Source organism: Phocoena sinus, chromosome 10 (assembly GCF_008692025.1).
Source record: "Phocoena sinus isolate mPhoSin1 chromosome 10, mPhoSin1.pri, whole genome shotgun sequence".
Lineage (NCBI taxonomy): Eukaryota > Metazoa > Chordata > Mammalia > Artiodactyla > Phocoenidae > Phocoena > Phocoena sinus.
In genome coordinates this window covers 16,573,407-16,645,495 of record NC_045772.1, presented here as the reverse complement: position 1 = coordinate 16,645,495, position 72,089 = coordinate 16,573,407, and positions in this window count along the sequence as shown.

The following is a 72,089-nucleotide window of genomic DNA, read 5'->3' as shown; positions in this document are numbered from 1 at the left end:
GACCCCTCAGTCCATTAAGGTTCTTTTAATTGTCATTAAAATTGAGATGAACCAGAAAGCCATAAGGTTTCTTGAGACGTGATAACACAGGTAATCTGGCTCTCAGGAGGACTCAGTGACCGATTGTTGAATTTAAACAGAGTAACCCAGATCTTAATCCCAGTGCATTTTCACTCCAAGTTTGGTTTGTTTCCACTCTGCTGAGTTACCACCAAGCCCAATCAAATTGACATAAAATGCTTTTTGGTTACTTATTCTCCAACTATCTTTTTTTTTTCTCTTTAGAAAAACATAATAACACATCTGGGACCTATTATATGGTGGTATATATTTCAGTATATGTTTCTGCTAATGCTTTAGTAAACAGAAACCGCATGCATGTTGCCTCCTCGAATACAGTAGCCGCTAGTCTGCCTTGAGCGAGGCTCAATATAAAGTTAAACATTGCAGGATTTTAAAAAAGTGTCTCCATCAAAAGTAGAACTCTAGCCCCAGTTTTATCTGCATCACTTTTTATACTTAATGCTTTTAACTACTTCCTACTGCTTGGAATGAGGAAAATTTTAAAAGTCTGTGATGTCCTTATTTATATCAAAGACAAGTGTATCAGGAGCATTTCTGGTTGTTGATATCTGAATACTTAACCAATGGTGGATTGAACACATAGAGGTATATTTTGTCATTAGTTTCATATTTTCTCAAAGAGCAACCTTGGTTCAGGGACAGTATCTCTATGATTCTTTTATTTTCCTCATGGTTGTAAGATGGCTACCCTGACACCAGACATCAAGTCCACATCCACTTGAAGAGGTAGGAGTGAGGAAGTAGAACCAGCCACATGTACATGTGTCCAGAAAAGCAAGACACTTCCCAGAAGCGCTGAAAAGACTTACATCTTGTGGTGTCATAAGGCTACCTCTATCTGCGTGGGAGACTGGGAAAGTGAGATTTTCCTATTCCACCCTCTGTAGTGGAGGTAGACAAGAGAGAAGGAGATAGAGATGGGTGTTAGATTAGCCAATCCCCAGTGTCTGTCATCATGAACTTCATAAAAGCGTTTGCGAGCTGAGGCCTACTGCATATCTCCCCAAACTAACCCTGAAAAACAACAGGGATATCAGGCTATGGGGCAAAGAAGAAGAGCTTTGGAATCAGACTCACCAAATTTTATGTCCTGGCTCTGTCACTTATTGAGAGGGATGGCCCTGGAGAAGTCACTTCTTCTCTTTGAACCTCTCTTTCCTCACATAATAATACTGTGTCCTCGGGCTAGTGTGGAGATCAAATGAAAGACTATGAAAGCACATTTTGTGCTGATGACTCCTCCACACATGTACATTATTATGGTAAAGATCATGGTGGTGGTAAACAAATAAGTAAAAGAAGAATGTAAGAGCCTGTTCTGTACTACACAGAAAAGCCAGGCCTGTAGGTTTCTGATAACCCAAGGCTTCCTTTCTTCGGTCCTTCCTTCAAGCAGATCATTATTTTATAGCCCTAGACTGAGATCTCAATTTGTCATGTTCAGTTTTGCATCCCCAGTGCCTAGTGCACAGTGATAGATGCTCACGGAAAAGTTTAATGATTGAATGAATCCCCCCAGAAGCATGAACTAGTTGGGAAAAGAGGGCATTGTAATCCAATCAAACAATAAAGACAAGTTTCAATAAAGACAGGTTTCTCAGGGAATTATTCAGCAGCTATTTAAGAATAAATAGGCAAGAAATTCTAACAAAAAGGTGGTGGCAGTGGAAGTATAGTTTTCAGATCTCAAATTTCCACAAAGCTGCTAGACCCAAGAACCAAAACCCATGGGCTACATTTGCAGACATAACTGGGTGACAAATTATATCCTCAAACCTGCAACTATAGTGTAGTGGGTGATGGAAAAATGCCGGTAACCATAAGATTTGCATTGTCTCAACATCTGTGCTGGAAGAGCAAAGGAAGCAAGAGAATGACTGAAGGACCTGAGAACAGAACCTCAAATAGCCGACAGGTATTCACCGAGAAGCACAGACAGGTAATTTGAGAACAACAGCTAAAACAGAGATTCCAGTAGGATTTTGCTCACTGGAAAAGGGTTGAGGTCACAGTAAGAACTGAAAATCTGGGGCAGTCTAGCCCCTATGAAATCTTGAAACTGACGGCCTTTTTTCCTTTTCAGAATAAGACCCCACACTAAGAAAAAAAATGCTAGGAGTGGAATCAAATTTAGCAGGTCAGAGACAATAGTGATGAGGAAAGAGAAGGTTCAGATAAAAGTAGAGGAGAAAGGGAGAAAAACCAGGAAATTTTAGAAAGAAAACCTTTATGTTTTTAACAGTATATAAAAACCACGGAATGAGCTCTATGAAGTTAAATATGTTATCTGAAGAAAGTCATCTTCTTCTAAAAATTAGCGGAAACCAATTTCACATAAAAATGAGCAGTAGAATGGGAACATGTATATGTATAACTGATTCACTTTGTTATAAAGCAGAAACTAACACACCACTGTAAAGCAATTATACGCCAATAAAGATGTAAAAAAAAAAATGAGCAGTAGGAAACTATGGAGGTCAAGTTCCATAAAAAGTTAAGAAAAGGAGACAAAGACATATGCAATATCCCTATGGAAAATGAAACCATGCCAGAAAGACATGTCCATAAAACTGATCAAAATTTCAATTTATTATCTCAAAATGACTAAAAGACATTAAGAAAGTGATATAAGGTATGAAAGAACAAAATAAATCATAACTAGAAAAAAAACTCAGAAACAGAAATGAAATAATTTAAAATGAAAGAATAAATCATTTTAGAAATGAGGTCTAAACTATAAGGAGCACAGAACAAATAAACACAACAAATGATGCTTCAAGAGAAATAGAGGTGAAAGGAGAAACATTTTTTTAAATCAAAAATAAATGAAGAGAGCTTCCCTGGTGGCACAGTGGTTGAGAGTCTGCCTGCTGATGCAGGGGACACGGGTTCATGCCCTGATCCGGGAAGATCCCACGTGCCGCGGAGCGGTTGTGCCTGTGAGCCATGGCCGCTGAGCCTGCACGTCCGGAGCCTGTGCTCCGCAACGGGAGAGGCCAAAACAGTGAGAGGCCCACGTGCCGCAAAAAAAATAAATAAATAAAAATAAATGAAGAGCTGAAAAGCATTCAAGAGAATACTTTTTGTCTATATATATTATTACATATATTATATATTACATATATTATATATATATATTTTTATGTATGTACGTAGTTTTGAAGATAGTAAAGAAGATCCAACATATAAGTAATTAGAGTTCCCTGAGAAGAAAACTAAAACAAGGGAACAGAACAAATTCTAAAAACTAATTCAAGAAACTTTTCTGAAATTAAACATTTGAAACTTCATATTGAAAGAGCATATTGTGTACCTGCAAATATTAACACAGACCAAGCAATAACAAGAAATATTACTAGATTTAAAAGAAGAAGAATGAAATCCCTTAGGCATCCAGGCAAAAAACAGTAACTTACCAAGAAAAGTTACCTTCAGAATTTGGGGCCATATTTTATAGCAGAATACAATAGAATAACATATTTAAAACAGTAAGTTTAGATTCAGCGATTTTTATAATTACATTAAATGTAAATGGTCTAAGAAACTTTTTTTAAGTTTAAACTTCTTCAGTGTTCCTGCAGCACACCCACCCCCACCCTGCCATGTTGCATTCAAACTCTGCCTTGTGATGGCAGAGGGTCTGGGATGAGAGTGAGCTTCTTGCTCCTTCTCCAGCAGCAGAGAGGTTTTCCTAATTTCAGTACAGCCAATGAGGGCTTGTTTTCTACCTCTTCTGTCGCAGGCAACCTTTGCCTTGAAGTAGGGGAGAAGGACTCACAGGAGAGCTTTCTGTTTGTCTCTCAGTGGCAGCCAATCACCACCAGGCACTAATGAGGGCTCAGAATGTTGGATGGGCTACTCCAAGAAGTCCCGCTCTACCTTCAAACTTTGACAAAGCCTGTTTACCCTCACTGTAGAGGAGAACACTCTTAGGTCTCCTTTCCTGCCCTCGATCTTTTTCATAAGCACCCTGTGAAGGCCCATGGGAAAGAGCTGTTGGTGTGGGCTCCCCTGTGTCTGGGACCCCTACGCTGTCACAATAGCCCACACTTAATATGTAAGAAGTTGTTAAAATTTTAGTTGTTCTTACCCACTTTTATGGCTACCACTTCTTCCTCCCACATTCTGCCAAAGATAAAACGTGTTGTGTGTCCCATATCTTCTCAGAGGGATTTGTCAATCTTTGGAATTCTTTTTTTTTTCTGTTGTGTTGAGACCTCAGATCTCTGATGGACTAAAGAGAATAAGATTTCATAAGTGATATGGCTTTGATGTTCTCTTGTGGCTTTCTACATCCTAAGTAAAAGGGAAGCTCCAATTTTTTAAAGACGATTTTTAGTAATTTTAATTAGTAGTGGCAGTATTAGTATTGTTATTTTGACTATTGTGTGTGTTATTGTATATTGTGGGATAAAGCAAATGAATAATGTTGGGATATTTTAATTCTCTCATTCACTGTGTCCTTGAGAACCAAGGTTTTTGGTATGGAAGAAAGGACATACATACATGGTATGGAAGGAATTAAGTAAAAATCGTGCAACTCTGAATTTGAAACACTATTATGAATTTATAAGATATTTTATATTTAAATACATGTTTATTTCCCAATTCCATTCACCAAAAATGTCTAGCAATGTGACTCTCTAGTTGCAGAAAGCATCTGTAGTGCCCAGATTGTGATCTTCAAGTATCATTTCCTACCATAAGAAACCAGAGTTTCTTAGAGAAATAGCTGATTCAAATTTGGTGTAGGAACTATGCAAGATGAACCTAGACCCTCTTATCCCACCAAATAGAAAGGATACTGTCAAAGACTAATGGGGTCATGTCAAAAGGACTCAGCTGCCAATCTTAGGAGATTTCCACTGGCCAAAAATGGGACAACTTGAGTTTAAATAAAGATAAGAAATGCAGTGTACTTAAACCCATTTAAATACATTGCATTTAAATTAATTATTTCATAATTATATAAATATACATATTTTAAATCAAACCAGTCACTTTTAGAGGATCATAGAGAACCAATTCATGATCTTTAAAACAGGTAAATAAAGGAAAGAGTCACACATTTATCCTTTTATATACAAGCTATGCAACTGGGTAACCAAATAATAGATGAGAGAAGCATCTCTTTATAAATTATACCAAGTAAAAAAATGAGATGTAGAATTAGAATGTCACCATTTTTCAATCTCCAATTAATTTATGAGTCTAGGCCATGAGCCTCCATGGCTGTTGACATTACAAAAAGAGAGACAACCAAACATATGCTGTCTAAAGAAATAACATGTCACTTCCTATGGTCTTGCCAAAATGACTGAGTTCAAGTTTCATCCGTCTCTGAATCCAGCTTCTGATTTGTAGATAATGCAGAGGACAGAGAAACATGTTGGATGGGACCATGAGTACACAATCAATCAGCAAAATCCAGAGAAGAGGGAAATTCCATAGGTCAAACCACCAGGGATCTTTAACAGATAAATTATAAGCAAAAGGAAGGGATGGAGGGAAAACCAACAGTTTCAAAGAAAGGTTAAAACTTGTTAGATTTTTGAGAGTAAGTGAGAATAAACTATAGTGCTAAGAATGTACACTTGGGTAACAAAATCATAAAGAAACATAGGGAAGTGATTACTCTAAAAGTCAAGATAGTGGTTATTTTTGGAAAGAGGAAGGGGACACATGTGAAAGGCTTCTGGAATATCTGGAAAATTTCTATTTCTTGATCTGAGTGAGTGTTAGCCCTATAATTCACTAAGCCCTGTGTTTGTTTTATATGGGTTTCTGTATCTGTGTTTTATTTTACAATAAAAGTTTTTTTAAAAAACCTGTTTCACTTCAGAACAACCTCTTGATCTCATCCCCCAAACAGTGAATTGCATATCTCTATGTGTACAAATGAAATACATTATAAATTTTTTAAAAGAATAAATAGGCAGGGAGGATATGTTTAAGAATATATTTTAGATCAAGATATATTTCCCTAAGTGCCTTTATTAGAACCTACTTCACAAAATCCTTTCCTTGCTTAAAAAATCCTTTCAGAAGAGTCTGTGCACCTTTTTTTCTAGACTCGCCAAGTTAAATAGCTAGAAAGTATTTCCTTTTCAAAGTCCAATGAACATGCAATCCTCTATATAATAAAAAAAAAAAGATGTATTAAGGTTTCTAATCCCCCACCCCTTCCTTCCATTTTAGAGGGGGAAAATATATGTGTATAAATATGCACACACGTACATATGAAAGCAACTAAATGCTGTAATGTAAACGTAGAAGTGACATTCAAAAGAGAGACCTTCTCTACGAGAAAGATAAATACCTTTTTCAGGAAGAGTTAGAGGATGAAACAGTTTCCTCAAAAGTTTAAATACAGTAAAGAATGTTATTTGCCATCTGAGCTGCAATTTCAAAGCCAAAATGTGAGCCCAATGTGGGAATTTTAGCAACAACTGAACTTGCTAGGGGATTTGGGTCTTCCTAAGTCTTTTGAAGTTCCATTTTGCTTTGTCTTCAGATGCCTTGACATAATCAGCCCATTGATGCCTTGTGCTGTCTTGTACATGCAAGCAATTGCTCACAATTCCATATCAGGGCTGGAGACAAGGAGAGGTTCAGATCCCTTTGACACCGGGGCGCCTGGTCAGGAAGTTCTCAAATGTGCAGCAACATGAACTTTTAGCTGAACTGCTGCCCAGTGGGGCACCCGTCCTTTCAACCTCCATTGGCTCAGGTCTTCAAAGGCTGGGGGCATCTGTACCCAGTGACCTGCATGGCTGGCCTGACACATCTCTTTCCCATGGAGAGGTGGGGGTCGAGGGGGATTGAAATGACTTATTCACCTTTATTTCAAATTTGAGCCAGAGCATGTGTGAAATCCCCCCCACCCCCCCCCCCCGAGATCAAACAACCCGCCAGTTGCCCCCTAGTTGCACTGGTCACTGAAGGAGCATCTGTTTGACCTGCTTTAAGAAGCTTGCTTCCCACACTTTGGGATTAGCACTGATTATGACAATAATGCTGGCCCACACTTACATGAGTGTGGACACTGTCCTTCTTTAATCATTGCAATAACCACACAGTCAATTTAAGATGAGGGCACTGAGGGAATTCACCCAAGAACACATATATAATTAGCCAGAGAGCTGGCATTGGAACTCAGGCACCTGTGGCTCCCAAGTCCATTACTTAAACCACCATGCTGTGGTACCTATGGCTAGAGAATAAACACCATCATAGACGTAGCTAGCTATATAGAGCACTGCTGATGCTAGCTCCCTCCATGTATCAGGCACTATAGCAAGCTTCACAAACACTTAATTTAATTATATATAGATAGATATAGATATAAAGGACATACATGAAGACCTAAAAATTAAGAGCGAGCCTTCAACCAGATTGCCTAAATTTAATCCCAGCTCCACAGTTTACCAGCTGTGTGACCTTGAGCAAATAATTTAGTATCCCTGGGCCTCAATCTGTTCATCCAAAAACATCCCCCTCATAGGATACTGCAAGAATTAAATGAATAATTTATGCAAAGCACATAATATATTTCCCAGCACAGAATAGGTACCCAAGAAGTTAGATATTATTATTTATATATATATGATATATGACATCATACAGTGTTATTATTAATTATGCTTCATATAATTAACAATATGAATACTATTGTGTAATAATGGTATTTATTATTACTATTACATATACATAGACGGACTATTTTCTCAGACAATCCAGAAAGCTCGGTAAAGAGGAATAACATTCTTCAAAACTTATCAGGGTCAACGATTACCAAAAAAAATTATGCTGAACTGACTCATTTTTCTCAAGGAGATCAATTTTTGAGATACAAACCAGCAAAGCAGATTGATGAGGGTACGGCTGAAACTAAGTCTTAGGATTATAGACCACCCACACTGCACAAAAAGCATTGTTCTGAGCAAGACAGGCTGCCAACAGTCTAGACAGGACAGTTAGCATTTAACTCTCATCCCATAGCTGGTGCTGTTCATCTCAAGATGCATAAAGGCCAGGTGACTCTCTGATCACAATCCCCACCTTACCAATCTTTCATCACCTAGATTCTGGTCCTTCTAATATCAAGTCTATTTCTATCCTCACGGACGCTGCACGAGCATCTAGTATCCAAATCCTATTTGATGTTTAAATAATACATTCCTGTGCAAAGTAGATATGAGGAAATGATAATAACAAGCACAGGTAGAGGGTACTGAGGAGATACTTTGAACTGGGTGCTGTTGAAACACAAACATTCTCTCTTTGGCTCACATGGCTCCATTATGGTAGCATTAGATCATCTTCCGGTCCCATATCCATATTTACTGAATGTCAGAGGTGTCCTCAAGCCCAAGTTCTTCCAACTCCAGGGCTCATGCCATTCAACCCTGCACTCCAAGCTGCCCTCATTCCTTTCTGAGCCCTTGTTCACTTTATCTCTCTTTCACCACCATCCACATACTGCTTAAGGAAAGTTACCAAAGGAGTTCCTTCGCTGGGCATTAATTACTGGAAAAATAGCTGATGTCTCCATTTCTCTCCTCTGAGCACCCCTAGTACTTCAGCAGCATGCTGGACATGGCCTTTCTCCATCACTAGGCAGTGATTCTTTGAAGGCAAGAACCTTGTCTTAGTTCATCTTTCTGACCCTAGCACTTAGCACAGGACCTGGCATATTGCAGGATTTCAGTAAGTATTTGCAGAGAGCATAAACAATTGGTGGGATGGTTAGATGCATACGTGAAGGGATGCCTCAAATGACCTTCCTCTCTTTCGCTGAGACGTCACTACTAACCCCTATGTTGTTGATCACCAAGAAGTGATTCAGTTGCTACAGCACTTAGCACGATATCACGTGTATGGCTGGCGCCCAATAAGTTTTAGTGAATGAAAAAATAAACACATAATTCAGGCCTTAAGGCAACGTAAATCACCTGGGAGATCTATTTAAACACTACTTGTTCTTCCACTTCTGAAATCTGTGACAAATGAAACCGGATCAGCAGGATACTGGTAACGTGGGCTACAGCCCATGAGGGCCTGAGCTGTGCTGAGCTGGCATCAGCCTGTAATGAAGCCACAGGCTTATGACATTTTCCATCACGTCCCCTGTCAGGCTGCTGTGGATGACCTCGTTCATTACATCCAGAGTTCGGGTCCTGTCTGGTTCAATGCTAAGAATTGTCCTACTGCTGAGAAACTGGTCAGTTTTTATATTATATACTTGGTAAATTGTGTAATTGTCTTTATTTCCCCCCTTTTTTTGGCCAATGAAAAATTGGAGCTAAATTTGTAGCTACTCATAGCAATGGAAAGATCTTTTAATAACACACTTCTTCAGTGTCCGTTTTGATTCTCTTTTATTTCCTTACTACAAACCCCTTCCTTCCTTCCTTTTGCTTTTACTTCTACTAATTTTATGCATTCTCATTTCTTAATGAATGATGGTAAAAACCAGCGATCATAAGTGAAACTAGATTTAAAACAGCTTACTTTATTGTGTAACTATAGACAAAGAAAATGTATTCAACAAATATATTGTTATTTGGATACACAATGATTTTTACCTCCCCCGATGTATTTCATGTATCCAGGACTAAAATCTTCTCTAGAAAGAGAATAAAGGAATAAAATATTAAACAAAAGAGGATACTTTAACAAGTCTGCTGGTATCATTCCTTGTGCATTGGGAGGCTGAATTCCTGGGAGGATGATGTTAGCTCATGAAAGGGAGTCACCAAGAGGAGGAAAAGAAAGGGAGGCAAGGAATATGCAGGAAGAGATGAAGTGATAAGAGGGAGAAGGGAAAGAGGGAAATGGAGAGAGAAGGGGGGGGGGGGACCTGCAGATGGTCCTAGTTCATCAAAAGATGAACTGACAGTGGAGTTGACCTTATCAGCTAAGGTTGTTGCTTGGATCTCAGTTGTCTTCAAGAGGCTGGTGGCCAGAAGCCAGAGGAACATCAGAAGTTACATCATTATCTGCACTTCAGCCTTCTGCTAAAGAAGATAATGACCTACCCTATTCCACTTTAATACTGAACTGAGACGAGAAGTCACAACCAAATTTTAGAACCACCAACTCAGACCGTCAGCTCAGAATCAACTGTCTCACCCCCACCCCCACTATTTCCTGCCCTGAGAAATGCAAGCCAAAGCGTTTCTGTTTCTCCTTGTGTTAAAAAATTTAGCCGAGTGTTCTAAGGAGGAAACTTATATCTTCACCATTTCTTTTCACATCCTTATTATATTAATTTTTTTTGTGAGAATAAAAGTAAACAAATCCACTGTAACCAATAAGGAGGCAAAATTATATTAAAATAATACAAAAGTGGCTTTTAACCTGTCACCAGGGAATAACCATTTTGTTTTCAATTATTTCCTTCTAGTCTTATCTATTTTCATATACTTGAGGTGGACATGTGTAGCTGAATGTACACTCCGTCCTGTATCCTTTTAATATTTTAACTTAGTATGTCCCTATGTCAAGAGATTTCCTTCACATTTTGATTTTTTGAATGTATGCATTATATTAGATTTATGGAACTACCTTTATTTTATCTTGTTATTGAATCTTTAGATAGCTTCCAAGGGGTGAATATTCTATATTTTCTTTGAGCTCCTCTAATTGCAAGGCACTAAAGTAATGGGGTTTTGGTGTGAGCATTGATAAGAGAATTGAAAATCAGGTGGGAATCCAGAGAAACAGGGACCACAGTATGGTTGGAATTAGAGACCAAAATTGGATTCAGGATGGCTCTTGTGGTCGAGATTAAAGCTGGTTATCAATATCTATGGCTCTTCTCTGTGTAGATTGTACTTCTGTACTTTTCTACCTCTTGAGTTTAGACAATGACCACATGACTTACTTTGGCAAGTGAAATGTGAGAGGAATGAAATGTGCCACATCCACGTGGAAGTATTCACGGGCGGTGTGTGATTCTCCACGTGCTCTTCCCATGCTACAGTGAATGTGGTCGATACCCTGCCCCATTCTCTCTTACGAGGCTGGTGCTGTAAGCGTTGATTACTGAGTTACAGCTCCCTTCCTCTCCAGAGAATTGCCCTAAATCCCAGAGGGATTATTACACAGTCTCTCCTCCCTGAGGGACAGCCAGCTGTGAATGACCAGTTCGTACTCACGAGCTCCTCATGGGACCAGGTGGAAGCTAGTCTCCACCACAGTCCATATCTTTGTTTAATTGGCTTTCCCTGCCTTATCCTGTTCCCTCACTCCCCTTGTCCAGAGAGAACTCTCTCAATAAATCACTTTCACAAGAATCCAGAACTCAGGCTCGGGTTCTAGGCACCCACCCTAAGACACATTTCCCAGGTGACAGGTTGTGCAGTGTCGCAACCTCAGGTGAAGGACAGCACCCTGGAGAGTAGCCTGGACCCTCAGTGCACAGGTGTAAGTGAAGAGCAAGCCTTGTGAGGTTAACACACCAAGATCTTGGGAATTATGTCTCTTCTGATTAATAGAGCATTTGAGATGGACCTTAGTAGCAGAAGTTTCTTGATCTTCCTCCTGGAGCTCATCAGCTGATGTGACTTAGCTACAGTCTCCATCTCTGCTTCCTTTTGTGTGTCTCGCTTCACTCACTGCAAACTAACTACCTCTTCCTCTTCTCTACCCTCTGCCTCCTCTTTCTCAGTCTTCATGTCAGATGCCCCTTAGATGCGGCTTGGTTATTAATTCTCATGCTTCCTAGTCTACCTCGTAGGTGCTAGCTATTGCATTGGCTTCAGCTCCATTTCCAACCTAATTTTCTCTGTGTTTTCCAATTCTAGTTCCCAAGAGTGAGAGTCTGATTGGCCAACCTCATTCCTGGGCTTCTGGTAAGTCTCTGTCCTGGCTCCCTTTTGGGTGGGGTCGGCCAGAGCATAGGCCCTGAGGTACATGGCATGGTTGTTTAGTGTTACCTCAGATTTCCCAGAAATGGAGACATTCTGACATGGGTCTATGATGTGAAACTGGACTGTGGTTCCAACAGGAAGATCAATAGCTTTTGATCTTACATTGAAGCACTTTCCTCTTTGGATTGCTTCTTTGTCACGGGAGTCATCCTCAAATTGGCAGGTAGAGGCAGAAGGGGCTAGAGACTCCTCTCTTGCCTGAGGGAGTTACCTCCATCCACAAAAAGCCAACTGGGAACCTGGCATACTGGGATCCATAAGCATACTATGTGTCCTGTGCAAGCAGAAGTAGTCCTTACAGCTCACATGATAAAACGAGCCCAGATAAGGGTTTTGGAATAAAGCCCAAGTGTCCAAATTGTGCTTAGAGCATCTCTTCTAGGAAATGGGCACCTGAGAAAGCATTCCAAGGTTAGGGACTTTGTCCACATGCCTTTTACCAGCAATATCACTAACAATCATGGTCATGTACCTGCCTGCACCCATCCATCCATTGAATCATTGATTATACAAATATTGGTGAGCATCAACCATGTGCCTGGTGCTATTTTAGTTCCTGAGGGTATAGCAATTAACAAGGCAGACAAAAATCTCTGCTGTCATGGAGCTTACCTTTTTTTTTTTTTTTTTTTAACATCTTTATTGGAGTATAATTGCTTTACAATGGTGTGTTAGTTTCTGCTTTACAACAAAGTGAATCAGCTATACATATACATATATCCCCATATCTCCTCCCTCTTGCATCTCCCTCCCACCCTCCCTATCCCACCCCTCTAGGTGGTCACAAAGCACCGAGCTGATCTCCCTGTGCTATGCGGCTGCTTCCCACTAGCTGTCTATTTTACATTTGGTAGTGTATATATGTCCATGCCACTCTCTCACTTCGTCCCATTTTACCCTTCCCCCTCCCCGTGTCTTCAAGTCCATTCTCTACATCTGCATCTTTATTCCTGTCCTGCCCCTAGGTTCTTCAGAACCGTTTTTTGTTTTTAGATTCCATATATATGTGTTAGCATATGGTATTTGTCTTTCTGACTTACTTCACTCTGTATGACAGACTCTGGGTCCATCCACCTCACTACAAATAACTCAATTTCGTTTCTTTTTATGGCTGAGTAATATTCCATTGTATATATGTGCCACATCTTCTTTATCCATTCATCTGTCGATGGACACTTAGGTTGCTTCCACGTCCTGGCTATTGTAAATAGTGCTGCAGTGAACATGTGGTACCTGACTCTTTTTGAATTATGGTTTTCTCAGGGTACATGCCCAGTAGTGGGATTGCTGGGTCGTATGGTAGTTCTATTTTTAGTTTTTTAAGGAACCTCCATAGTGTTCTCCATAGTGGCTGTATCAATTTACATTCCCACCAGCAGTGCAAGAGGGTCCCCTTTTCTCACAGAGCTTACCTTTAATTTAAGAGACAGTCAGTCAGCAAACGTGCAAACGATATGTCAGTTTCTGATAATGACTCCATGAAAAACTATGCAGGCTCAGGGGGCTAAGAGCAATGGAATTAGGGGTGATCTCTTAGATAGGATAGTCAGGGAAGGCCTCACTGAGAAAGTAAGATCTGAGCAGGCCTAAACAAAGTGAGGGAGGATCCACGGAAAGATCTGGGATAGAAGAATACAGGGGAACAAAAGGTACAAATGCCCTGAATCAAGAGCATGCCTGGAGAAATACACTGACACAGGGGCATGCCTTTAAAAACAAGGGGGTGGGGGGAGGGGGAGCACACAAGGCAGAGAGAGCAGCCTGTGTGAAGGCCCTGAGGCAGGAAAATACTTGGCATATTCAAGGATCCCGACAACTCCTCTTGGTGCAGTTCAGAGAGGCAAAGGAATAGTGAGTGAATTATAGGCAGGGCCAGAAGACTATGTAGGCCCTGCATAGCCCACGCTATGGATTTTATATTTTATGCTACGTGAAACAGAAGCCGTTAAGATCCATCAAACGTTTTTTTTTTTTTTTTGTAGTTGCGTTGGGGGTTAGTGATGGCTTGGTGGGCTTGGGAGGGGTGATGGAAATGGAGAGAAGTATTTAGGACCAAGGTCCATTTTGGAAGTAGGATGGACAAGACTTGGTGATTGCTTGAACATAGGAAGTAAGAGAGGAGTGACAAAAATGGTTCCTAGGGGTCTTTGGATAGCTAGTTGGGAGAGAGGTCATTTACCAAGAAGGGGCACTGTCATGGGGAAACAGCTTTGAGAGAGGAAAAGGACCTTAGTCAGGTTTGTAAACCACTACAATAGAGTGTTATTATTATTCCTAGTTGATGACAAGTAAACAGACTCAGGAAAGTTATTTCACTCGCTCAAGATCACATAACTAGTAAGCAAAGGAGTCTGGTTTCACATCCAAGTTCCTCTGATTAATACCCCAAATTGTGTTGTTTCCCTTAAAATTCTCACACAACCTCTTGAAAGAAAAGATCAGAGCATTCCCTGGAGCATAATAGAAACAGTGACAGCCAGAGAGGGCAGCCAGAGAAATGACACAAGCATCCCCTGTGTGGGCTGAAAAGGCCACACCAGAATAACCTGTAAACACCCAGCTTGTGCAGCCAGGCCCTCCAAGACCAGGACACTGGAAGTCAACCACCAGACACAGCGATCCTGGCCAAGATGGCTTCTTCTCTCAAAACATTATTGGGGACCAAAGACTGTTGATTTAGAGCTGTGGTCTCCACACACGGTCCCTGGACCAGCTGCATCAGCAAAGGTTGGGAATGAAAATTTGCAGGCACCACCTCAGACCTACTGACCAGAAACTCTGGGATCGGAACCCAGCTCTCTGTGTTTTAACAAGCCTCCAGGAGATTTTGACAGATACTCAAGCTCGAGAGTCGCTGAATTAAAGCATCTGGTTTCAACTGCTGTAAGTTTTCTCCTGTGAGCTGTCCTTGCCTGAATGAGTGCGGTATAATCCCATTAACAGGCCGAGTTTGGACGAACACAGAAGCTACTGCTGAAGCTGGATGGAAGCTCTCTTTTCCCCATCTGATTCTTGTACATAAATCCTCAGCCAGAAAGGAAATAGCCCTTTTTTTTTTTTTTTTTTAACGGTACTGTTGTTTTGTGGCAAAGGAATGCTTTGCTAATTTTAGGAAGATGGCTTCAGTTATGGACAGGAAGTCTTGAGGGGAGGGGAAACTTTGTCTTGAATTTTTTTAAGTTGTGTTTCTTTTAGAAAAGAAAAAAACATTCCCAGAAAAGAAAACACCATTAACAAACCTCGGCTGACTGAGAAGAGGAGCCCTTGGGGGCCATTTGCCGAGTCCCCTGAGCTGCAGTTGAATCAGGCTGGAAGGCAATGGGCCTCAAGATTTCACTTCAGAAAGAGAATCTTTGCAGCTTAAATTGGCTTTGGGAGGAAGCATCTGGCTTCTTGGTGAGACTGATCCTTGAGAACATCCCTCATCCCCTGCCTCACCCAGGGTGTGGGGGCTCCTTGGATTTGGTCGCTCCAAGTGTCATCCTGGTGCAAGTACTCAGGACAGCCCCAAGCTTTACCGTTTCCAAAAGACTTCCACATGCCTCATCTTACAGAAAGTCAGGGAGAGCATACGATTTTCATTTCTCAAGTAAGAAGACAGAGACTTACAGAGGAAGAAAGTAGGCCTCTCGGATGACTAAAACGCGTGAACCGTACTTTTAGATATTGTACCTCGTTGAATTCTTGAAGTGAGAAGGAGTCTTGTTTTCGTTTTGCAGCTGAGGAAATTGAAGGCTTAGAAAGTAACAGTAACTTACCTAAAGTCCCAAAGTTAGGAAGTAGGGGAACATGACACAAGCTCAAGGCTTCTGACACCCAGCCCTCTCCTCTGGGTCAGAGCTGAGTGCTTTGAAGCGGTCGGTCCAGGATCTTATATGAACCTCATGTTGACCTCTAGAAAACCGAATACTTCAAAATAATTTCTTAAAATTCTGTTTATCCCGACAGGCGGCCTAGCTAAGAAAACATAGTTGGGCGAGTCCTCTCATTAGGAACGTTTGCTATAATAAGTACAGCACTCAGCAGCTTACTGAGGTAGATGTGGGTATGGAGAGAACAGGCTGAGAGGTGGGGTAGGGACATGAGGGAGAAGTTTTTCCCAAGGGCCTGAATCACCTGCACAGCCTCTAGATCGTCAAACCCTAAAAAATCCCCTGAAAGGTGTAAGAGAAGTATCCCCTTTCCTTTCGGCACAGAAGCATTACCTGTGGCCATCCCTGCCATCGCACTGTGTGAGTCTCTAGTGGTGCCATCAGAGGAGGCTGCTGGGCCCAGGGAGAGGGCGGTTGGCCAAGAGGGTGGCACCTTCAGGCCACTTTTGGCAAGCCTGGGTCAGCCCACACGTCCAGGTCTGGCAGGCAGGCCTGTTCAAGACAATCTGCCTTACGTGGATTCAAACTGCCCTCCCCTGAGGGTGTCTTCATTACTCTGGCTTCATGTGGGTTAGATTTGACCCACATGAGTCACTGGAATATAAGTGAGACCCTGTATATCACCTTCTGTTTATGAATGTTTGAGGACATCCCATTGCCTTCAGGGTGAAGTCCACAATGGAATGGAAATGAGAAATTCCGAAATTCTAGCACAAGAAATCTATCACTCAGTCGTCATGGATTCTCTTTCCTTCATGATTGATTTGTTTAAAACATCCACCTTCCAGATGAAGAAAAAGAAGGAGGAGGAGGGGGAGGGGAGGGGGAGAGGGAGGGGGAGAAGAAAGTGGGGGTGGTGGAGGATCAATTGAATAAATGCCCTGGCAGAAATCTGAAAATGAAAATGGCTTTTACTAGCAAGTTCTGGCTTTTTTGGTTGCAAGGAAAATTTTTTTTTTTTGAGGAAATTAAGTCTGTACCAATCATCTTCTACTATCTCTCAGCCTATGGGATTGGCTCCGAAATGAAACCGTGTCCCAAGTTGGGCCAATGAGATCTGAGGACATATTTTGTTGAGGCTTCTGGGAATGGAAAACTTTTGCTTGTAAGGGAGAGCTACTGAGAGAGCCGCTCCCTTGTCCCCTGGGAGTTGTCACGTGTGGATTGGGGCAGTCATCTTTCTAGCTGGGGGACAGTGCCAGGCCACAGAGAAGGGCAAAGTCCAGTGAGTCACACAGAAATGACCCAAGACCACTCTGGGTCTAATGATGTGACTCCTTCCCTGGCTCAGTGGTGAGGGCCCTGCGGGCGGGAGCTGGGTGGGTGTCACTCACATCGTCCAGCATGGTCGGCCTGGCCCAGCACCTGGCATGGAGGAGTGGCTCAGCTCAGGAGGTAGAGAATGAGCTGATGGATGGCAACTGAACCTAGGGTTTTCCCGGTGCCATCAGCTGAATTGCAAGCTTAATCTCGTGCAGGTAATACACTTCCCCAGCTGAAATTCAGGGACATGCAAATCAAATTTTGATGAAGAGTCTTGGGTGTTGGGGAGGAAGATGGCAGGAAAGGACGGGGGTGGGTGAGTGCAAAGGGTCCCGGCTTCTGTGCAGTGCCCCAGATGGAATCACATGTATGATGCTGTCCCTGCTAAGTACACGGTGTTCTCCTGTGGGCATGTGCACGCTGAGCCAGCCAGGCGCTTGGAAGGAGTCTGCAAGACGCGTTAGACCTTTATTAGCTTAAGTACTTTACCAGAGTGCAGATTACATCCAAACCTGGAAGTTTTCAGCAGCAAACTTGCAGTGGCTTTCCAAAAGCTTGAGGCTAGCCTTTCCTTCAGTCAAAAAGCAGCCTGTGCCAGTTAAAGCTGAGAACCAGAAAACAACCGTGTAGATTGTGAAACTTGTATTTGATGAGATTTTCATGCCTTTCTGCTATGCAGACATTCAGCAAGGCTATAGAGATAGGTCAAATACAAGCCACGGGCTCTGGCTCTTTCTGAATTAGTGGCTGCCTTATCTTAAAGGAACTTCAAGGTCCAATTGAAAACAACACTGAGCTAGATTTCACTTGAGCACTAATTTAACTTGGCCAAGATGCTTGGCCTCTCTGGGCCTACAGCCTCTCATGTATAAAGTGAGGGGTAGACCTAAACCAACACTGAGTTTCTCTGTATTGAGAAAAAGCATTACCTGAAATGAAAATCCAAGCAGCATTTAGAGAAAAAAGAGCATGGGATCTGGGGACAGCCTAGGATTCGAGACCCAGCTCTCCCACTCTCTAAATACATGAACTCAGTTTACTCACTGAATCTCAGTTTCATTATCTAGAAAACAGAAATAATCTCATTTTCATTATCTATGTTATGGGGATATGGAGAAGGCTTCAAACAGATGATGTACGCAAAGCAACTGACATGGAGTAGTCATTTAAAAAAAAAATTAATTCAGCAAATATTTATTGAGCATATGCTATGTGCCAAGTAGCATGTACTACTTAGCATGGTGAACAAACTAGGCATCGCCCTTACCCTCCTGGGCAGTCAGACAAAAACTTAGAAATCACATTTATGAATGTATAATTGCCATATTAGATAAGACCTAAGGAGAGTATTAGGGGGCTATGACACAGACAACTCTTTTTTATTTGGCAATGCCACGAAAGCCATCATTCACCAAAGGTCTCCCTCACAGCCCTTTTAATGGCTCATCAGGGAGAATGCATCACCCCAAACTAGATTTCCCATAGGTTAGTTTTCTTTGGGAAATGAGCTAATTTCACATGCAAACCACGCATAAAATAATGCAAGACTATTCGTGGGAGTAGGAGGCCAGTCTTGGAACTGACATTGCCAACCTCGTGTTCTTTCTGTCAAGGCTGCGTGACTGCTTATCTCAGCTGAGGTAGATTTGGTTAGTCCACACACCTGCTACAGTCCTCATCGATGAAGCTCTCTAACTACAAAGAATGAGGGCTTTCTGCCCAGTCTGACACCCACCTGGCACCAGGTGGGTGCGGGGGCCCCAGGAGAGCCAGCCAGCTGGTGTTGATCCTGTCTGAGAGCTAAGGAATGGGAGAAACCCCACTCCGGTAGCACAGGGGTTTAGCTTTGTTAGGTGGGGAGTGTTTGGCATCCGAGAGCAACTTGGACATGTCACCTCTAACCTCTGTGCCACTGTTTTCTCATTCACAACCAAGAACAGTCACAGCCGACCTGTGCATCATGCAGTTTTCAGTCACATCAAGTGAGATGAATGTCTGCTCGCTTCTCTCAAATCCGTCACTTCGCTTACACACATCTATAATCGTTCAAATCTTACCATCTCACATCTGGATTATTGAGGTAACCTGCTCACAAGTCTCTCTACTCTCAGTCTAGTTCCCCAATTCCTTCTAATCCAGTTATGGGATTGCTTCTAAGTTTAAAATATAAGTGATAGCCTATCGCTTTCTGCTTAAAAATACTTGATGATATCCTGCCGCTTTCAGGATGAGGTCCAAAATCTTCAGCATGGCATTTATGACATACCCTGTGAGTTGCCCACCCACAAGCCATTCTTCTCCTCCTCCATACCAGCAAAATCCAATTTGAGGTCTGGTTACAATGTATTCAAACCAAGGGGATAAACTACGATTGTTCTAAGACAACTATGGTGATCTCATTTCTCTTCGGACTAAAGTAGGCATGTGACCAGTTCTGGTCAGGGAGATATAAAGGAAAGTTGACTGGGGCTTTAGTGAAAGACTGTTTTCTTCTTGATCAGAGAGAATCGTGTGAAAAGATGGCCCATTTTCTGTGTGACACTTGGGGCTATGGCAGCCATCTTGTGACTGAGAGGAGAGATGTTAAGATAACTAACTTATCCCAGGTTGCCTGGGATTTTCCCACTTTTAGCACTAAAAGTCCCATCTCCTGGGAAACCCCTCAGTCCCAGGGTAACTGGGACAGTTGCTCACCCTAGGACATGTCACTGGCATTCTGAGAAAGAAAAAACAAAATAACGTGAATACCTTAATGACCATCATTGAGCTGCTGAACCAACTCTGAGGTTACCTTTCTCGAGTCCTCTTGTGCAAGTTACCTAAATGCCTTCATCGTGTGTCTTGTAACTTGCAGCTGAAACTTGCATCTTGAACACAACATTTAAGGTCCTCATCATATGGCCCAGGCTGCCTTTCAAATGTGACTTCCTACCATTCCTACCCTTCCCCAATACACTCCCAGTGTGGACTACCCGCAATTCCCTGAGCTTACCATGAATCTGCACACCTCTGTGCCTTTGTTAATGTCATTTCCTTTTTCTGAAATTCCTTCTCTTCCTTCCATGTCTGAAAATTTCCTAAACTTCCTCCAAGGCCCATTTTACCAAGTTCTTTTTTTTTTTTTTTTTTTTTTTTTTAAATGCCTTTTCCTCCCCCACTCCATCCTCTGTGCCCTCATGGTTTTAGCAAGCAGAGAAACTCTTGGTTTATGTGTCTCTCATCTTATACTTTGAGTGTTTCAAGGGCAGGGATTATGACTTAATTTGTTTTATATCTATAATCCTTAACCTAGTATCTGCCACCCCATCATGCTTGTCTACAGAATGAATGATAGTGTTTATGGGATGAATAATTATATGGAATGATACATTTGTTTTGAAAAAGCAAAGGCTTATGGAAAATGCAAAGTATTGCCCTTGTTTTCTAATGGGCTCTTCCCAAGAAACCTTCCCTGGAGAATGCTTATTCATATCGAGATTCCTCTTCCTTTGAACTCCCTTAACACCCACATTGTTACCAAGTCCACACAAGATGCCACTATGTACATTTTCAAAATATTGCTGACAACCATAGATGACTGGTTCCTGTATAACTCTTTATCTCCCTAATAAAAGAGTAAGGAAAGTGGCTTCCATCTACTATGAAGGCCACCTAATTCTGAGCCTACTGCTCTAAATGAAGAAGTTTGGACCCTATAAATTTTGGCTGAGTAAATGCAATAAATGCTATATTCTGTTATTACATTAGGAATGATTTGGCTGCAAGTAATAGAAAAATCTACTAAGAGTAATTGTGGCAGAGAGAGCTAGCTGACCATTAAAGATTTGGATTTCCCTTCCATAGTAAAGAGTTGTTAAGCAGCTTTCTAGACAGGGACTTGGTTTCTCAGTTGCCTTGCATTGAGGTGGAGCTATATTTCTACCTATAAGCCATTGGAATATGACCCGAAAGATGGGTATTACTTTCCAGCCCAGAAGGTTAGGGAGGGTTTACCCACATTCTCATCTCCTTCAGCAATGACTTTGGAGGCCACAAGCTGAAGGTGGTAGCATCCGAAGCAGGAAGGAGCCTGAATTCCTGAGTTACCAGTTGACGAACAACCCAACCAGGAAGAGCCTCACTGGATTTCGTTTGAGCAAGATATCAACCATGATTGTATTAAGACACTGAGATTTATGGAGTTGTTTTTACAGTATTTATATTTATATTTGTATTTATATTTATAGCATACACAGTCCTGATAAATACAGTGGCCTAAAAAAATAGTATATCATTTTCTCTATAATAGAATGTCTAAAGATAGATCGTTCCTTAGTTCTTTGATTTTCATCTTGTGGCTCTTGCCTCATGGTCACAAGATAGTAACGGCTGCTCCAGGCTTTACATCATTGCACCAGCAGGGAAAGAGTCAAAGGGCTAGACTTTATGATTTTAATTCAAGTGGAAACTCCTAGCCAACTTCTCTTCCTGTGCCACTTGCCAGAACTAGGTCATGTTGTCAACCCTAACTGCCATAGAGGCTGGTCAAGGGACTATGTACCTTTGCCCATTTCTCTAGATGAAGACAGTAGGAGCAACTGTGGTAGGGAAGGGCTCTTTGGGCCAACTAACAACATCTGCCACAGTTTTTATTCCAATTTCCAATCATTTTATTTATAAAACTTGGCTGTATCTTCTAAGAATTCCTATTAACAAGGTAAGATTTATTGGCCAACCTGTTAGTGGAGGTGGTTTTAAGTTACTAAGTAAATTCAGAATACAGATAGGTCCATAGCATTAATATGTCGTAAGGGCAAATTCATCCAGAGTGTGTGACAGGCATGAGAAAATACCACCTTGTGAATCAAAGCTGAGCTCCAGGAAGTCCTTGGGTTCCATAAACTCCAGTGCAATAGTGCTATCACCCAGTCTCACTGTGCACCTCGCTACCTTCATACCCCTCTTTTTTTCATGTAGTTCCTCCATCCTGCAAGTGCCATTTTACTGGGCTCCAGAGGCCCACAATCAATGTAGACAAATCATTTCTCCTCTCTGGACGTCAGTGGACTCCTCCATTAAAATAAGAGGTTGCATTGTCAAGATCCTTAAGGTTTCTTCCATCTCAAGCCTATGGTCCTTAGATTCCTTCAAAGATACTCATCCTTCAAGGCCAAGTTCAAAGGCTGCCTCCTCCTCGAAGCATTCCTTGACTTCCAGCAACCAACTGCTGGAAGTCAACTGCTCTTTCTATGCTCTCTCAGTGCAACTAATTATACCATTTACTCTCCCATCATTTTACAATGGATGATTACTCATATGTCTGGCTTCCAATCAGATTGTAAACACTTTGAGAGGGGACTCCTCTCTTTAATTCCCAGTACTGCCTAGCAGAGTGACTTCCAAGTAGTAATTGCTGAATAAAAGACAACTGAATTGATTAATTAACTAATAAGTCAATTATAAAATATGGGGAATCACAAAATGCACTGATGCATTTAATGTTTCTTTAACCGATGAACTTTTTTTCAAACAAATTCTTAAGCAAAAGCTCGAAAGAAGAGGAAGAGGAGCTGTTTGTTGGCTGAAGTGGACACGAGAGTCTAGGAGCCCAAGTGGACCAGTCTCCACCCTCTAGAGACCCCTGAGGCACCTCACTGTAGAGCACCCATAGGGCTCCATGAAACATAGTCTAGAAATGACTGCACTAGGAGACAGAGAACCGAGGAATCAGGGGATAAGGGTCCCAGCTGGAGTTTGGCTTCAATTTCATCATCAAATTATTGCTCTTGGCCTCAGGCTCCTAACCTGCAAAATAACAGGAATGGCAAATAAGTGACACCCATGTGACCATTTCTCTCTTGCCTTTTCCTGGCCTTTCTCTAGGATTCTTCAGAAGCGTTCTCAATGCATCACTCCCGGGAGTCCCTAGCTAGCCATCTGAGTTGGTTTCACGTGAAACTGATTTGCCACCTTTGTGCTAACTCTATGATGCTTAAATTCTCTTTCAGGTCTAACATTTTCTAATTCTCATTTTTTAAAAAATCAGTTGCTCCACTGATGTTCCTGCTCTGTTATCAATGACATTGTTAGGCAAATTAAGCCCTGAAGGTATGTGTCTAGAGGTTCCGTCCCCCAAATCAGAATGGGTAATTTAAGGCCAAACAAACTGGATCAGGCAATTTGAATCTGGTCTTGAGCAAGTGGTACCTTACAAATATGGACATAAGTGGATGACTACTAATTTCTTCTGATAGTCTAGGTTGAAGGATCCTGGGTCCAAGGAGATGGTGACGTGGATGGAAATTTTGACAAAAAGGGAAATAAAAATTTGCTGATGATTTCTACTCTGGTGATGAAAATACCTAGAGAGGCTATAGAGATGACTTTGAATCTCTGAAGGCCCATCTTACAGAGCTGGGAGTGGATTGCTTCCGTCTGGTCACCAAGGGTAGAACTAAGACGGAGGGTGGCAGCTCTGTGACAGCAGAGGTTGCAGGCTGGTGGTCCATGGGCCACATTCACCTCCCCAAGAATATCTTGTCTGGTTCATACAGCCTTTATGAAATGTTTAACATAAAGCTAACTTTAAAACCTTGAAAATTGACGTCAAAATAAAATTTCCATCGGCTCTTAAAAATTCAAGGGATCTGGAAATACCATCCTTTGGGTGAGCACTTGGGGCTGCCGCCCTAGGTTCTGCACTTGGGGTGGAGGAGAGGCACCCCGTGGGGGGAGATGTCTCCACCTTACTATTTGCTGAGAACTGAAAATGTATTAAAGTTATTAAGGTGCAAATTCAGTTTGTAGTTTTGATATTTAACAAGTACAGCCTCCCTTCCAGTGGGACGCTTTGGACACTCCACATGAGTTAAGCTCCCCCAGCCCCAAACGGAGTTCCAGGTCTGGCAAGTCTGGACCCACATTCCTGCAGGGTCCAGTAGAAATCATCTGCTGGTGTGGGGGAGCAGCCATCTGCTTTTGAAGGGCACGTCTTTTCCAGTTAATCAGCATCTTCCATGACCCCTTGTCTTTACCAGCCCCAACTCATTCATTTTTCTTACCTGCCTCTATAAGCGTCTCAGTTTTTGAGCTCTGCTACAAGGAAATAGATTTGGGCTTCATATAAAGAAAAATGAATTGTTAACTATCTGAAAGATTTTTAAGTGGAACTTTAAGAATGAGATAGTGAGTTTCCCCATTCCCAGGGGCATACAAGGACCACCCATAAAAGGGAAACCAACATGATTGGAAGCTGGTTTAGAAGATGCTCTTTGAGGCCTCCTCACCCTTAAAAGGCACAACTCTGTGAGCAGCTGGTGGCAAACAGGACTTGTTCAAGGCTGAGCACGCAGGAAGAGGCCTGAGAGCTAAAAAAAAAATAACTGTCACATTAATTCAAGGTTGGGTCCAAAACCATCTGGCAACTTTCTCCAAAGCAGGAAGAAAAATTTTAAGTGTTCACTAGGCTTGAAAAATAATCAGCATTTATTCCAGGAAAAATAATATCTTTCACTTGCTCAGTGACGTGTGGTTTGAAGTGCACTTTGACATACATTATCCGAGCCCATCTTCATAAAGCTACCAGAGGAGAGTTGTGTGGATAGGAGTAATCCGATTACACAGATGGAAGTGGAGGTCCAGGCAAATAGCATCTTATACTCAAGAAGTAAACAGGAATCAGGACCTCTATCTAGGTCTCAACATTCCTTGGCTTTTACTGTCCCAATTTTATCTCACAGCAGCAAATCTCAGAGTCAGGAAACCAAAGAAAAGCATCTAAGGCTCACCAGCCAATCTCCCTTCCTCATGAGCTTCCACTGGAGGGATTCTACTGATAGTCTACAGAAGCAGGGCCGCTCAGTGCTGCAGCCCAACAGCTTTTCCATTGGCCTCACTTAGACCTTCTTCCCTCGACAAAAGCCCGATTCTTCTTCTGCTTTGGAGAGGATGGACAGGTGGCCGCCATCTTCCCCAAAACTGCTTCTCATAGACCTGAAGTCTGTTATTAAGCTGACGCTCCATCTTTTTCATCTCCAGACAAAGTAATTGACTTAACCTTTCCCCCAAATGACAAATACCCTCTCGAGTATTAAACACCCTTTTCGTATAAATGGAAAATTCCAGAGCGCCCACTTAACGAAACCCTCTTCTTTAAAAGCTCCCCCTTTCTAAAAGCAGTAGGGCTTTTAGCCAGCAAGCTCTTTAAGTAGTCCATTAGTATTCTGAAAGGGTCAGCAGGAAATACAATTAGACCTTTGACCTCGGGTCTGAGTGAGAGCTTTGAAGAGAAGAGAGTGGCCGGGCCATGAAGTCAGGTCAGTCTGTTTCTCTCACTCCTCGGCCCCAGGCATGGGCCCCAGATGCTCCCTCAGAAAAAGTAGGGATCCTAGGGCTGTCTTGGGACCCCGTCCTCCTGCCTCTGGCCTCATCTGACTTCACCTCCTGAAGTCCATTGCTGGCAATATCTCAATGAAGTTACATTTGTTTGATGATAATTCTTGGACCACAGACACGTCGCTTCTTTATTTACCACAAAAGGGACTTACAAAGTATTTAAACTATTGTGACTCAAACCATTTTTTCATCCGGCTTATGGTAGTTAAACTACATTTCCTTCAATATAAAAGAGAATAAACATTACTATATATTTTTGAATGGTTATTGCGAGACTTACATGAAATGAAGCTTATGAAAGGCCTTTAGAAACTATGAGGTGCTTTGTGAATGTCCAGGAATATTAACATTGCCATCTTAGCCACTCTTATGATGGTCCCCTAGCCAGCAGGTCCCCACAGGGATGAGAAGGACAATGTCTCCGTTAAACCTGGTCCAAACTAGGACACTGGTGACATGGGCTGAGCTTCCTGCGTGTCTTGCTTTTGTTTGTGCACACCTGCCGTCTCAGACATCTGACATCAGTGTAAATAGGCCTCTCGTAGGAATTGCCTTTGTCACTGCACCTGCCGATTCCAATTTACTTGCTGTGATCAGAGCCCACGGCTCTTGACGGCTGTTCAGAGTCTGAAGGCACAAAAGAAAGCCTCTCCCTGGGGCCCATTTGTTTCCGTGCTGAGATGCCCCAGTGGGTGCTTATTCATAAATGGGGCATTTGGAGACCCCCAGCTTGCTTTTCCATCTCGCGCCTTTGCCAAGGTCCTTGGAGTCTGATGTCTGAACAAGAAGCTGCCTTATTTTCCTTAATTACTTGGTCTGGAACTGGATGTTTCCCTTTGTGCAATATTTAGGGAAGATCCTCTATCAATTTGTAATATACCATTTGAGAGAAAAAAGACAATTTTTTGTTGATAAGCCAAGCCAGATGTAAATAGACATCTCTTTGTCAATATAAGTAAAGAGATGAAAATCTATTCTTACCTATAATAGACTGATTGCATTATTGAGCCCAATTCTTTATTCTTCCTTCGTGCGACTTTGGAGCCCCTCCAATAAAGACAGAGTATATTTCTCTATCCCTGGTGACACGGTTAAACGAATAAGGGAGAAGGGAAGGTGGACCTACATCTTCAGGGGCCTTGTGTGTTTAAATTAGCCCTTAAGCTTCTACCACTGCCAGGTGAAGAACATGCCTGAGCTGTCTGGGTCCCAGGAGCGGTATGAGAGACACGTGGAGCAGAGCTGCCCCAGCTTAGCAGCAAACTCTGATCCACGGAGCCCGCCACTCCATCTGCAGACACATGAGAGAGCCCAGCCGAGATCATCCCACCCCCAGACGACCCACAGACACACAGAGTATAATAGTACATGACTGTTGTTTTAAGCTACTGGGTTTTAGGCTGATTTGTCACATAGCAATTGCTAATTTCAACATTGTCAATGACAAAATCTCCGGAGAATTCAAAAAATTCAGCTCTTCCTAAAATAAACTTAATGTTAAAAAAAAGAAATGTTAGGAAATACATTAAAGTTTCCCTCATTACAGAAAAAAATCAATTCATTACAGAATACTTAGAAAATATAAGAAAAAGAGAGAAAAAAGAACAATCATCCATTCTTTAATCCTGAGAAATTCAACAGCTATTCACATTTTGCTGTCTATCATCTTTTAAAACCCAAAATGGTTTTGTTACTAAATTTAAAAACAATAGCAATAAATCACAAAGGAAAATATCAATAGATTTGAGTGAATAAAAATATAATATGTCCACATGTTTAAAGGGAATACTAGAAAATGAAGAGCAAGAGAAATGGGAGAAAATATTTGTAAGACATATGACAAAAGTGTTAATATCTTTGGCGCATAAAGAGTTCACCTACATTGAAAAGAAGAACGTGTGATCCTAAAAGCTAGATAGCCGAAGGGCCCAACTAAAACACTGACAGAAAGATGCTTAGAAGTAAACATAATGTGGGAAAATATCCAACTTTATATGCAAACAATGAAATAGAAACTTAAATGACGCTGAAACGTTACTTTCCTATGACATTAGAAAGCAAAATTTAAATTATACTTACGGTGGGAGGTAGTAGGGTGTAATAAATACACGTATTATTGGTGAAATGGTAAATATATACAATCCTTAGGGAAATAAATATGTCTTATAAGCCTAAAAATATGCATGTTTTTGACCCAGTAATTTCACTTACGGGAATCTGTTATAAAGGCGTAATACTAAATACAGTTAAAGCTTTCTGCATAACTGGCCAATTATAAGGCAATCTTTAAGTAAATTGTGATACCCCCAATGATAGTATAGTATGCAGCTACTAAAGTAGGGAGCATGAGACAGTTTAATAACTTAGTAAAAATGCTTACATTTAATATCAAGTGAAAAATCACCACTAAATTATACATGGAATGTAATTAAAATTGCGTGCAGTAAAAATCTCGAAAGAAATACACCAAAATGCGCATAGCAGTTTGTTTTGTTTTGTTTTGGATGATGGAACAATGAGCCACTTGTAATTTGTTTCCATCTTTGTTCAGTCCAACTTAAACATTTCATCAACCCAGGGCAGACCTCACATTGGCCCTTTGAGCCTGTGCCCCAGAAGAGTGGCTCTTGATGCCATGGTCAGGAGAAGTCCAGAAAAACACTAGCCATTCTTGCTCCATGACACACGTGACACCTGCAATTAAATTATTTTCCTAAAAATGTATCTTCCACTTTGACCCCGGATTTGGTCCTTAGCTGTTCGGTGCCTGTCGTAGTAAGAATTTTCTAGAAGTGGATCCTAAGATAAGGATTCTTGTGAAAGCAATGTATTGAGGGAATGTTCTTGGGAGGAAGGGGTAAGTTAGGTTAGGGCAGGAGAAGGGAGCTGGAGCAAGGGATGGGCTTCAACCTGGTGCCGGGAGCTCTGGAACAGGACTTACAGCCCCGCATCTCCGTGCCCAGCAGTCACGACGTTCTGGCTCTCCTCCCCTCTCCACCCTCATCTTCAGAGTGGATGTCACCTGTTTAGCGAGGCCCTCTCCCTGGAGAAGGAGGCAGCTGAGGCATGTCAGCAGCAGAGGAGTGGGTACGGGGGCTCTGGGATGGACACCAACCTCAATCCGACAGCACCTCTCTCCCATCTTTCCTGTTGCCCACTCATTGTTGACCTTGGCCTTTTGGGATCTGGACCACATTGAGGGCTGAAATTCCTTTGTCTCTTGGCTTCCAGTCATCTCTGCCAAGTCTCTCTGACGCAAAGTATGATAATAAGGACATCTTACAAGAAGCCAGGCTTAGAAAAACCTGGGACTGTGTAATTCAGGAGGGCAGTGCAGCACGGTCTCCCCATGGAGAGGCCCTAACCCAAACCTGTGGCAGGATGGGCCAGGGTCCTCAGTCCAGCCTGTGTGTCCTTACTTAGACCTGAGCTCAGGGCATGGGCCTTCTAAAGGCTAGGACTATCTAACCAGGGACGTGATGGTGACCACGTTGGCTAAACAGAAAGAATCGGGAAATGTTTTTTTCGAAAGCATGCAAGGAGTAGAAAAAAAAGCTGGTGACTCAGATCTACTAATCCTGCTGGTGAGTCTTCCAGCCATCTGTTATCTCTTCCAGGAGCCACCATCGAATGATCTGTAAATATTTCCCGAGGACCAGAAGGGTAGGGGAGAGGAGAGTTTTTCTAGGTCAGTCAGTCACGAGTAAGGGTGAAATCACAGATGTACACAGAGTGTCTGCAGGCGGTGAGAGGTGGAGCTGCCTGGGAGACTAGAGCGCTCAGTCAGCAGGGAGTATTGTTGATGGAATCTCCTTAAGCTTGGATTTATCCTGCAATGAGCTGGAAACTTGATGCTTCCGTGGACAAGACCATGCGAGACAAAGCATTATAAATGCAGTATAAATGTGTTCCTGGGAATGCGTTTATCAAATTTTTAAAATCAAAACATTTTCAACTTATGCCTTTGCCCGTCAATATCTGATGCCCCTTTCTCTATTCTCCAACTATGTAGCTCATTTTATATTGTATTAGTTGACCTCATTAGGGAAATGTGTCCCCAGTCAGATTGGAAGTTACGAGAATGGTCTTATTTATCTTTAGATTCCAAAAAACTGGCAGTATATGTTTAATTGATTAATTCATTAATTAAATGAAACCTCGTTTTCCTTCTATAACACCTCTGCCAGAAAATCCTTCAGTGTCTGACTGTGTTATACCTTGCCCTACGAATGCATCCTGCATTTCACAAGCCCATTCCTGCTGTTTTATCCTTCCTCCTCCTCTGTGTTCCAAGGGGCTGAATTCACTTGATGTTTTGGTCTTGAATTCTAAAAAAGTCTAGCTACTGCTCTTCCGGCCAGGGAAGACTATTGAAAGTGTTACTCACAAGGGTCTTTGCTGAATTACGGGACCCTGGACCTGCAATTTTCCCGGCAGAATTTCTGTAACCATGGCAACTATGCAATTACTAATGCCGTTAATTGTGATGATACTGTCTCTTGGTCATTTACTCTCTGACTGGCATTGTGCTAAGCGCTTCACGTATATTTTCTCATTTAATTTTTCAGCCACGCTACAAGCAAAGTGTTATCATTGTTCCTATTTCCCAGAAAAGGAAACTGAGACTGAGAGAGGTTTGGTGATTTGCTCAAGGTCACAAGGTTAGTCAGGGAAAGGAGACAGAGGCTAGTCAAAAGACAGCGCAAACATTTGAATCCAAGTCCGAGTGACTCCAATCGCTACGTAGTGTTTGGTCCCACCATCACAGGCACTCACAGTTACTGAAAGTTTATTACGTCCAGGCATTGGGCTCAGTGCTAATGTAAGTTCTCTCATTTAACCCTCCAAGGAAGCACAACCGGAGGGAACGGCTGAATTGTGATGCAGGAAGAAGGAGGATGCAGGAGAAACGGAGCCGAGTGTCAGGTACGAGGGGACTTCTGGGGCCACCAGAGGAAGATGCGACCATAGGATCAGGGACTGGGGGAGTGGAGTAGGCTGGGATGTGAGGCACGAAATGAGTCGGAGTGAATAGTTTGGGATGAGGACGGAGAAGACTCCCGAGCGTGCTGGAGCCCACTTTCATGTGTTACTGAGGGCAAATGGAAGCAAGATGGATCCATTCAAAGGGCGGGGCTGTAGCAGCCCCATGGCAACACCCCCTGCTAGCTGCAGCCCTCACGCTCTCTCCTTTCAAGGACTGGCTGGATGCCACACACCTTCACAGTATGCTCTTCACTTCATGAGACTGTGCATGGGAGGGGTGTCAGGGTAGAGCAGAGCCAACACTAATTTGGAGTCCAGAGACCCTAAGTTCTTTTCCTGGTTCAGTCTCCTACCAGCTGTGGCGTGTTTAGGAACTAATTTAACCTCTCTGAACCCTGGCTTTTCAATGGAAAAAATGATGCCTACAACCATAGGGTACTTGAGTGACTAAATGAGGTACCATACAGGAAGCATTTAGCCCAATGTGCACTTAGAAGGCATTTAGTAAATATTAACCTCCTTCTCCATCTGTCCTTCTACAACTCCCTTTTGCTTTCTGTCCTTCCATTGTTTCATACGCTTGATTTTATATCTCCAACTAAATTGTGAATTCCTTCAGGGCAAGGACTAAGTCTTTTATTGTCTTGGTGTTTTCATTCATTCATTCATGCAACATGTACTCTGTGTGAAGCACAGTTTACCCAGAGTTGATATTATGGCTTCGATCACTTGTTAAAAATATGAATAATACATGATCGATATTTTTTTAAATAAAAGATCCTTCACAGGCAACCGAAGTGTGAGGCTGTGTCAGACTCAGTTTATACATCAGAAAAATGTTACATGGGAAGGGCTACTGAGTGTGTGACATTGTCAAACATTGGATCAGCACAGTGAACGGTGAAAAGGAACAATTCCCAGAAGGTTTCTCATTTCCCTCAGTTATTGAAGACATTGCCTTAACCTCCACCCTTGGCATCAATCACGCCTGCCTTTCACACATTTTGGAGGAGTAAATAGTTCAATCAGTGCCATATATCAGCTTGTCAAATTTTTAAATTAAAAAAATATTTTCCAATTACAAGAGCAGTTCATGTTCACTTACACAAATATTTTAATACAAATAAGAAAAAAGAAGATGCATTTAAAACATTTCTAATCATTCCACATAGAGGTACCTATTGTTAACACTTTGATAGAAATCCTTCTAGATTTTTGAAATGTGCGTGGGATCATATTACATATGCCTAAAATAGGATTATACTATGTAATATTAGTTTGTCTTTCATCACTTTAATTTCCACTTTGGATTGCACCAATCTCTATTTGTTTATCAAAAAGAAGAAAGAAGGATTTTCATATTAAAGTGAAGTCAAGCATGGCAGTGTTTATGTGACTTGAGTTCTTGGCTAAAGCTTCTGTCAGCAAGTCTGTCCTCAGGCAGAGAGAGGAAGGTGTGTGTGTACTTTAAACCTCCCTCCAGGTGTGGTCCCATTGCCCATACTATTTCTCTGACATCCTAGTTCATTCTAACTTGTTTTCTCCCTCTCTCCCCCATTGTCGAACTTTCTTCTCTCTTGGCCTGCTAAGGGTTACAAGGATGTTAGCAGTGTCACCTCAAAAAGAGGTCAAGTCTATCGAGATCCCTGTTGTCCAAGCACGCCGCCTGCAGCCCTTGGCTGACACATGCCGCAGATGGCCCGGCAGGGGTGGATGGCGTACTGTACAAGAGAAGGGGCCAAGCCAAGGACATTGGGTTCTGCCTAGAATCAAATCCCATTTAATGGCGAATTCTTCAGCTTGAAAGTTTGAATAGGATGGTACTTTAAAAAGAACTCCGGCTGGTTAAATTTAGAGCCTGAAAAAAAATTCCAGTCTAATAACATGTTCTGGCTTGGGGCCAACCACATCCTTTAGACTGGGCAGCTGGATGGGTTTTCATTCGCTCTGGGCTGCCGCTCCATGCTGACTCGGAGGCAGGCCATAAGCGTCTTCACTTGAGTTGGCCTGGGTAGGACAGGGCCACTTAATGAGACGAGCAGCTTCCTGTGTGTCTCTGGCTGTTAAAGCAGCCTCGTGCTCGCTGATGCATTTTCAGAGGTGGATTGTGCAAGAAAGAGTGCTATTTTTGTAAATGGTTTGGCCTCTTCAGTCATTAGCCCGGCATTTCTCCTCATGCCCCACCACATCCATCCACCCCTTCTTTTGTTTGTAAACTGTTTGCAAAAGAAAGGTCCATGCTCCCGGCATCTTGTGTTATTGCCGACAAGGAATTTCTTTTGCTTATGTTTATCGACTCTACTAATAGGTATTTTCAGACTCTTAGCAGTATCTTCCTAATTCTCCCTAGTCTCTTAACTCATCAGAGCACATGGCCAGTTCCAGACCCTTTTATAGCTTAGTTCTATTCAAAGTACACGTCAGCCAGTGCTTCAGAGTGCCTTCTGTGGGCAAGACCCTCTGCCAGGTACCTGGGTGAAGGAGAGTAGGAGAAACTCCCAATCTCAGGGATTCACAAGCTGACTACACCAAGCCCTTTGCATATCCTTCCAGGCTGAACTAGTTGCCCCTTCTACACCTGCGCCAAGATTACAATACTTCCTGATCAACTGCAGTGACTGGGCACTGCAGGCTTTGCACGTAGTAATTCCAAGTTTCCCAACATCCTTGAGGTGTAAACATTATCAATCCCATTTCATAGATGAGCACACTGGGGCTCAGAGAGTGAGAAATGTAACCAAGAGAACACAGTTAATAAGCGGCAGAGCCAGATCAAACACAGGTAAACTGACCCCAAGGTCAATGCTCTTTACCATGACATTATAGCACCTGCTAGCGCAGAAGAGAAGAGGGAGAGAGAAATGAACTCTAAAGTGTGTGAGTGTGTGTGTGTGTACAGAGTGGGTGGCAGTGGGGGGAGCTGGACAGCCTAGTAAAGGAGATAAGATTGTTTATTTTTTTATTTTTCTAGGGTTCTCCCTTCTCCCCTGACCCCAGGGATTTTATTCAGCCTCCGAGGTCAGCCGACCATTGGGACAGTCAGTGCTGTATGCTGGGGGAAGGCCTTGGGAAGGCCTTGTCCTCTAGAAGTACTGCCTAGCCTGGCTGCTCCAGGATTTCCCAAGCTTGGGCTGCGGCAAGATGTCCACACACACGCCCACACCTTTGCCTTCCATGAGTGTGGGTCTGCCTAACTTGTGTTGGGGGGTGTCCCTTCACAGAGGCACTTGCCCCAGGTAGTTTGACTCCTTACGGAATCTGGGCCCCTTCGTAGGATCACTGTTCAGTAGAGGTTAGGAGGAGACAGAACCTGGCTAAGCCAACCAGGCTAGAATGTTCTGGAAGGTAGGAATTGGTGGAGGGAGAAGGAAGGAACATTGAACTTTCCACATTATGCCTGCGTGTATCATCTGAATTTTTAAAAAACTGAAATGTAGTTGATTAACAATCTTGTGTTAGATTCAGGTACATAGTAAAGTGATTCAGTTATATTTTTCAGATTCTTTTCCATTATAGGTTATTACAAGATACTGAATTTAGTTCTCCGTGCTATACAGTACATCCTTGTTGCTTATCTATTTTATGTATAGTAGTGTGTATTTGTTCATCTCTTACTCCTAATTTATCCCTCCCTGACTTTCCACTTCAAAAACCATAAGTTTGTTTTCTATGTCTATGAGTTTGTTTCTGCTTTGTATATAGATCCATTTGTATTATTTTTTAGATTCCACATGTGATATTTGTCTTTCTCTCTTACTTCACTCAGTATGATCATCTCTAGGTCCATCCATGCTGCTGCAAGTGGCATTATTTCATTCTTTTTTATGGCTGAGTAATATTCCAGTGCGTGTGTGTGTGTGTGTGTGTGTGCGTGCGTGCGTGTGTGTGCGTGCGTGTGTATACACCACATTGTCTTTACCCGTTCATCTGTCGATGGACACTTAGGTTGCTTCCATGTCTTGGCTATTGCAAATAGTGATTCTATGAACATTGGGGGTCATGTATCTTTTTGAAGTAGATTTATCATTTTTTTGGAATATATGCCCAGGATTGGGATTGCAGGATCATATGGTAACTCCATTTTTAGGTTTTTTTAAGGAACCTCCATACCGTTCTCCATAGTGGCTGCACCAATTTACATTCCCACCAACAGTGCAGGAGGGTTCCCTTCCTCCACACCCGCTCCAGCATTTGTTAATTGTAGACTTTTCAATGATGGCCATTCTGACCAGTGTGAGATGATACCTTAATTGTGATCTTGATTTGCATTTCTCTAATAATTAGTGATGTATCGTCTGAATTTTAACAACAGAACATTACATTTGTAGTATGTGGGGAGCAGTTTAATGCAGTGATTACACACCCAGGGCCCAGAGTCGAAATGCATAGGTTCAAATACGAGTTCCACTACTTGTGCCAGTTACGAAAACTTGCTGTACCTCAGTTATCCTGTATCTGTAAGTACGCTAGCAACACCTACGTCATAAGGTGGTTGTGAGGATTAAATGCAATAGAGAATGGAAGGCCTCAGTGTACTTCAGGCACAAAGAACACACTTAACCAATTTTACTATTTTTTATTATTGTTGTTGTTAGTAATATTTGAAAACAATGACATTTAATGAATCTTGGGGATTTCAGAGCAGGGAGGCAGCCTCCTGCTCCCCCAGCCACAGGAGCCCCTGGAGGCCGGGCGGGGGTTAAGAATGCAGCTGAAATGAAATCCAGTGGTCCCTGTTCTGCCCCTACATCCTTTGGCTTTTTCTCTGCCTCTTCTCATTTTCCTAAAACCTCCACCACCTGAGTAATGGGACAGTGAAGGAGACAAGAGGTGGGAAGAGGGACGGGCCATGGGGACCCCAGGTTGAAAGGAAGGATGTTCATGGAAACGGGCTGTGCAGGCGGAGTCTGCAAAGCTAAGTGATTTTTTTATGAACTCCGTGAAAGCTCCAAAGTCAGCTTGTCATGACATGGCTGGTGCTCCTTGAGAAGGGGGCTTTCCTAACGCTGCTATGATCTGGGCACTTACAGCAGGGTCAGGAACACTGACAATGGAAGCTTGCCCATCGCTCAGCCCCTGGCTGGGCCAGCAGGCCTTTCTTACCAGCGCTTCCTCTTTCACAGCGCACCACAGAGAGGAAAATCGAATCAGATCAGATCGCTGCCTTTCAAAATTTGCTCAGCAGTGATAAAAATAAACTCCAAACATCCACATATTTGATCAATTTACTTTTATCCCTTAATCGAATAAGCCCCACAATCAGAAAGAAAAACATTCTGCTAAGCGTTTCATTTCTCCAATGATTCATCTAGCCACGGTCTCAAAGCTGACATGATGGGAATGAGGTATATTGAATGCTGAAATAATTTTTATGACCACATCACAAGAGGCTGGAATGGCTTTTAAGGTACATCATATTTTAATCACAAGCACATATAAAGCATCCATTGCTTGAAAACTTAGGAGAAGTTTGAATTGGAATGCCAGAGTCATAATACCATTATCAAGAAAGGGAAGACTGGCTTTTCTTTTTTTTCTTCAGTCCTTAACTCCTTCTGTGGTTGTTGGCTACTCTGATAGGCTTGAAAGAAAAGTGTTTTAGAAAGAAAGTAAAAAAAAGTACACACAAAAGGAGATTTCAAACCAGCAGACACCCAAGGACTCTAAAATGGGTGACCTAACTCTCTTGGGTTACTCACTAGCTGGAGGGTAGGTCTCCTTTGAAAGATCAGAAAGTTTCCTCGAAGCCAGGGCGTCTGCAGCATTTCCAGGGACTGTATTCCTGGCCAGTGCATCCTGCTGGTCTGCTCCAGGCTCGGCATCTCTGTCCTCCATGGAAGGAGGGAAATTAAACCATCACTGTGGTCCCTAATGCGAGGGCTCAAGTCACCCTCTCTTCAGCCTGTTGTCACTTAGGTCTAGGGAAACAGGAGGAAAAAGGCAAAGGGAAGTGGGTCAGGGAAGAAGGAAAACAGGCACAAGGAAGAGGAGGGACTATGGGGTTTTTTTAAGGAGGCGGGATGATGTGGTGGGAAGAAAAACGTGCTTTGGAACCAGACAAAACTGGGTTCAAATCCTAGATCTGCCATTTTTCAACAGTGTGATCTTGGATCAATGACTTAACCTGTCTGAGCTTTATCTTCTCAATCGTAAAACAAGGGGAAGTATCTGGTGTACTGGGTTGGCGTGAGAATGAATGAGAAGGCTTATGTAAAGATTTTAGGTCAGTGCCTGAAATATAATAGATACATGATAAGTATTAGTTTTCATATTTTCTCTCGTCTTCCAGCCTCTTCAGAGGTGAGAAAATAGAATAAAATAGAAAAGTGTCACTCAGTTCAAATCTTGTCCCTCGACTCTGAAACCCCTCCATGGTGCACCATGGTCTACAGAATAAAGCCCCAGCTTCCTGGCAAAGCAGCCCAGTTCTGCACAATCCAGCCCCAGGCTGGCATAATTTTCCATCTCTCCTGTGACACGCATCTGGGCACCTTACACCCCATCCCTGCCAGACCATTCCATCCTCTCACTTTGCCACTGTTTTTGCTCATGTGTTACTCTCAGCTTGGTATTCCTGTCTCTCCTTATTTACTCATGGAAATCCTATGGTTCTCCCCTCTTTCCCTTCTCATTTATTGGGCAACAGCCGGGTACCAGATACTCTGCTGGGAGGCAGAGACACAGAGAGAAAGATGACTGGCCGCGATCTGAGTAGGGAGGCCGGGGTGGAGGTGTGGGAGATAGCCCGTCCAACCAAAGCTTTAATACAAGCAAGGGAACCATGAATTCTGCTGGGAGAGATGGTACGAAGAACAGCTACAGGAAGGAGGTAGCCACTGAGCTGGGCTCTGAAGGTTATGTAGGAGTGTTTCAAGAAGGAAGAAGGAAGAGGGGCAGTGGTAGCAAAGGCAATGACACGGACACTATTTTGAGGGACTGTAAATCCGAAATCAGACTCTGTAGCTAGAGGAAAATAGAGTCAGGCGGTATAGGTGGGGTAAGCAACTCCAAGTCACAGGACATGGCACAGATCTTACCCCACCACTTCCTGGCCGGGCATCCCTGGGCGATTCCCTCACCTCTCTAACTTCAGTTTGCTCATCTGGAAAGTGGGGAGGTAAAAGCAGCGCCTCGCCAGTAAGACGTGTGAGGATAAAGGAAGGTGATCTGTGTAATATTCTCGCAGGGACTCTGGCAACGTAGAACGTGATGAGCAAGCATTAGTGCTTCTTATTTTTGTTGAAGTCTAGCTAAACTGTCAGCTCCTAGTCAGCTTTTCCTAACACTCTGAATCAACTCCAACTCCTTTGTCCTCCGTGCTTTCAGGGCACTTTTATAAACCTTAGCGTTTATTTCACGGCCTCTCGCGTGACCCTGTATTTGTTTTTCTGCTTCTTTCTCTAGCAGAGGGAACCCTGTGCCTTGTTCATCTGTGGCACACCCTACAGCACCAAACACGGTTCTCTGGACGTGGTGGTTCATCACTGGATGATTGTTACTGAATGAATGAAACTTCTCGCTAAACAACTTAAAATGAATAATTTTAAGAAATTTTAGAGCAAACGGAAATCCTCTACAGAGGGGTTTATCAAACTTTGCCTACCCAATCCTCAGTAAAAAATGTATTTTGCAAGACCCAGTGTGTGTCTACATATATATTTATGGTTAAGGGAAACAAAAACTTCATGAAACAATCATTATCCTCACTACTGCAGCATGTCCCAATCTATTCTTTTTTAATAATTTTTTTCTTTTAGAAGAGTTTTACATTTAAAAAACGTATTGTGAAGATATTACGAAGGTTTCCGTATACCTCACACCCAATATCCTTTATTAATATCTTAACATCAGTATGATATGTTCTTCACAATGAATGAACCAATACGAATGCATTCTCAACTGAAGTCCATACTTTATTCAGATTCCCTTACTTTTTACCTAAAGTCCTTTCTCTGTTCCAGGATCCCATCCAGGATCCATATTACAGTCATCCCATCTCCTTAGGTACCTCTTGGGTGTGATAATCTCTCAGACTGTCCTTCTTTCTGACGACCTTAACCATTTTGAGGAGTACTGGTCAGATATTTGTAGAATGTCCCTCAGTAGGGACTTGTCTGACATTTTTCTCATGATTAGACTGGGGCTGTGAGTTTGGGGGAGGAAGACCACAGAGGTAAAGGGCCATTCTCATCACACACTATCAGAAGTGCATATTGTACTATCAATATCGCTTATCAATGTTGACGTTAACCTTGAAACCTGGATTGAGGTGGTATTTGTCCAGGCTTCTCCACTGTAAAGTTACTCTTTCTTTCCCTCGTCTATACTGTACTCTTTGGAAGAGAGTCACTGTGTGCAACCCACACTTAAGGAGGAAGGAGTTATGCTCCCTCACCTTGAGGATGGAGTATCTACAAAAATTATTTGGGATTCTTCTGCGTAGGAGATTCGTCTCTTCTTCTCCCATTTACTTATTTATTTATTCATTTATTTCTATCAGTATGAACTTATGGATTCTTTTTATACTTTGGGTTATAATTCAATACTACTTTTACTACCTTAAGTATTTTGCTGCTCAGGACAATTGTGGTTGAGCTGTCGTCAGCTCCTGTATGCCTCTAACATACCTTTATCATTTATCACGATAGGTTGTTTTTCATTTGTGCATGAGCACGTCCTTACTTTCTGGCACTAAAAGATGCTCCGGAATCATCTTGTACCTTTCCTGCTACAGTCCTAGAATCAGCCTTTTCTCCAAGAAGCCCTGGTTCCTTTTACTGGCGAATACTGTAGAAACTAAGGTCTGGGCATGCTCTTTGCCACTAGAGCATCATTGCTTCTAGGCCCTTTCACCTGACAGAACAAGGAAATATATGTCTGTGTACTAACTGGTATATAGCTACATACCTATAAATGTTTCCATGTGTAACCATCTGTGTCTATATTAAGCCGTACGTGCATTCATACAGATGTCTCCAACTCTAATCCATCAAGACATGTATCATTCCAGCCTTCTCCCATTACCCACCTGTAATCTCCCACTCCAACAATGAGAAACCTAGATCCTAGCATCTGTGACCCACTTACTTATTTGTTCATTTCAGTATACACATATATGGGGTTCAGTATTGGTAACCCATACCAACATGGGGCTCAACTTGATCTGCTAGAGTACAGGGCTTTTGTACAGTTCCCTTTGCCTTTAGTCTTCTAGACCCACTCATTCCCAGACTTACTTACTCAGCACCTTTCCCCCAACCCTCTTCAGTAAAACTTTTTCATACATGTCATTCTTTGTCCTGCCACAGAGGTCTCGTCTTGGGGCTTCATTTCATCAGCATCTAGCTTCCGGTCCCAAGTCTTACTCATCATCTCCTACCTTGTTTGGTGGAGGCTGTCCTCCGACAGCTTTCTGAGAAACAGAAAATGGGAAGTTACATTTTTGAGACAATGTCTTTATTCTGGCCTTACACTTGTTTCATAATTTTGTAGGTAAAAATGTCCACACCCTAATTTCCAGAATTTGTGAATATGTTACATTACATGGCAAAGGGGAATTTGCAGATATGATTAAGGTTATTGACCTTGAGATGGGGAAGATATTTTAGACTACCCAGATGAGCCCAGTATAACCATATGAACCCATAAGAGCAGAGAACTGTCTCTGTCTGACGAGAGTGATGAGGCAGGGGTGATAACAGAGGTTTGAAGCATGAGAAGACCTTGAAGCAGCACTGCTGGTTTTGAAGACAAACGTAGGAAACCATGAGCCTAGGAATGTGGGCAGCTTCTAGAAGTGGAGAACAACCCCGCTGGCCAACAGCCTGCAATGAAAGGGGGAATCTGTGTCCCAAAACTGAAAGGACCTTGGTTCTGTCAACAACCTGCATGAGGTTGGACTAGGATTCTCAATCTAGAGACTTCAGAAAGGAACACAGCCGTGCCAACACTGTGACTTAGGCCTTGCAAGCCTCACGCCTGAGTAACCAGCCTCGCCTGCCATGTATCTGACCTCCAGAACTGTGAGATCATAAATTTGTGCTGTTTTAAGCTGCTAAGTTTGTGGTACTTTGTTATGGCAGCAATAAAAGCTAACACATCTTGTCTGGATAGAAACTATCTAGGTGAGAAATATTTTTCCCTCTGAACTTCAGAGGTACTGCTCTACTCTCTTCCAGCATCTAGTGTTGCTATTTCAGTGCCATCGAATAATTGCCGTTGTTGTAATTTCAATGCCATTCCCATTTCTGTTCCTTTTTATGTGACCTGATGTTTTTTTTTCTTTAGGATTTTCTCCTTATCCCATAATATTCTGAAATTTCATAGTGGCGTACCTTCAATTCATTCATTGGGATGAGCTCCTGGTGGCACTTTTCAGATTAGAAGCTCATTGTAACAGCTTTTGTCGCATACACACAATTTAGTTGTTGATAGTAATTTGATCCGGGCTCTGCTGAGCAGTTGTACAGATTTGGCCAGGCTCAGCTGATCTAGGCTGTACTCATCTACAGTCACCCATCTGTGCTCCATCTTGTCTCTCATAGGGTAGCCAGGCTTGTTTGCATGGTTAGCAATCGTTGGCAGTGGTCCCAAGAGCAAGAGTGGAAATACACAGAGCTTCTCGAAAGCCTAGAACTTCTGCCCTATTCTATTGGATGAAGCAAGTCATACAGCCAGCTTAGACTCGGGGTGGAGCAACAGATTCCACCTTTCGATAGGAGTATTATGATTATTTTTGCATGTTCGTAATATCTTTTCCTATGTTATTTCTTTAGTAATTTCCTTTTCTCTTCTCCCCTGCTGTCTCTTTCTAGACGCTCTTTCAGTAGACCATTGAACTTCCAAGACTGATAGAATTAGTTCCTTATCTTTTCTCTCCTATTTTCTATCTCTTTGACTTTTTTATACTTTCTGGATGATATCCTCAACTCTAATTTCCAACCCATCTATTGATTAGTTTTTGCATTTCAACTGTCATAATTTTAATTGCCAAGAGCTCTACCTTTCTTACTCTTTGAATATTAATTTTGATACCAATGTGTTCTTTTGTCATGGATACAGTAATTTCTTTGATCTCTCCAGACATTTTAGTATAGTGTTGTTTTACTTCAAAATTTCTTTCTGCTCCCTGACAATTAGATTGATTCTCCAAGTTCCTCTTTATTTTCTCCTGTGGTCTGAATTTCACATTAAAAGACTTTTTCAAAGGTCAGGAGATTCTCAGTTGTCTGTGCCTTCTTAAGAATGAGATCCTGTAACACTGAGCGGAAGCACTTTGCCCGTGAATGGGACATGCCACCTGGTCAACTCTGTAATAAAGTTATTTAGAACAAATACATGCATTTAACTGGAAAGACTCTGCAAACATCAGTAAATGTAGGTCTTTTCTCTTGTACAGGTTGGTTTCTCCAGACTCCTTCCTACCTCAGGGCCTTTGCACATGCTGTTTCCTCTAACTGGAATACACTCTTCTCCCCTCTCATGGTCTATTCAGTACCTACTTGTACTTCAAATCTAAGTTGAGGTGTCACTTCGTCATAGATATCTTTTCTAATCCTCCAGAACTGATTTTGAGCCCTTATCATGAACTCTTGCCACACCCTGTACTTCTTGTTACCACTACTTATCCCGAATAGAATTTAAAATATTATTTTATGTAAATATCCATCTAATCTCTTCTCAATTAGGCTACAAGCTCCCTGGAGGCAAGACCCTTGTCTGTGTTGTTCATTGCAGTGTCCCAAGCACATAGCATAGTACCTGGCATGAAATAGCTCCCCAGCGAATATGGGTCTATTTAATGAACACCTATATAAGATAATTTTCTCCACTTACATATTTTTTCGTGACATAACTGAAAAAACAAAAAACCCCGCAAAACACCAAGTCCTGGTGTACCTTCTTGCATGATTTTTCTCATTGCTGCCTCACAAAAACTCTTGGAAAGACTATTCTCATCTCAGCTAACGTCCACCACAGAAAATCCTGGTAGTTCAAAAGGCTGCAGACACTCTGTTAACAGCCCCAGCTCGCAGGGGCTGCCTTATGTTAGGAAGGAGCCAGGGTTTGGCATGTCCTCAAGACAGAAACCCTTTTTTAAAATGTTTAAGCCCAAGGAGTGGGTGTGCGGCATCAGTTTGGGGAAGCTGTCTCCCCATCTCCAACGTTCATGCCACGACCCTGACATTGATGGTGCCACTTCGAGTGCCTGAGTGTCTCAGGAGTAACAGAAAAGGGAGAGTTCCCTGTTGCCAGATTTCACCTTACTAGGCACCACCGTGACTTTCCCTAAGTGCTAGAACTAAAATACAGATAAGTTTAAAATAAGTTCCTTAATTGCTATGGTAAGTTTAAGAAGTATTCAAGGCTCACGGTCTGTCTGCTTCAAAGGCTGCCACTCACTTGTGACCAGAAGCACATCAAAGTCAGTGATCTGCAGAGGCAGAGTCTCCTTACCCTCCCTCCCCCATGTCGGAAGAAACAAGCAAACATACATTTTCCAATCAAGAGAAGGTGCCCTGAAAAATCTGACGTTAAAATGAGGCAAAACTAAGAATATTCCAGTCTGAGAGGTTGCTCCAGTATCTTCACTTAAAATAATGGGCTATGAGAGCTGGATGGGGCTGGTGAGATAATCGTGTCAACCTTTCATTTTAACTTGAGGAAACCGAGTCTCAGCGAGGTTAGGCAACTTGCCAAAGGTCCCAGAGCTAGTGAGTTTTAAAGCCAAGAGTCAAATCCAGGCCCCTGAGAAATTGTACTAATTTATATTTAGAATAAATATTTGTGAAGGAATTCTACTTCTGCTTCAAATGTTGTGAACCCCAAGAGAATGCTGGTCCCACCCTAAGGAGGAAGAAAATGCTGGATAATTTATAAAATCATCACTTTTCTTGAGGCCATCACAGGGCAGAGGTTGCAATTGTAAAGCTAGTTGTAAACTGCATTCCATTGAGATGCAAACCTCAGGAAGAGACAGGACGCAGGACTGTCTCACCTTTGGTGGAACATGGGAGAAAGGCGGCCACGGTTCCAGAGGGTGGGAGGAAATCAGCTAAGATGGTAACAAATTCTTTAAGGCCAGTGTGGGCTATCAGGAGTGTTTGGGATAGCTGGGCGCCCAGACACAGGGGGAGACGGCACTGCTTACAAGATTTGCTCCACGGGCCTCCAATGTGTGCTCACAGGAAAGATGAGGGACAGGCCAGAGACTGGAGGGCCCCAGAGGTGGCACAGGCGGGCACAAAGCCTCACTGCTTTCCCAGATCCTTATCCTTAGAAAGCAAAGGCTGAAGTTGCTGAGGGAGCAGAAGTAAACCTCTTGTCCATAGGCCCAGACAGAAATCCATTGCTGCAGGACAGGGGTAGAAACAAAACCCTCTCTGCTCTTGGGAAAGGAACAGGAGGCCACTTCGGGTCCAGGGTGGTACACTGGCACCAAGCCAAAGTCAGCTGCCCCTGGAAGAGGGTGTATTTGACTCTTACAGCTGCTGTAACAAAGTACTACAAACTGGGCGGCTTCAGCAACAGAAATCTCACACTTCTGGAGGCCAGAAGTCTGAAATCAAGATGTCTTCATGTTTGGTTCCTTCTGGAGGCTCTGAAGCAGAATCTCCCTCATGCCTCTCTCCCAGCTTCTGGTGATGCCAGCAATCCCTGGAGTTCTTTGGCTTGTAGCTGCATCCCACCAGCCTCTGCCTCTGTCACATGGCTGTCTTCCCACTGTGTGTCTCTGTCTCTGCATCTCCCTCTCCCTCCTCTTATTAAGACACCAGTCACTGGGTTTAGGGCCCACCCTGATCCAGTAGAGCCTCATCTTTAATTACATCTGCAAAGTTCTTATTTCCAAATAAGGTCCCATCCTGAGGTTTCAGGTGGACATGAATTTGGGGGAGGGGACACTATTCAACCCAATACAAAGGATAGGAAACTCTTCCTGCCCGAGATCAACCACAGACTCAAGGCAGAATCTGGCTGCCACTGAAAGAGGGATAGAAAAGCTGGAAAGGCCCCTCTCCCAAGGCCCAGGGCCATAGGGCTGAGTAAGACTGACGCTGGGCCAGGGCGACAGAATAACGCCCCGCTCCCAATATAGAGGAAGGAGAAACACTGGGAGGGCCAAGGGCATGGAGAGAGAGAGCCTGTTATAGACTGAATGTCTGTGTCTCCCAAAATGTGTATGTCAAAGTCCTAACCCCCAGTATGGCTCTGTTTGGAGATGGGGGCTCTGAGGAAGTAATTAAGGTTAAATGAGGTCATCAGTGTGGGCTCCTGACCTGATAGGATTGGTTGGTAACCTTCTAAGAAGAGATATCATACGGCTTCTCCCCACCCTTCACATACACACTCACAGGCGCTGAGGAAAGGCCATGTGAACTCACAGACGAAAGGCAGCTGCCTGCAAACTAAGGCGAGAGCTCTCACCAGACACCGCCCTGCCTGCCTCCTTGATCTTGGACTTTCAGGTTCCAGAACTGTGAAAATACATGGCTGTTGTTGAAGCCACCCAGTCTAAGGTATTTCGTTATGGCAGCCTGAGCAGACTGATCCAGAGCCCCAGCGCCCCTCTGGACGCAGGGCCTGCTGGGAGCTGAGATGGAGCAGAACAAGGAGGGAACCCCCATCCTCCTGACCCCACGTTAAATCCCGGGAATCAGCGCCTCTCGCAGGTGCACAGAGGGCGTGGCAACAACAAACCCCAACCCAGGGTAACTCCTGGCTAGATTGACTCACTGCCGCCCCCCGACACACACACAAATAGGAGCGGAAGAGGTGTGCCCATCTCTGGGTATAAATACTAAGTTCTAGTTTAACGCTACCTGATGGCCACCAGGTAAAGAAGAAACAGGCAGAGGGACCTTCCTGGTGGTGTGGAAGGAGGGGCCGGGATGCAGGCAGGAGGTACTGCAACAGCACCGACTGCGCCTCTGTGATTCTCCACTTCATTTCGGGAGAATTTCCTCTTCCGAAGGCAAGGTCAGCTTTGATGGCTCCCTACTTAGTCGTCCCTTGAACACACTTTACGAGCCAAATGAAAACCAGGAATCAGTGGGCCAATGGCGATTGGGAAAAAACAGACCCAACCACATTTATGTTTGTAGTTTCTTCAACATTTTTGACAAATCTCCAATTTACTCAAATCTCTTTAGACTCACAGCTGTAGACGTCTGGTTTAATGAGAACCATTCAACACAGCCCTGCATGAATTACGGGTGATTTATAGAGATCACTGTCAGAATCTCCAACGCAGGCGCTGCTGGGATTGCTGAGGCCTCACGTCATGTGAAAGTTTTGCAGGGAATCTGGATTGCACGGGGTCCATCAGCCCAATGACAGTTTCTGCCACGTTTTCTTCTTCTAGTGCTTTTCCTTGAAACGGCCGAAGTGTCTCCTGCCTTTGGCTTATTCACAGAGGTGAGGGGGCTCGCTCTAGATCTTTAACTCTTCGGGGATGGTTAACACATTTGGTCTAGAAGTGCCTGGACCTGCTTGGTTCCCAATGATCCACAGTGCTTTAACTTTTCTACCTCTTCAGAGGTGATACAAAAGCACAGACTCTAGTGCCAGCCCTGCCACCTAGTAGCTTTGCAACTTTGTAAAAGTTACTTAACCTCTCTGTGCCTAATGTATTGATAGATACGCATCAGTTAGAGCAGTATCTGGCACACGGTATGTCCTATAAATTACTAACTACTATTACCACCTAAACTTAAAACACTTCCTTTCTGAAGCCCTGGTTCTTTCCACCATAGATCTCTGAATCAGCCTCCTAGACCCACTCTGTAAAGTGCCCTTAACTCACCAGCAGCACTCATTACTCTTTTCTCCCAAGGTGCCCACAGGAAGCCATGCTGTGTTGATCCATCTGCCTCTTCCTCTAAATTGGGAGCCTCAAAAGGGCAGAGTCTTTTCCCTGATCGATTAACAGGCCTGGCACCTCAATTACAAAAGGTCCAACTCATGGACAGAGCTCACTAAATGTTCTTGGAATAAACAGATAAAGGAATGTTCTCCCTCACCTATAGAGGATGGGGAATAGAGGACTAACATTTATCAGACACCTAAGAAACACTAATTAGCTTGTTTTACTTACTACTCTGAATCATGGAGTAAAATTATAAAGGACTTACTTATTAGAGGTTCACTTATTAGCTTGTCTTTATTAGTAAGTCAAATATAAGTGGTTTGCCCATAATTCAAAAAGAGTCATGTACCACAGTGTTCATTGTAGCACTATTTACAAAAGCCAGGATGTGGAAGCAACCTAAGTGTCCATCGACAGATGAATGGATAAAGAAGATGTGGCACATATATACAATGGAATATTACTCAGCCATAAAAAGAAACGAAATTGAGTTGTTTGTAGTGAGGTGGATGGACCTAGAGACTGTCAGAAAGAGAAAAACAAATACCATATGCTAACACATATATATGGAATCTAAAAACAAAAAAGTAGTTCTGAAGAACCTAGGGGCAGGACAGGAATAAAGACGCAGATGTAGAGAATGGACTTGAGGACACTGGGAGGGGAAAGGGTAAGCTGGAAGAAGTGAGAGGGTGGCATGGACATATATACACTACCAAATGTGAAATAGACAGCTAGTGGGAAGCAGCCGCATAGCACAGATAGATCAGCTCGGCGTTTTGTGACCACCTAGAGTGGTGGGAGAGGGAGAGTGGGAGACATAAGAGGGAGGAGATATGGGGATATACATATATGTATAGCTGATTCACTTTGTTATAAAGCAGAAACTAACACACCATTGTAAAGCCACTATACTCCCATAAAGATGTTAAAAACATATGTATAAGTGGTTTGCTTATTATTGTATGTAACAAAGCACGGTGTGTACGTGGTTAGGATCATGGGCTCTGAAGGCAGACTGTCTTGGTTCAGAGCCAGGCTCTACACTGGGTGTGTCAGCTATGGAAAGTTACTTAACCTCTGTGCCTCCGTGTTTTTCATCTGTTAAATGCGGATGATAATAGGACAGTAAAGATTTTATCATGTGTACAGTTAATACACGTCAAGTGACCACTACATGGTGAGTGCTCAATACAGGTTGCATTAGTGTTTGATTTTTTGTTGTTGTTGTTTTGCGTTACACGGGCCTCTCACTGTTGTGGCCTCTCCCGTTGCGGAGCACAGGCTCTGGGTGCACAGGCTCAGCGGCCATGGCTCACGGGCCCAGCCGCTCCGCGGCATGAGGGATCTTCCCGGACCGCGGCACGAACCCGTGTCCCCTGCATCGGCAGGCGGACTCTCAACCACTGCGCCACCTGGGAAGCCCCTAGTGTTTGATATTTGTAATGAAGTAAATGTATTATAATTAAATTTTAATCTGTAGAATGTGTAGCTGACTGTATTTCATAAGACAGTAAGACAACTTTGAGAAGAGAAAGAAGAAACAGAGCAATCTGATGGTGGGTAGAACATTGAACTTGAAGTAAGATAACTTAGCTTCCAGTCCCCATCTTGCCGCCCTGGCATGTTTTTAACCTCTCTAAGCTTCCCTTTCCTAACCTAGGAATTGGAGGCGATGGGGACCTCCTCTCTGGGTAGTATGAAAATTAACCGAGATGGCATCTATGAAACAACCCACAGCGTCTCCTGGGACATTAGAGGGGACCCATGGAACCTGATGTGATGGTATTCATTACATCTTTATTTTACTCATTTACCGTTTTCCAAAGAGATATTCACTCCATGACAGGTAAACTGGGGAAAGTGCTTAAAAATAAACACCCGTCATTCGGGGTTGGCAACGGCTCCCTGGAAAACCAGCATCTGATGTTCGACTTGTAAGAGCAGTGGGCTGGGGCTGGTGTGGACAGAGTGCACTGGCAAACATCTCCCAACACCAAAGGGACAGCTTCTTGTTCAAGGTGGTAGAAGGCGCTCACTCTTTCAGCCTCTCGAGATCTCACCGAACAAACCCTCCAGCAGAGAGAAGGATTCTCTGGGAACCAGAGTTTCTAATCAATTTGAAGAAGGAGATGTGTCAGTTGAGGAAGCCAAGAAAGAGGTAGTTACAGCCCAGAATACGCCACTGGGTTGGTGGGGGGAGGACGGGGCGTAGAGGGGTGTGAGCCATCTTCCAGGTGACACACCTGAGACCCAGAATTTGGAGTCAGTAAGTGCCATGGATGATGGGACTGGAGCAGAGCTTGGGGGTAAGTCAGAGATCTCCGTGTTGAACAGTGGTTCCAGTGGGTTCCACCACCTCCCTTTCCCACTCCCAACTCGTGGGGAAAAGGAAAGTCTGGGGCCACCCCAGGCAGACACCTGGGAGGAGCTGATGTGCCTTGGGTGTGACTTGGCAGCTCAGAGCAATGTCCTTTTCATTCTGGTTCCGGGCACTGCAGACTGCCTGCTGGCTCTCTCCCTCGTCCCTAGGAGTAAAGCACACCAGTTCAAGTACGCAGAGGTCTCGCTCCAGAAAGAGGCTCCTTGAAAGCAAATGCACAGTTGGAGGCACCTTCACGGGGTTTCTATTTAGAATACTCAACCCACTCTTTCATGGGTTATGTGGGTAACCGTGGCCATTACACTTGGGGAGATAGGGCGGCAGGGGACGTTGGTACCTTGCATATAGTGTAGTATGTTATTAAACTGCATGGGCAAGGGGAAATCAGAAAATCTCACTGCACTGTGTGTTTCAAAATCTGGATTTTAAATATCTTCAGAGAAGTCTGACCTCAAATTTCCTCCCAAGGCATGCCTGCTAAGTGAGCTGCTCTTCATTATGACAGAGCAAAACAGTGTCCCTAAATCTATGAACAAGACATACTTTTTCTTTTATACTTTAATCGTTTGTCAAATGTTTCCACTGAAAACTGGATCCTTTTTCCCTCTGTATCAGTTATCTATCACCGTAATAACGTTGTGTAACAATTTTCTCCAGAACTCAGTGGTTTCGTTATAGCTCGTGAATGTGTGCATCAGCTGGGTGCTTCGGGGCTCGCCTGGGATCACTCATGCGTTTGTGGGTCAGTTCTGCCGATTTTAGCAGGGCTGTCTCCTGTTTGGAGGTTGATTGGCTCTAGGCTGTTCTAGGATGGCCTTGGCTGGGATGAATGGCCTCTCCTCCACGGACCTCTCAGTTTCTTCCACTAGGCTAGCCCAGTCTTCTTCACATGCCAGTGGGATGGTTTTAAGAGAGAGCAAAAGCGTTTAAGGGCTACCGAGATGTAGGCTTGGAACAAGAACACTGTTACTCCCATTTGCTCTGTGGCCTAAAGCAAGTTCCATGGCCAGTGCAGATTCCCGACGTGAGAAGCTGCAAAGCCATTGCAAACAAGGGGCATGGCTACAGGAGGGGTGGAGAATGGGGGCCATTTTTGCAATCAATCTACCACACCCTCCATTCCACTGGTTCAATTTTATGACTTCCTTCTTAGAGTGAGTATCTCTCTTCAGTCAAATGTGATGCTCAAGATTGGGACTTCCCTGGTGGCACAGTGATTAAGAATCCGCCTGCCAATGCAGGGGACACAGGTTCGAGCCCTGGTCCAGGAAGATCCCACATGCCACAGAGCAACTAAGCCTGTGCACCACAACTACTGAGCCTGCACTCTAGAGCCCACGAGCCACAACTGCTGAGCCCGCGTGCCACAACTACTGAAGCCTGTGCCTAGAGCCCATGCTCCACAACAAGAGAAGCCCGTGCACTTCAACAAGGAGTGGCTCCTGCTCGCCGCACCTAGAGAAAGCCCGTGAGCAGCAACGAAGACCCAACACAGCCAAAAATTAAAAGATTAAAAAAAGATTGATCAAATCTCATTAGGCATCTGCCTCCCTTCCTCATGAGGCCGCGTGTATGAGTGTATAGTGTCACAAGGCTCTCTTAGTCTAGAGCTAGTTCATGATCTTTAGAGTGAAACAGAGAAAACATGCTTCTATATTTACAAAAGGGAAATTTTCTCTTCCTATGGAGCCACTGTTCATTGAAAGGAAAAACAGTGACCTGAGACAATCAAGTAAATATTCTCTGGTGATGTGGTCATCGATCTCATGGACGTAGAGAAAGAACTAGGGGAGGGAAGGTCAGTCTTATGAGTTCTACCCACATTCCAGCCCTGCGAGATGCCCCTCGTCTGTTCCCTTTGTCACTGTCTTTATCACAGTGCCCCATGAGGTCTGTCTGTCTGTCTTCCCGTGGGCAGGTCTGCTTTGAAGGCACTGAATGTTTCTTACTCACTGCTGTAACTGAGGGCCTAGAAAACTGTCTAACTCAAAGCAGACACTCAGGTAACTGAGTGAATGAATGAACGAATGAATGAATGACAACGGAGTCTGAAGCAGAAGAATGACCAGGCATTGGCCAGGGGATAGAGGGAGCAGCGCCCCAAGAGGTAGAAACAGCCTGTACAAAGCCATGGTTATGAAAGCACATGGCACATTAGGAGGGACACTTCTTGTTGGGGTGTTTGTAGTGCAGGGGAACAAGGAGAACATCAGGATTTGAGGCTAGAAACATGGGCCATTTTAAGGAATTTGGACTTTATTTTGTAGAAAATAATGAATTAACAAAAATTTTTATGTAAAAAGAGTAGTGTACTAAATAAAACTTAGGTTCAAAAAGCTTTTACAAAGCAACTCACAGTAAATTCATTTCTCTGAGCCTCAATTTTCCCATATTTAAATTAGGGATAATAATAGTTGACACATATTTGGCCAGGCTCTAGCCTAAGTACCTATTCTTCATGTGTATTAACTATTTTAACCTTCCCAATAACCCTGTGAAGTAGGAACTATTATTATCATCACCACCATTTCTTATTTTATAGATGAGGAACCTGATACTCAGAGAGGGTAAGGAACTTGCCCAAGGCCACACAGCAATGAAGTGGCTGCATGGCTGCAATTTGAACCCAGGTGTCTGGCTCCAGGGCCTGTGCTCTTAACTACTGCATTGTTTTATCATTTGTCATCCAGTGGCACCTGCCTCATAGGGCTATTGTAAAAATCAAGGTAAAGGACCTTAAAACAGGGTCCGGCATATAATATGTTTGCTGTTATTATTGCTTACCGTTGTTGTTGTTAGCTGCAAAATGTAGATAGTAGTTAAAATATTTAGTTATATAAATTATATTTTATTCATATAAATATATAAGCACTACTGTTTATACATATAATTAATTTGAAGAATTATTATGAAACATAAGTGAGCAAACATTTATGTCAGATATCTAGCACAATGCCTGGAACTTTAGCATAATCCCAATGTTTCTTCTTTTCCATGTCCTGTATTTTTTTTTAATTTTTTTAAATTATTAAGCTTTGTGTTAGATTAGATGACCAACAGTTTTCTCAAGGCGATCTAGGCTTTTTCTAACATGATCCTCAAAACTCTTCCAGCCACTACCCGTTCCCCAGGTCCAAATCCACTTCCACATTTTTAGGTATTTGTTATACAGTGGTACCCTACTTCTTGGTACTAAAATCTGTATTAGTATGCTGGGGCTGCCATAACAAACTACCACATGGGTGGCATAAACAACCATAATTTATTTTCTCACAGTTCTGGAGACTGGAAGTCAGAGATCAATGTGTCAGGTGGGTTGTTGGTTTCTCCTGAGACCTCTGTCCTTGGCTTGTAGGTGGCTGTCTTCTCCCTGTGTCCTCACATGGTCTTCCCACTGTGGGTGTCTGTGTCCTAATTTCTTTCTCTTATGAGGACACTAGTTACATTGGATTAGGGCCACCCATATGACCTCATTTTAATTACCTCTTTAAAGGCCCTATCTCCAAGTACTGGGGGTTAGGACTTCAATATACAAATTTTGAGGGGGACACGATTCAGTCCGTAACAGCCTACTATCCAAATTATCTAGGAGAGAGATGACAAGAGTCTAAAGCAAGAGAATGGAAGAGAGAAATGTGTTATAGACACATAACCTTTGTCTAAATCCTAGTAGCCCCCAGAACCAGGGTGCCTTCCCAAGGTGCCTAAACAACTACTCCATTTGGTGGAGGGGAAAGAGCTGAGTCAGACCAGTTCCTTGGCTTTGTATCAAGAAATGAGCAGCCCTGGGATTTTCTGAGGGCATTATTCATTTTTCACATGGTCGTGTTGGCATCATGAAGACAGAAACTGAGAGAAACATTATGAGTTTGGAGCAAAGGGAAAAGTGAGAACAGAAAGGATACATGGAAAAAACAACACATTTCACCCCAGAGATCAACCAAGGGAATCAAGAACTTCCAGCCTAGGCCTGGCCTTCCCCTTTCCAGAGAAGGAAGATTCCAGGCCCTTCAGTAGGGTGGCAAAGGAGGGCAGAGAATATTCCAGAGAAACGTGTACATCTGTGTTTATGGTGGGGACTGATGGAGAAATCTTCTGTGAAAGTCACTTTTCATGGAAAAACAGAGTGTGGTCTCAACAGGACTTCCTGTTCCTCAGGAGGAAGTGGCTTTGCAACTTAAGGACTGCAGGTTGTAAATGGCCAGGAGGGGGTGTGCTTCTGGGGGTGGGGTTTCTGATGGAAATCAAGTGTGAAATGGAGAAGGCAGGGTCAAGGCTGGGCAATAGATCCTCTCAAGCAGACATCTCCTAGTCCCAGTCCGGGACTGGCCACTTCAGACAGATGGTACAGAGAGATATCCCACCAGCACGGGCATTACCTGAGACAGTGGACACTGGCCACTGGAGTCTAAGGAGAGGGTGATGTGGCATCTTCTATGGGAACATCGGCTTGGGTACCATTCACTTCAAGGGAAATCTTTAGCTGCTTTCAAAACATCTCTGATGGAGCTGGAAGAACGCTGGGATGGGAGTCAGAAGACCTGAGATGGGGTCTTGAATCTGCCCCTCCACCACCTGAGTGATTTTGGACACATTTCTTGACTTTTCTGAGCCTCAGCATCCTCATTTAGGAAATGAGAACATTACATCGCCTCCTCCCACACAGCGTTATAGAATTAGATCAAGTGATGTACATAAAAGCATTTTGTTCACTTCTCAAATGATGAGGAAGAAACCAGTTGGGCCTTGGAATCAGACAGATCTGGATTCAGATGTGGTTTTAGACACTGGCAAACTGTGTGATCCTGAGTCAGATTGCTTAGGCTGTTTCCTTATTCACATATTCATTCATTCATTCATTCATTCATTCAATAACTATGTTACAAAGGCCAACTATAGATCAGGTTTTAAATGATGAAGAAGACCCAGGGTCCTCACCTTCACAGAACTTTCTCATCTGTAAAAAGAAAAAAATGAATTGCTTGTCTTACAGGGTTGCTAAACGAATCAAATAAGACTATTTGCAATGCTCAGTCTAGTAGTGGCTTTTACGAGATATTCAATAAATCTTCTTTCTCTGACAAAAGCATTATCATCATTAATATGGGAAACTTCTTTTGATCAAGGCCTTTTAAGAAAAAGAATTTTAATGATTACAGAGAAAGGCCAGTTACTTTCACAAATTAAAAATGGGTTTGGGCATAGACACATTCTGCTGTGGCAGGCTAGTTCATTTGATGGATGGAGGATAAACAATTTGGAGGTTTCTTTTAATTGAAGTCAAAATTAATCCAAGCAACCAACCCGAGTCCACTTGACAGAATGTAATTCTATTTGCAGATGGAGATGCTATCTGTTTAATGGGCATCGGGAAGCCTATATGTGAGCATCAAAGCCAAGGACCCATCCCTCTTTCTGTCTTGCTCTCCCTCGCTTTATTTCTCTCTTAACACGCACCCCCAGGCGTATATGCACATGCATATACACACACACACACACACGTGTGTGCACATGAATACAAATACACACACACGAGCACAAATATACACATGTGCACACACAATTCCCAGGAAGCTAATGTGTCCTCTTCATAAGATAACATGCCATTTTGAGAAATTGTTCTTATTTTTGCTACTCTAATAAATGTTTACTGAATGAAGAAATAGATCAATGAATGAGTTAGCTCTTATGGCCCAAACACCAGCTCTGAAACATGCTTTCTGAAAAAAAGGGAACCCCAGTTAAATAAATTTGGGGAACACTGCATCCTATAATCAACTCCTGTAGGAGATTCATAATGCACAAGAGCATAGAAAGGTTCTGAGAAGTCTTCTAGTAAAGAACCCAGCTTTTTTTTCCTGGTGCTGTGTTTATCATTTAAACCTGACAGTTTTTTCCCCCCAGGTTTCTTGAGATGTAATTGACATATACATGGTGTAAGTTTAAGGTGTACACCATGTTGAGAAACCAGTTTAACTTTGTTAATCCAGAGATGTCCCAACCTACTCGACCAAGGATAGCTCTCTTCTGTACGCGTTTGTTTGCCTGTGCTGCAATGCCCGTTAACTCCACAAAACCTACTGTCCTAAGAAAATCAGTTTGGGAAATACTGTACCAGCCAGTTAGGTAATAGCACAGTCACACTCCCTGACCTCCAGCCGGAACCTGGCACTATGCAGTGTTGCTGTTTCTGAAGATAAAACTTGCCCTGCTCATCTCTGCAGGAAACTGAGGCCAGCTCCAGCTGTGCCAGCATTAAAAACTGGGCTCTATAATAAGGGCAAAGGAGATCTCAGTAAACTTAAGGGCAAAGGAGATCTCAGTAAACTCAAGTCAACTCAGTAAACTCAAGGCCAGTGATCCAGTGGGATGTCAGAAAGTACTGGAATCAGGGATTTGAAGGTAGCAGGATGCTCTTTTTCCCATCCCTTCTCTTCTCCTTGCATCAGCTTCATTCCTTCTGGGGGGCTTCCTCTTCCTTTGCTAATAGTTCCCAGAGCAGGTGGAAGTTGCCCATGACAAAGCCTACATCTACACCTACACCTTAGCACCAAAGGAAAGCCCATCCCGGCCCAGGCATCTGTAGTCATGGGGCAGGGTCACATCTTACAAGGTGACAGCTGGACCCCTTTCCCCTCGGGGAGGAAGAGGTTTCTTGTCAGTCACTCCACAAGGGTCCACCATACTCTTATATCCATTGCCCTCCTGTGCCTCTAAGCCCTGGCCATGCCTCAAAATCACCTGGAAGCATTTTCAAAATATTTGTCTTGGGCTCCCCCAGCAGAGATGCCAATTCAGTAGATTCAGAGAGGGACACAGAAATCTATATGTTGTAAAAGTTCCTCTTGATTTTGCCAACGTATTGCTCTAGAATGATCCATCTACTGTTGTACTGTGGATATTTCACACCCTCCAGAGCTCTCGATATTTGGTTCTCATTATTCTCTCACCTGGGTGCTCCTCTGGCATTTTTTAACCTGTCAAAATAGATCTCATCTCCCAAGGCCCGGTTTAAATGCCACCTCCTCCAGGAAGTTTCCCTGATTCTGCCTGCCTGCTGAAATCAATGAATTATTCCTTTGTTCTTTTATTGCATTTGGCTGTAATTCATTAGAAATTAATCTTTCTCTCCCACTAGATTACAAGCCACAGAGGGCAAAAGACCAGTTATTTTAAATAATGTTTTCTGATTATAAATAATATATATTCATGTAAATTTTGGAAAATTCAGATAACTAAAAACAGAAGAAGAAAATCTCTAATTCCCCAATCAGAAATAGCCACAGTTTAAGTTTGGGCATGTTCCCTCTAGTCTTTTTTCAATGGGTCATGTTGGTATTTTTTTTCATATTTGGAGTCACGTATAATTTTCTACCCTGCTGTTCTTCAGTTGACTTTATTATTTTTTTAAAAGATTTGATGAAAGTTCATAATAATGCAGTTGACAAGGAAATTTAGTTATTTCTGAGATATACATTTTAAAGTAATAACTAGAATTATGACTTATAACATTATACCAGAACATATAAGATTTTTAGAAATTTCATGTAATGTCTGAAACATTTATATTAACATATTTCCATACAAATAACCCAAAGAAAGTTTAGTATTAGTTGCTTTTTGTTTGTTTGTTTGTATTTTTATACTGCAGGTTCTTATTAGTCATCAATTTTATACACATCAGTGTATACATGTCAATCCCAATCGCCCAATTCATCACACCACCCCCCACCCCCGCAGTTTTCCCCCCTTGGTGTCCATACGTTTGTTCTCTACATCTGTGTCTCAACTTCTGCCCTGCAAACCAGTTCATCTGTACCATTTTTCTAGGTTCCACATACATGCATTAATATACGATATTTGTTTTTCTCTTTCTGACTTACTTCACTCTGTATGACAGTCTCTAGATCCATCCACGTCTCAACAAATGACTCAGTTTCGTTCCTTTTTATGGCTGAGTAATGTTCCATCGTATATATGTACCACATCTTCTTTATCCATTCGTCTGTCGATGGGCATTTAGGTTGCTTCCATGACCTGCCTATTGTAAATAGTGCTGCAATGAACATTGGGGTGCATGTGTCTTCTGGAATTATGGTTTTCTCTGGGTATATGCCCAGTAGTGGGATTGCTGGATCATATGGTAATTCTATTTTTAGTTTTTTAAGGAACCTCCATACTGTTCTCCATAGTGGCTGTATCAATTTATATTCCCACCATCTTCAGTTGACTTTAGATAGAGAACATTTTACTATGTTATTGTTTCTCCAAAAGCATTCTTTTAAATGGCTATGTCACATCCCATGGCAAAACATACCCCACTTTATTGACTTTCCCAATTGTTGGACGTTTGCATTATCTTCCATTTTTATTCTTGCTCTTAAGAATAACAAAGTGTGCTGGACATTTCTCATTTGTCTCTGCAGAGCCAGTATTCAACTTGGGCCCATATGGACTTTGTCAAAGGGCTCTGTTGCCGTTGGCTTTGCTTGGACTCAGAATGGGGGTTGCGGGCAGGAGACTGGAAGCTGAGAGGAGGGTGAGGGTGGGCCGCGTATTCCCCTGGGGTGGCCACCCGGAGGCCTTCTCAAAGCAGCCTCCCTCTCCGACAGTCCTGCACTACCCCTTGTGCTATCCCCACACCCTGCCCACACTTTGTCAGTAGCTGGTTTTTCGTCTTGCTGTGCTTTTTTGCTTAAACTGCCCTCAAATTATTCAGTTTGAGTGTGCTGTTTCCTGACAAGAGCCTGACAGATGCACATGGCAGTTGACATTTTGTACCTAAATCTTTCACTGCGCTCAATTTCCCTCCTAGAGGTTCCAGATAAATTCTTAAAAGTGGATCAATGGATAGAAATCGGTTTACGGCACTTAATTTATACTGTCACATTGCTTTGCAGAAATCAATTATGCCAACTTATGTTCTTCCTAGAAGTGTTTGAGAACGTTAAAAATTACCATTTTAAATCTTCAAAATGTTGGTAAAGCAAAAAGCAGTGCATGCTTTAATTTGCATTTCATTCATTACTAGAGAGAATGAATTTTTCCCCATATTTTCATTCTTTTATGAATGACCATGCTTCATTTCACCTAATATTTACCTACCTATAATAATCATCATATTTACCTACCTATAATAATCATCATAAGAATTCCAATCAGTTATCATTATCACCAATTTGGGCAATCAGATGAATAGTTGAACTATTCAATTAGCCAGAGACTAAAGACATGGTACAAAATGGGAAAATTAATAGCATCTGTTAAATGAGAATGCTTAGGGACCACGTGTATTTTCAGTCAATGCACTGTTTTATAAAAATAGTAGCTATCCTATTATTTGCCAGGTGCTGTGCTAAGTGATTTACATTTGTTATGTCATCAAACCATTAACACAGGTTCTGACTGATTAATATATCCAAATAGCCATTGAATGATTTCTAGACATTATTTCTGAAGCCCAACTCCCCCCCACCAAGTCTTATAAGCACTAGAAACCCAATATTTCTCTCCAAGATAAGACATGGGCTCCAACGTGATGTGACCTTATCGATGCTATAACACCCCTAACCTTTGGTTCCAAAGTTAAGCAAAAACGGAAATGTTGAAATTCCACTAGGCAGACAAACTGTTCTTGGACGTCCCCGATTCACTTTCGTAAACACTGAGGGTTTGGAAATTTGCATAAACATCCAATAAATTTTGAACCTTTTGCTGCTTAGAGCAACATGTTTGAGTTTCATCTGTTGGAGAGAAGAGATTTTTAGAAAACAACCACATAAAATTACTTCCAACTTCTCTTTACAAGTTCTATTTTAGAATGAAATAAAGAATTTCTAGGGCAAAAATATGACCAGTTTAGAAGAAGCAAGTGTCTCATGAGATAAGTCAGATTGCCAGGCCAGCCTGGTGCCACTGTCATTTTGAGTTCTTCCCTTCTACATAGAGCATTTCCCTGCCCAAATTTTCAACCTTTGTATTTTCCATTCGTAGAACCTCAGGCTCACTTTCCTTATTTCGCAGTTCCCTTCTTTTCCCATTTGGAGGGGCAGTAGCAAGAATGCAGCCAAGTTGTCTCTAGGGTTTGATCTGGTGGGGGAAAAAAGTGATAATTTTGCAGAAGAACCAAATGCTATTTCTGAGCTCTGTGGCTTTGCACAGATTTTTATTTCTGTAAGAGGTTGTGTTTTATGTATTATAGTTTTAGATTTCTGCTTGTTGCTGTGGACAGCCAAGCCTCAGTTTTAATTTCATATGACTTTGGCTGGTAATGATGAGTCTGGAAGATGAAACAGGACTCAGAGACAATTTTTCCCTTCTAGCCCTGCTAAAATTCCCCCTTGCTCATTTTCAGAAAGAGCTGACATTTTTTTAAAGTAAAATGAAAGGAGTATGAAGAAAAGAAATGACCCAATGCCCCAATCCCAGCTGATCCCAGCATCCTTCCATGGGTGTGGTCATCCAGATGTTAGCTTCCCCAGATGTGCAGCTTTATCCACCCCAAGGCAGACCCACCTGTGCGGTGAGACTGTGATGTATATGAGGTCAGGCTGCATACCTCCAAGTTACACAGTTAAATGTAAGATGCTCTAGCTTCAACCTCTGGGTGTTCTAAGCCCAGCTCTCCATCCCTATCAGATCTCCAGATCATTCAGGCTACGGGTTCCCAGAGGAAGGAGAAGAGACCACTTGTCCAAGGAAATGTCTGTAATACATGTTAAGTGGCCTGTGAGAGAGCCCTCTCATTTATTGACTGAAACATGAAACGGAAAACATGTGCAGCTAAGCACAGGGCCCCCGCAGGCTCTCGCTTCTTCCCAGGAAATGGAGTGATGAAGGATGGAGCAAACACGTGAATTCAGGCAGCCCACATGCCTGGGTGTTTCACAATGCAAAAAGCATCTGTTGGGTGGAAATCCCAGGCATTGGGATTGGAATTTATAGAGACAGACTGACTTCTAGTCTCTAGCAGGGATTCCATTCCTGCTGCTATGGGGATAGATTTTTCCATTAAGCAAGAAGGAAGCATTCCTCATTCAATTGTATGGGCTTTTTTTGATGCATTTCATGTACATTTACTAAATGCCAGTGTCTGTGTTAGGGGCTGAGGACCTAAAGATGAGTAAGGCATGAACCCTCCCTTCAAAAATCTCACTCTCGAATGGGAATAGCATGATGAATAAATAAATAAGGATTCGAGAGGAAACTGGTGGGTACAGCCAGCCGTCTGTAAACCAAGAGTACAGGATATCTGCTGGTTATGGCCATCAAATATCCATTTTTTCCTTCCTCTTGATAATATTAAAAATAACTTTTTGTTTGGGTATCACTCACACCCAACTGGCTGTACTCCCAGCCCAGGAGTGGGCCCTGATTGGCTGAAGCCAACCATCCCATCCCGTGTCTCTCTGGCCAGAATCATTGATTCAGGGCACAGAATCCAGTTCAAGCTGGTGTGACTCAGGAGACAGTTGCTGAAAGCTTCTAGAGGAGAAATTCAAATGCTCTTTTAAGAGAGCTTCCTCTTCCTGCTGGATGGCTATGGTCTCCAGGAACTCTTTGGTTCATGAGGGGGACTAGCCTTGGAGTGGAGTGGACAGTGCAGGAGGCAAGGAGTAGAAATGAAAGGTGCCATTGCTGGGCCACTGGTGCAGGCATTTTCTAAAGCCCATCGTGCCACCTATGACTCTTCAGTTAGACGGACTGATAAACTCCCTTTATTATTTAAACCACCATGGGTGGAGGTTTCTAATACTTGCACCCCAAGATAGAGTGTTTCCAAAAAAGAGAGAGGGGTTTGTATGAATAACTACAGCCAACAGTGCTGAGCATTTACATTGGGCCAAGCACTCTGCTCTACACCTTGTATGATTTTATTTAATCCTTACAATGACCCTAAGAGGTAGATTACTTTTACCCCCATTTTACACATTAGAGAATCAAGGCTTAGAGAGGTTAAATAGCTTTTGCCCAAGGGCACATAGAGCAAGTGTTGACTATTGGCATATCATTAGGAGGTTAAACCAAATGGGGACTAAACGTGTCCATTGGATCGAGCAACGTGGGATTAACAGACAGGATCCTTTCCACGCCCATCCAAAAACGGAACTGCGCTCTGACACTATCTGTTTCACATTCTTTCCCAACTTGGTGCAGCCAAGGGGACCAGAAGCTTCAATTCTGCAACAGCAAAAAGTGTCCCAGCCTGAGGAGGGGGAAGGCCCAGAGAAGGGGGCTGGGAAAGGGAGGACCCAGGAGGCCCATCTGGGAGCCCCCCTGCTGGCTGCAGTCTGTCACAGGAGGTGGGGGGCTCCATCCCCTAACCCTGGGGGCCAGAAATGAGTGTTGCCGGGCACGGATGTGGGGCAAAGGCGGCTATGGGGAGAGCGTGACTCCACTGAGCAAGTGGATTCGGCTCGTTCATTTCCAACACAGGAGAAACTTACAAGTCATCTTGATGTCACAAACAAATTGACTACTAGTCCCTTCAAAGCTTGCCGCCAGGTTCCTCCGTGGAAATCAATCATCATATTTCAAGCAGTGACAAAAGTACTGAGCAGAATGTTGTCAGCTGAACCAGGAACCTTGGACAAGGGACTCTGGCTAAGAGCACGTAGCAGTGCCCTCCTTGTGAAGAAGACTGGGATAAAGCTTTGTGGGAGCAGAGCAGCGTCCCCCTATGTCTGTGGCCACAACAGCGACATAGTTATGGAGCGTAAGAGGAACCTGGCTTCGGGCGTGCTGAATTCTCTGCCACACGTCCCGCTGTGGAAGCGCGATGGAAATGCGCAGGAGCTGAATCTGTCTCGTGAGACGCCAGAGCCTAGGAGACCCTTGCTTCTTCTGCCTTCCTGCCGCCGGTGGCTTCTTCATTTCTCTCCTAATCTCATTATGTAAAGATAAATTGTGACTTTCAAAGAAAAACCCAGCGTCTTAGCCTGGGGATTTGCACAGTTGGCTTCTGCCCCTCTGGGTACACTTGGAAAGATGTGTGATACTGCAGTCAGCCTTCCCCTGGGACATCTTGAGTTTGGATCCCTGGCCCTGCAGTCGATGCCCTGTGCGATCTTAGGGAAATTCACTGTGGCCTTAGATTCTACATAAAGGCATAGAAAGTAGGGCAGGGCTGAAAGTGATAACTCCCCTGAAGAATGTTGGGAAACTCCCTAACGCTTTGCACAGCTCTGAGAGATACTCAGTGTGAGCAGGGGTCAGACTCCACCAAAGGTCAAATGGACTTTTGTCCAGTGACCTGGGTGTGGAAAGAGTGGGGAAGAGAGTGGTGATCTAAACTTAATGCACTTTTCACCAAGATGGATGGGAACAGCTGTGGCTCTGGCTCCCAGGAAAGGAAGCCCATCTAGTGCACTCACATCCTCACCCTGAGGATTTTCCTGTCTTGCTCAGCAGAGGCCATAGGACCTCGGGTGTGACGGGAAGAGCCAAATCCCAAATACCTTGAGCCTCCTCCAGTTCCACAGTACTGGGAACACAACTTGTATGTGCTGGCAATGGGATGGCCTTCCACCCAAGGAGGACAAGGACAGGCCCTGCTGTTCCCAGCTTCTCTCCGCATGGGTGTGGGTGTAACACACGCTCCTCCCATAGCTCAGGCACCATGGATTCTGCTGTCCCCTGACACTGAGTTAGAAGGGACTTCCAAAGTCATCCACTGATGCTTACTTCCTCTCCATCATCCTCAACAAATTGCCATGAGCCTTCTGTTTTAACACCTCCAGTAACAGGAAACTTACTCCCTAACTTGGCAGCCTTACTGCTTATCTTAGGGGTTTTTTTCCCCCATATTTCATGGAAATTCCTTCCTTGTAATGAACGGAAACTTATCTCCATGTAGCTCTTTTCTTTCTGGTCTTAATGTAGAATGACCATATTATTTATATTGCCCAAACCCAGGTTCATGTTTAAGACTAGAAATAGGCACTACCAATAATTACACCAAGACAATAGGGATAAATTGAAACTTTCCTGGCAAAATAAGACTTAAGACTTCCCCAATCTTAGGTTTACCCTAGAGGTAACTAGAACAATTCTATTTCCCCTTCCTTAAGAGTCACTGATTTTTAATGGCACTTGAATTATCCCTGAGTCTTCTCTCCTCTAGGATAAATAAGGGAGGCTTATTTCTTTTGTGAAAAGAAAATTGGACTGAGAAAAAGAATTAGCTATGATTTGGGGGGGGCTACATTGGGAGGGGCCAAGATCCAAGGTTATGTCCTGATATCCCAGAAAAGAAAGCATTTTGTAACATTCTGAAATGTGAAGTCCGTCAGAAGGACGTGAGATCAGCCACACGAATTGGGAAACATAAACTGTGGTTTTCTTTACTCTGCAGAAATATTAGAAATTGCAGGTTTTTCATGAGGCATTATAGCGTGGCTGCGGTAGATGCCAACTTTTATCTACAGCCTGGGGCTGAGCTGGCTGCACCAGAATCTGGTGGGAAGTGTATTAAAAATCAGATTCCTGGGTCGCACCTCAGAATCTCCACAGGGGCCTGTAGCATTGGCTTTCTGAAAAGCTCCGGAAGCCATTCTCATGATGAGCCATGTTGGAGGCCCACCAGCACAATGGTCAAGAGCACTGACTTTGTGTCATACGTTCATTCACTCCACAAATATTTATTGAGCACCTACTATGTGCCAGACACCTTCTAGGCACAAAAAAACCAGCAGTAGACAAAAAAATAAGGTATAAAATTCCAATAGATTTGTGGTCAAGGGCTAGTCCAATTTTACTAGCTATGTGACTCAACTTTTCAACGCCTCAGTTTCCACCTCTGTAAAATGAGGATGATAATACCTACCTCGTAGGGCTGTTGTGATGTTTAAATAAGGTAAAATATGTAAAGTGCTTACCCCAGTGGCTTGTCCATAGTGAGCTCTCGATAAATATTAGTTGTAAAGACCACATCATGTTGAGGATGGCAATGGTGTCAAAGACAACAACGATGATAAAACTAGGAAAGGGAAACAAAGAAAGATTAGTTTCATCCCGTGGAGACATCGAAACACGAATTACCATCACATCCAACTTCTTAGGGCACCATGTGGCCACTTTATTCACTATGACTTTGAGTGGCCTTTCTTTACATGCCCTGGTCTCAAGTATGAAATGAAGGTCTTGTATTTGATGATAAATAGAGATTCCACCCAACATTAATGTTCTATTAACCCCAATTCACTCAAATAACAGTGTCCAGGCACCTGGCCGTACTTCTGGCTTCCAGACCATGCTAGCTGCTGCTGTTCACCTGGACATAAGGCCCCAGGGTTAAATGTGTCATTCCAGGCATGATTTGAACTCAAAAGTCTATAGTAAAAGAAATAATAAGAAAATAAAATGATAAGGGACTGAGCTATCATTTCTGTCATTCCAGTTCTTGTACCTGGGTAGGCTTCAGACTGGGCTTATACCCCAGTACCCAAGATGAGGCAGTGGCTCAGGAAGAAGATGGACAGAGAGGAAGAAGGATGAGCACCATCAGACCACCAGGGAGTGAGGCAGGGCCACGGAGGAGGCGGTGGCTGAGAAGCTGCCTATTTTTGCAGGCAACAGCTTTCGCTTCTCCCCGGAGGTCAACAGAGATTGTAATGAGAACATTTTGGCTGAAGCCATGATTCATCGTCCAAAACTGGGCTGGGCCCCCAGCACTGGGAGAATTTCAAAGTTTTTCACATTATTCCCAAACCCCACTCCTCTATTTAAGGGTGTCACTCAGGGTTTATTATAGAAAGGGTCCAAAGGCCTCCATTCACCTATGTCTTAAGGCCCCAGAGGCTTGGGAAGAGTGGCAGTGGTAATGAGAGCAGCCTAGAGCAGGGATAAAGGGCAGTTCTGGGAGAGATTAGTGGGCAAGCTCCTAGGAAGGAAAGCTCAGCTCGCTCTGTTCACACAACTTTGGTTCAGAGTTGTGAAGAGAAGCAAACACTGAAATGCTATGGAAAAACAAGAAGTTGGAAGGAAACGCAACTTCCAAGAGGCTACCAGCCAACCGTAGTACCACTGTGTACCGTTGTATCATCTGGAACTGCACAATTCTAGGGGTGCCCTTCATACAGATCAGGGATGGGCAGACTTTTTCTGCAATGAACCAAATAATATTTTTGACCTTGTGAGCCATATGGTCTCTGTCACGACTACTTAACTTTGTCATTATAGCTAAGGTGGCAAGATAAAATACAAGCCACCATGTTTTTTTTTTTTTTTTTTTTTGGCGGTACGCGGGCCTCCCACTGTTGTGGCCTCTCCCATTGCGGGGGCTCCAGACACACAGGTTCAGTGGCCATGGCTCACGGGCCCAGCTACTCGGTGGCATGTGGGATCTTCCCGGACCAGGGCATGAACCCGTGTCCCCCGCATCAGCAGGCGGACTCTCAACCACTGCACCACCAGGGAAACCCACCACCATGTATTTTTATTTGCTAAATCTTGTCACCCTATTTGTAGCACAAAAGCTGCCATTGACAATACGTAAAAGAATGGACATGACTTTGCTTCAATAAAATTTTCTTTATAATAGGAGTCAGTGAGACAGATTTGGTGACAATATGAATGGCAACCCCTGGAGTTTTCCGATGCCATGGTCCTTGCCAGCCAGCAGTCCCAATAAGGCAGTCCAGTGTTCAAATATCCTGGCAAAGCAGAGCCGTAGCCTTCAAACATGTTTGACCATAACGTCCATGGTCAGATACACATTTTATATCATGATCAAGCTTCACAAAACCACACTTAACACTCGCTAAGTGCAATACACTCTATGATATTCTATTTAATTTTTTAAGTGTTGGTGGCAACCGGATCAATTAACTTTGCAATCTTCTAATGTGCCTCAGCTCCCGGATTTCTGGACTTTGGAGCCAGGAGATCTGACTTTCAGTCTTAGTTCCAACTCTTATCAAGTTTCTACTTAGGAGAATCACCTCATTTGAGAATTTGCATCTGCGACTGAGGATCATAATTATTTCAGAGTGATTTTGTAGGAGAAACATGAAGTAATTCAGTTCTTCAATGTGGTGTAGTTACCATTGGTGGGACCCAGGATGGTTTTCAGTAGTACACAGGTATATATTGTAAACACTTATTTTAATTATTTATGAAAATATACAACTTATATCAAGTGCATAATGTTTGCAGTGATATAAAGCTTCCTTTCAAAATGGATTTATCTGACATAAGTCTAATTTATCTATGTTATCTTAAATACATTTATTTAGGTTGATTATTTGAAGAAAAATATTAAGCAAATAATAGTAAAGTTAAATGTGAAAGTGGCAAAATTTATCCAGATGGTGAGTGAGTGTAGAATGGGAAGCATGGAGATTATGTATGAGCAAGTATAATCTAAAAGATGGTAGATGTAACATGATTACCCCTTGGAGATCTGAACTGAATGTCTGGATTACTGGTGACTCCCCAGCACTTAGAATTGGATTGGCTCACAATAGGTGCTCAATAAGTGCTTATGATGGATGGGCAATGAATGGAGAGGTAGATGGATGATGGATGGTTGGATGGATGGGTAGATAGATAATGGATGGATTGACAGATGATAGTAGATGGGTGGGTGATGGATGGATGGATGATGGATGGATGGAAGATGGATGATGAAAGATGGATGGATAGATGGATGGATGGATGGATGGATGGATGGGAAAATGAATGAAATAATTAAACCCAAACCTTTTGGAGTCAGAAGGACTTAGTTTACAGTTGAGGCATAGTGTCAAAGCTATCAGTGACTGGAAACGGGAAGGGGAGGCAGACATTCTGTCTTTGAGGTATCATCCGGATACTAAAACCCTCCACACTGCCGTAGTTAACACTGAGCAGTAAGATGTGGTACATATATACAATGGAATATTAGCCATAAAAAGGAACGAAATTGGGTCATTTGTAGAGACATGGATGGACCTAGAGACTGTCATACAGAGTGAAGTAAGCCAGAAAGTGAAAAACAAATGTCGTATATTAATGCATATATGTGGAACCTGAAAAAATTGGTATAGACGATCTTATTTACAAGGCAGAAATAGAAACACAGACGTAGAGAACAAATGTATGGATACCAAGGGGGAGAGGGAGGGGGGTGGGATGAATTGGGAGATTGGATTGACATATATACACTATTGATACTATGTATAAAATAGATAACTAATGAGAACCTACTGTATAGCACAGGCAACTCTACTCAATGCTCTGTGGTAACCTAAATGAGAAGGAAATCCAAAAAAGAGGGGATATATGTATACGTATAGCTGATTCATGTTGCTGTATAGTATAAATGAACACAATATTGTAAAGCAACTATACTCCAATTAAAAAAATGTTAATTTTATGCTGTGTGAATTTCACCTCAAAAACGTTTTTTAAAATTAAAAAAAAAAACAAACACGAGGCTAAAACAGGAAACACGAAGCTGAATCCATCACTGTTGCCCACATCAAAATGTCATTCCTGGATGTAGGCACTTGCAGCAAATACCTAGTGAAGAGAGCATGAATAGAAATATCTAGAGCCATAAGTGTTTGGAAACACTAACTCATGTAAGTCTGAACTTCTAGCCATTTGCTGATGAGAAAGGCACCTTCCAGGTGCAGATCACGAGTGCAGAGGGCACTGGCAACCAGCAGCAATCACTTGTCAAAAGGACAAGGGTACACAAGTCCATTGGGCTGCCCCACACAGGTAAGAGTTGCCATGACAGGCCAATTCCAACAGAGGGGATTTTTTTGCTTTGTCAGAGTGGGAATGATAACTTACATAACAAAGGACAGCCCTTGTAATTCAGACATTCCCTCCTGGCAATATGTTTTGAAAAGCATGATGCGTTCAGCTTATTTTTGCAAACTTGGGACAGAGGCTTCTGCTTTCAAAACCTGGCTATTTCATGCTGAAGGATTTTAAATGATACTATTTTCATCTCTTCCCTCATTTCAGCGCAGGAAAAGAACCGTGACTGAAGCAGAAGCAGAGCAGTCTTTCCCGACAGAGAGGCTGTGCAGAATGGCAGGGAAGGTCCAGCTTCTGGACACCAGTCCTGGACCCCCACTAGCTGTCATGTTCTGCCACCTCTCTGTGCCTCAGTTTCCACACCTGCAAAGTAGGAATAATGTCCACAGGGCTGTCCTTAGAATTGAATGAGTTAATAAAGGCAAAACACTTAGAAACATTTCTGACACATAGTAAGCAATCGATCAATGTCAGTTATGTTATTCTATGTTTGTACTTTGTATCAGAAATGTTCACTTTGAGAATATCATTTAATCCTCAAAAAATTAGGAATTATTCCTAGCTTTCAGACTACACCACTAGAGATCAAAGGTTAAGTGACTTACCAACGTGTAGTAAATAGAAGCACACAAATCAGGTTTGATTCCAAGTTCCTTGTCTTTCTGTCTTTCTTTCCATCCCATGCTACTGTGCTAACCTAATTCTGCAATTAAAAACCATTTCCATACAGTGTTAATTCAACTTGATTTATATTTTTAAGATTTCAATCTAAGAATAGAATGAACTGTCGCCCTTTTTTCCCATTGATTTTTTTTCTTTTTGGTCCAGCCGAGTGTGTGCGTGTTTGTGTGTGTGTGTGCTGGGTTCAGAAGAGATGCTACAATCTGATTTAAATGACCTTGAAGGTGAACCTGACTTCATCTTTATTCTGTGAGACTTAGTGGTAAGGGTGTATGGAGGAGCGATTTGGGGAGAAGAGATGGTCCATGGGGGCCCCTGCCTGGGAAGGGCCCCTGGTCCCTTGTGAAGGCCATCCAGACAGCTGAGGCTGCTAAAGGTGGTGGAAATGTTGGAGCCTGCCCTTTGGGTACCAGCTTCTTCCAGGCCTCCAGGCTTCTGTCCAGATCCAGTGCCCATCTTCAGCCCAAGACACCCTTTAAGAGACTACAGGGTAGGGAAGGAATGGACATAAATGAAGATGCATCTGATGGAAAGGAGAAAAGGGAAGGAGGCTTGGGTAGGGGGTTCCCAATAGCCTGAGAAGGAAGCAAGAGCATTGCCTGAGTGAGGGGAGGTGAGTGGGAGCCTGGAGTGAGGTAGGAGAGAGCTGACTGACCAGAAAAAAATACCAGGAGACGTTGAGGGCCATTTACTAAGGGAGGAAGGAATGTTGACTCACTCTTCAGAAGCTAAGTGTGTCTATCTTAGAAAAGCAGCTTCCTTCCACTCTTGCAGCATCGGGATGCAGTGTCTGGAGTTCCTCTGAGAGCAGATGACAAGTGCACGCAGCTCTGCGTGGATCCTTTCAGCCACTGAACAAACCCAAACTGAGCGCCTACTGTGTACCAGGGACTGTGTGGGGCTTTGAAGATACCGCGGTGATGCAAGGAACAATTCCTGCTCTCATGGAACCTAGGTCTGTTAAGGAAGACAGACAACAAACAAAAAGCCAACCACGTTCATAAACAAGGAAACAAACAAGAGTGTGAAGAGAGAGAATAACAGGGAGTACCTTGCGGGGCAGGAGGGGGGTTGGTTCAGAGAAAGCCATACAGGAGATCAGGATAAAGAGAGACCAGGGGGTAGGGGACCATATGTCTGGGGAGGCCTGGGAAAGAAGGAGCTGTCAGGGCAGTGACCTCAAGTCCAGCGAGCCAGGGAGACTGAAGCAAGACAGATCATCAGAGGGGTAGGCAGGCCAGGTGGGGCCTGGCAGGATTTGGATTTGATTCCGAGGGTCTTTGGAAGTCAACTTGGGCATCCGCCTTTGTACATGATGAGGCTTTCTTACCAGTAATGTCCAACTTGTACCTTTTGAAAGCTTTCGCTTAAGGTATACCTTTGCATCATCCAGACTGTCCCCAAGCTTTCATGACTAGACAGCATACTTGGGAGATGGCTGGGGATCAAGGGTCATGCTAAGCTCAAACATTTTTCTCTTAAGAGAGGCTCACCGCCTTGGCTGACAACAAGCCACCGGGAACTTTGTAAACACACAGTGGATGCCAGGGCTCCCGCATCAGAATCCCTGGGAGGTGGTGGGTGGGGAGGGCTGGACTCGAGGCCCTGATGATCCTCCTGCCTGGTCAGGGTGGAGCAGCCCTGCCTTACAAAGTTTCAGCTCACGGGCTTCCCTGGTGGCGCAGTGGTTGAGAGTCCGCCTGCCGATGCAGGGGACGCGGGTTCGTGCCCCGGTCCGGGAAGATCCCACGTGCCCGGAGCGGCTGGGCCCGTGAGCCATGGCCGCTGAGCCTGCGTGTCCGGAGCCTGTGCTCCGCAACGGGAGAGGCTGCAGCAGTGGGAGGCCCGCGTACCGCAAAAAAAAAAAAAAAAAAAGTTTCAACTCACCACCTCAGCCTCATAAAACCGGGGTCCCACCAAAGACCACATCAAAGAGGGGCACCGAAGAGACTGGCTTTCCCTCTGTTGCTAATGGCTCAACCAAAGCATTTCTCCCCAGCCCCATGTACCTGCCTCGGGCCTCTTTGGAAAGTAAACCTGTCCATTTGTCAATATTTACTGTGTCTGCTGCCTTCAACAGAGGAAGGGAAAACAGTTTTCACTGTCAAACTAATGTTTATACAAAGGATTTGTAGGCCTTCTCAGAGCTATGGAAAGTCAATCCCCCCCGTTAACCTGTGCCCTTAATGAGGTGGTGGCTTTTCTCCCACCATCCTATCCATCAGCGGTGACAGTCCACAGCTTGTCAACTGGTAAGAACTTAGGTTGAAAAGGATTTCGCCCAGAATCCTGGGGAGACAGATGCTCAAAGTGTAACCCAGTCGGAGAGGGTGAAGCCTGCCCTGCTGATTCTGGAGGACAGCACCTGTAGGGCTCCACAGGGGACCCGTTCAGAAGAGACCAGCCAATGCCGAGACTCCTGAAAGAAGCCAATATTCTTTGGTGCCCAGAAAGCTTCCCAGCCCATTACCTTCGCTCCAGTCGACAGTATGCCCAGTGTTACTTCCAGGAAGGGGTCTGCTATCGTGATGTCAAAAGGCACTGCGATTCATGTCGCTGGAACCGAGCGTTGCTCAGAGGCAGGCTGGGCTGCTCCCAGGAGAGAGCGGTGTTGGCAGTTGGAACACCAGCCAGCTCCAACCTGGCTTCCATAGTCTCAGTCACAGCCCCAGGGTTTGGACAGCCAAGCCACCCGGGACAGACACACTGAAAAGCCATTTGCTGGGCTCGGGAGGAAAAACAAATCTGATCACTGCCTATGTCATTCAGAAGAGCCCTTGGGTTTTACGAGTCAATCCGAGGGGCAAAAAGAAGGCACATCTGAGAAAGAGCTTCAGGGACCACGTTTGCTCCGCCAGAAGTGCAGCCCAGATGTGCTGCTCTGGTTCCCACCAGGTGCCCAGCACTGAGCTGGACACCAAGGGGTGAACCAAGGCTGCAAATCATGCAACTCACAGTCTGATGGATGGGCTCAAATCCCTCCTATGCACAAGAAGAATGGAAGAATCTGGGTGAGGTTAGCTCTTGGTGGGGGAAGAAAGTAAGAGGAAGAGTGGGGTGGTGAGGGGAGAGAGAGAGATGTCTTTTAATGTGGACCTTACTATATGCCAGTAAGAGCTTTACAAGTTTTAACTCACTGAATCCTCCTATCTCAACCCTCTTAAATGAACCCTGCTGTCTTTAAAATGGGGACAATATTAGAATCCACCCCAGAAGATTGTCCTTACATAGAATCTCAATAAAATAGTAGCTGAAAGGTACATAGAATAGTCCTAGAATGTGGTTAGTGCTCAATAAGCATATGTATCAATACTTGTTATTATTATTACCACTACTACTATTACAACTACTTTCACTATCCCCATTTTACAGATGAGGAAACTGAGGCTTGAAGAGGTTATGGGATTAACTTGAGGTCACGTGGGCAGTGAGCAACAGCCAGCATCAAATGCTAGGTCTCCCCTGCTCTAGAGACTGTCTTCCCCACCCATCTATAAAAGGTCTGTTCTGCATGAACTGTCTGGTGTGAGGACCTTGCCTCCTCTAGTAAGACTCTGTGGGCCTGTGTAGACCTGCTCTCTGGTATCTCAGCCGTGGAGCACTACCATCCTGGTACTGTTCCCGTGAGCGTCCCACACAGAGTTTGCCGTACTTTACAAGGTATTCCAACCTTTCCTGTTCTCTAGAAATAGAGAGCCCTGCTCTGGGCATCCAGGCCACTCCTGGGATGGCCACAGTGGAAGATGCTACAGCTCCTCCCCTGGAGGCCCTTTGCTTGGGAACTTGGCAGGGGAGCTGGGAGCCCTCACCTCCTGAAACTTGGGCTCTCTCCCTTCCTAAGCCTCTCGAGCTGGCACCTGGCTGGGTCTCCCTAAGACGCCTGGCACTTCTTACCC